At 33.7% G+C, this 63,321-nt stretch overlaps 1 protein-coding gene across 1 annotated transcript; it reads left to right on the plus strand.

Moving 5' to 3' along the window:
* The first annotated feature begins 13,011 nt into the window (after window positions 1-13,011).
* On the plus strand, window positions 13,012-55,571 carry LOC123535698 (prion-like-(Q/N-rich) domain-bearing protein 25). Its single transcript, XM_053534212.1, has 8 exons — window positions 13,012-13,273; window positions 42,399-42,548; window positions 43,995-44,117; window positions 46,868-46,990; window positions 48,565-48,684; window positions 50,428-50,568; window positions 53,580-53,660; window positions 53,938-55,571. Exons 1-7 carry the CDS (start codon window positions 13,012-13,014, stop codon window positions 53,654-53,656), a joined length of 996 nt encoding a protein of 331 aa, XP_053390187.1. The 3' UTR covers window positions 53,657-53,660; window positions 53,938-55,571.
* The last annotated feature ends 7,750 nt before the right edge of the window (window positions 55,572-63,321 follow it).

The following is a 63,321-nucleotide window of genomic DNA, read 5'->3' on the forward strand; positions in this document are numbered from 1 at the left end:
CGCCCTCCTCAAGGGTCTCCAATATCTTCTAATTGATTTTTTTTTAAATATTATATATTGCTTTTGTGACTGCATAGTGAATATTAATTTACTGAATGATAAACAGTGCAGATCATAAGTTAATGTGGTCAGGATGGCTACTGCTTTGATGATGTACCGAGACCAGAACGTAAAGGTGGAGGACTTGCCCTATTATACAGAAACAATCTCAAATTGTCAACATGCCCAGCAAAAAACTTTCAGTCCTTTGAATGTGCTGAATGGAAAGTATGTAGTCAATCATTCATCCTCTACATCTTACCGCCGTATTCGGAGAGACACCCAGTGACTCAGGCCATGTTTATGACAGAATTCATTGAGTTTCTTGAACAAATAACGACCAGATCCAAGTCTCTGGTGCTGTTAGGTGACTTAAACATCCACATGGATAATAAGACAGACTGCTACACCAAACAGTTCCAGCAGTGTTTGAGATCTTTTGGACTGATTCAACATGTCAATGCTCAAACTCATTCTGGTGGTCATATTCTTGACCTGATGATCACAAAGCTTGAAGACAAACGTGTAAATGTCTCAGAACCTTTGACAGACTATTACATCTCTGATCACTGCTTTGTTAGTTGTAACATTGAACAGTGTCGTCCTCCCTTGATCAGGAAAGAAATCAAATCTCGCAATTGGAAATCTGTATCCAATGACAAATTACAACCAGAATTCGGACAATTAAACAACATTGTAGTGAACTCGTCCAATGTCAGTGATATTGTGTCTGAGTTCACTAGAATCACGTCAGACATTGTTCAGAGACATGCCCCTCTAAAGGAAAGAACTATTCTCTGTAGACCGACAGTTCCTTGGTACTCAGGATATCTAAAACAGCTGAAACAGTACAAACGTTCAATAGAGAAAATCTTTATGAATGACAAATATGACCTGTCAAAGAAAGTATATAGTGGTGTAAGAAACATATATAGTGCTGAACTTTCTAGGGCCAAGGATGAGTAATACCAGAATAAGAAAGGAGAAGCAGAAGGATGCATCAAAAAGCTATATGCTGTTATATCAGATTTACTGGGAAGGTCGAAGGACAATCCGCTCCCATTACACACAAGTGCAGTATCTTTGGCAAATGACTTCCTACGATACTTTGCCGATAAAATAATCAAGTTGAGAAATGATCTTGACAATATACCAATTGAAACACCCAGCAATGGTAATTCTTCCTTTTCGAATCCACCTGTGATTATGAATACATTTACTGCGTTCAAACCACTTTCCGAAAACGATATTTTGAAACTTGAATATGCATCAAAATCTACAACTTGTGAACTTGATGTGATTCCAACTAAGAAATTAAAGGAGCATTTTTCACAACTTGCTCCCGTTGTGACAGAAATTGTAAATTGATCACTGCTATCTGGTGTGTTCCCTGAGGAATGGAAAAGTGCTGTGATAAAACCTTTGCTGAAGAAGAAAGGTCTCCCACTTGAACTGCAAAACTATCGCCCGGTGTCAAATTTAATATTCCTCTCCAAAATTCTTAATAAAGCTGCACTAAACCAAATCAATAACCATATTGAAGCTAACAATCTTCTCCCAGCTTACCAAAGTGCATATAGAAAATATCATGGGGTTCAAACAGCAATGGTCAAAATGTATAATGATCTTTTGGAAACCATAGATAAAAATCAAGTAACAATCGTGGTCATGATCGACTTGAGTGCAGCGTTCGATACCATCGATATCCCGATACTGATTCAAATCCTTCAAGATGAATTTGGTATACATATTGAAATGGATAGAATCTTATCTCACGAACAGAACAATGGAGGTTTTAGTAGAACAGTCAGCATCTGACACGGAGCCACTGAGGTTTAGTGTCCCGCAGGGTTCTTGTGCCGGACCAGTGATCTTTACCCTGTACATATCGGCTCTCAACCGAGTGGTGCAGAAATATCCAGCCGATCTGTATAGATACGCGGATGATCACAAGATTGCGTTAAAAATTCAAGCGGGAAATTCTCAAAATGAGACAACTGTTCTTCAACAACTCGACAGTTGTCTCAATGAAATCATAAAATGGATGACAACCTTTAATCGGAAAAAATGAATCAGTCTAAAACTGAAATAATTATGTATTGAACCAGACAACAGTTAGCGAAAATGAACATCACAAGTGTAAACGTTGGTGGGTGTAACGTAAAATGCGTCGATCGTGTCAGAGACCTGGGTGTAACTATGACCAATACACTAAACTTTGACCATCACATCCAGAAAAAGTGTCAGATAGCTCATGTGCAGTTACGAAACCTTAGGGCTATACGGAAACATCTCACACAAAAGTCAACTGAATCATTAGTGCATGGATTGGTTCATTCTCACATTGACTTCTGCAACAGTTTATTTACCGAAATTCCAGCCTACCAAATCAACAAACTACAGCGAGTCCAAAATCATGCCGCTAGAGTAGTAATGAATGCTTCCTACGAACAGCCAAGTGCTGAACTTCTGAAAAAGTTACACTGGCTTCCAGTTAAGGCTAGAGTCATGTTCAAAGTCCTAGTAATAGTCTTCCGTGTCATCAATGGTACAGCTCCAGTATATCTGAGGGAAATGTTTGTACCTACTCGACAACGGTACAAACTACGCTCACAGAGTGACACTAACTTTAACATCCCTAGACGGAGAACAAAATTAGCAGACAGATCTATGGCCGTCGTTGGTCCCAAATGGTGGAACGATCTACCTAGCTATCTGAAAGACATTCAGTCTGAAGCCAGTTTTAGATCAAAACTGAAAACACATCTGTTTAGTCAGTTTCAATGAGAACAATGAGTGTGCTCTTGTTGAAAAACAAAATATCAGTATTGGTATAAAATAGTATTTATACATGTCTTAATCTCTAAATCTAAGTTCTAGAATCCTGTTCATATTTTGAATGTATATATTTTAAATGTGTGTTATATAATTGTAAAGCGCAATAGAATATTTTATAATTTTTGCTCTATATAAATGCCATGTATTTGTATTTGTATTTGTCACAAAGGCAGAATCAAATGCCAGTGTCAAGAGTTTATACATACATGCATATATGTTAATAAATAAATAAATATACATTTCATACAGGTTTTATTTAATTTGACTCAATAAAGAGGAGTCACTGTAAAAAAGAGTATTTTAACAGTAGCATACATACTGAAATGTATAGAAATAATAAACATTTCATACAGCTGTTAATCGATTTGGTGACTGAATAGAGAGGAAGTACTTTAAAAGTGTATTTTAACAGTAGCAGACCTTGATGGTTTTGATATAATTCAACAAACTGCACAGCTGCTTTATACCAAAATAGTAACAGACATATTCAAGAATAAAGTTTTGCCTGAATGTGTAATCAAACCTAGGTCCTGACGCATGGGAAGCAAACAGTCTGTCATGTCACCATAAAAACTAGTTTAATGACAAGGCACTGGGGATCTATGTAGGGCTGCCTAGAACAGTTTCAAGATTGTGTCAAACATACAGATTCCTTGTTCTTTCTTTTTCTAGTATTTGATCCCAGAAGAAATCTTGTTGTTTCGGTTAGAGAACAATATCAATTGAAGGCAGCGTTTGCATTGACGATTCATAAAAGTCAAGGAATGACTCTTGACAGTTTTGAAAATTTAGTAGATATTTTCTTTGTAAGCTTTTTTATCTTTCATTTAATATTATTCTTGTTCCTGATATTATGGCACTTATTGCCTTAGTGCATTATGAAAGCAAACATCAAGTACAGGACTTGCAAACTACAAGACATACATTAACTTGACACATAAGAATGATTCTTAAATTATAAGTGAATCTTACAAAGCTAGTATGCCAGTGGTATATTAAGGCTTACACTAATGTTTGGCCTAGCTACTCCTCCTACAGCCGTCATTGAAAATTGCAGATTTGCAGTATATGGTACCACGCCAAAATTTAACTAAATACTTGCATTTGTTTCCTGAGTTCACGTTGACTGTCGTGAAATATTTAAACCTGGACAGCTTGGTGTGGCAATTGGTAGGGCGAGTACCTTATCTGTCATATACTTAAATGCTAAATGTCAAAATAGGTAATGCCTTTTTTTTCAAAGGTAATAATCTTCAGAAATGTAACTTTTAAATTTTTCAACAAAATAATACAATGTTGTATCAGTTTTAATTTGACATTACTTTTTGCACTTATAATTTGACAATATCAAATTGACGGTGAATACCTGACATTAAGCATTTGGAAAAAATCATTTTGCATTATTTGGCACAACATTTCAGCAGTTAGCAATTAGCATGGCCTTTCAAACATACCAACTTCCAACGCTAAAAACTTTTTTAAAAAATCATGAGTTCCTTACTTTTACAACAAAATTAATAAGTAAATAAATATTAATAAAAAAAGGACAAAATTTTAAAAAAATTCTTTAAAGACATACTTTATTTTTCAATCTCTTTTAAAAATATTAATAGTTATGGAAGGAAAATCATTTTTTATACTTTTTCGTTAATGTTAAGAATATAATATTTCATAGTAAAATCTATTGTGGTCTTAAAGAAATAACCAAGATAAAGTGGATTCCATGTCACCACTACACATCTGTGCAACTTACTCCAACAAAGGTTATCTATAGTGTAATTTGTAAACACAATTAAAAGAATCAGTAATTGTTTTCCTTCCCTAGTACCTTTTGTCTTTTTGATGGATAGTTTTTATAGAAAAGCCAAAAGCAGTGGCAGCATCTCTTCCTTTTCCTGCATTTGCTTTTGTAGACACACTGTTTTGACCAATGACGATGCTATTTAAAGAATGCTTGTATTGCAATGCATTAGAGTTTGCATTGGCCTCGTTATATGTTGAACGTTGCTGATTAAAAATATTTTCTACTACACCAGAGTTTACCGGCCCGGGGGTTATAAATATCTGCTTACTTGACTTTATTACCATGATGCAAAGCTCAATGAATCCAATGGTGCATGGCTGTATATCCTCATGGCACTGGTAGGACGTAGTAACATTTGGCTTGTCATTACTATTACATTTCCATTGGTCCAACCAGTTACTAATTTGTTTTAGTTCATTTAATCTCTCATCTTCTATAGTCATAATGGGTCTCATGTCCCTAAAGATATCTATGAGTTTAGAGGTGTGCTTTAATAATTCTATCATACCATTCAATACACTTCCCTTTGAACCAAGATATAACTGATACTGAGACATACAATGCAACATTTCAGAATTTAGCATTTCTTCGGCAAGATGATTGCGCATCTTTGAATGACATGTAAGGTTTATATGTTCATTCGTTAATTTACGATGGAGTTAAAATGAGTTCCTTTTGTCCCACTTAAAACAATCACAGAACATTTGCCACTGAATAGTGTCATTAGAGGGAAGGGTAAGGAGTCTGGTATAATATTTAGATGTTCCACTTGATAAAATATTGTTTCTTATCTTTTTTACAACATGTGACACATTCATTATAAAAACAACTTCACTGAAATTGTAAGGATTCTTGGTTTTGAAAGGTTTACTAAAGTTTACTAAAGTCACCACCAAGATTGTACTTTATAAAGTTTCGGTTACTTTGAGCTCCATCTAAACTTGCATACAAAACTTTAAATCCAAACATCTGTAGTTGATCAACTGCTTTCCAAAATAAAGTATACAGCTCTGTAGCCTGTACTCCATTGGTTATGAAATGAGCAAAAGGGAAACGGAACCCCGTGAGTCCCAAAAATACAAACTGCATTGCATATTTTCCTAAGCTTCATTTTTACCAGTTCGCAGAATGGTACAGTCGTTACCCACTCCCAGAACATCTATAAAACCAAACAGTTCTACTACATCACCGTTCTTTGCTATCTGAAGATCAGCTTGAATAGCCATCTCATCTATCACAATACCTCCCATCCAATCTTCTTCATGTAACTCTTTCCTTACTGCCTCAGCATGCATCCATTGCAAAATTTTATCATCAAAGCCTAGGTCTTGCTTTAACCTATTTTTAAAAAGTACCAAAGTCGAGGGACATGGCAATATAAGCAATTTTGAAGCTCTAAATGCTCCATATGCTTGCGGACTTCTACAATACCACTGAAGGCAAGCAGAAATGATTTTCTGGGACCAACGCCTGCCTATGGGATCCCTTGACTTAAAGAAAGCTCTGCAGTTTCATCTGTAATGTCAGGTATTAAAGATTTTAAATTATCTTTTGAAATAGGTTTCTTGCTAGTTGGTAAATCAGTAAAGTTCTTATTCTCTGTGAGTTTCATAGGTTCAGGCTCACAACACTGTAGATTTTCTTGTCTGTGTGATTAAGAGTCATATTTTGGCATTTCTTGTATGTGTCATTGACTATATTCATAGCTACAATTCTGTCACATAGAATAGATCTAACTACTCTTTTTTGAGTACCATTAACATCTTTAATTCTTTGGTATTGGTGGAATCGTGTGACAATTACCGACTTGCTTATTTTTACACCATTACACATTTTCACAAACTGTTCTTATACTTTCTATACTATACTGAAATTTTTCTGATACATACACATTAGATAGGTTGATTTCTGCCCCACATATTTTCAATGCACATGTTCCATTTCTATAAAACTCAAGTACTTTATGAACTGGTTGATCATTTATAGAGAAACCAGTAAAATATTTAAAGCTAACTGAACTTTCAATTTCATTTTCTATCACAAAGTCAGTGGGTACGTGTTTCTTCACATCAGATAATTTTGCAAATGTTGTAACCTGATCCAAGTGAGGGAGGATTGATTTTGATACCCTTATAAATAGCTATAGTTTCATGGGCTGTTGTCTTTCTGTGCTTCACTACATTTGGATACACCTTTGTCAGAAATTCATAAAACACCCGACCTTTACTTCCATGCCATTCCGGCTGCTTTTGTTTCAAGTTCAAAGATTTCTAAGAGCCTCTTTCCTTCAACTTCAGACTTAATATCTTCCTAGGGTCTTGTTAACATCCTAAAGTTAAAAACAATATTGATGCAAAACAATTAAAATGAAGTTTATCTTACTTCTTTAAATTGAGTACAAGTGTTAAGAAATATGCAGTTAAGGTAGTTATGCACCTTTGGATTATTTTTTCTATAGTGTAGATTTTCATGTAGTTATAGTTTTTCAAAACTTCAGAATATACCTGTTGTTCTAAATTCAGGAAAGTTGCCCTAAATGTTAAAATATCTACATTTGGCCAAACTGCAAATCAGAGTTATGGGACTTGAAGCTATCACCTTGCTTTATAACCCACAAGACACATGAAGTTTCAGTTCAATATCTGCATAAGTTTTGGAGTAATTTACATGTAAAACTTTTACCAGACTTTTCTTAGTCCAAAAAGGGACATAATTGGTCAAATAACATGTCAAAGTTATGGGACTTGACCAAGTGAGGTTGGTTATTTACTAAGTATAAAAGAAAAAATAACTTTCAAAGCTGTGTGCCTTTAAGTAATAGCTATATATACTGGCACGCAAAACTTTATCCAGGATCTTCAAAGTCCAAAAGGGGGCATAATTTTGCAAAAATGCATGTCAGAGTTATGGGACTTGATGCTATCACCTAGTTTTATTATGCTCAAGACACATGTGAAGTTCCAGTTGATTATCTGCATTAATTTTGGAGATTATCTGATATTAACTTGCATGTAAAACTTTAACCTAGATTTTTCTAAGTCCTTAAAGATGGCATAATTTGGTCAAAATTCGCGTCAGAGTTATGCGACTTTACCCAGTGAGGTTAGTAATTGACCTTAAAAAAGAAAAAAAATAAGTTTCAAAGCTATATTCTTTAAATGATAGTTATTTGTCACTGCATGCAAAACTTTAACCAAGGTGTGACGCCGACGTCAACGCCAGGGTGTGTAGAATGGCTAGACCATTCTTTAAATACTCAAGCTAAAAATGATAAGGTTGAGTGCTTGAATTTTTGCTTTACTTATACTTGAAAAATTTGGACCTCACACGGTATCTTAACAATTTTGATGACATTTTCTCAGTTAATTTTTTCTCTACATTGTATATTTTAATGAAACATCTCTTAGTCATAAACAAACATATGCACTATATTTTTTAATTAAAATGTACAGGTCCTTGTGTTTGCTTCTTGAAATATTTTCTCATGAAAAAGTACATCCACACATTTCAAGCCAATAGTAAGACCTATATTTATATTTGAATTATTTATCATGTCAAAATATTTTATTTTAAATTGTATTTTATAAAGACAGTAACATTTTGGTTTTATTATTACTTTATATTTGGGTTGCGATTTTATCATAAAATGATTTTTATTTCCATATACCAAGTCAGCACTTTTGATCAATGTTGTTATGCCATTATTTACCATTTATCAATCATGCAGAACCACCTAAAAGAATTTAAATTCCATTTAAAGATTTTATTTATTGGAAACAAAGTATTGAAAAATAAAAGAACGAAACTGAGTTTAAAAAAAAGCATCTTACCTATGTTTAGAAAGATGTTTGAAAAACATGAGAACAAAATTGATATTGCAAGAAATGCTAAGGAATATTGTTTAATGTTTTTCATTCTTCCATATTTTTAAAAAAGGTATTGAAAAAGATGCAGAATAAAGTAAATTATTTTAAGTAATTTTAATGAGAAATCTATATAAAAGCTTATGTTTTGAATATGCAATACTGTGAAACTTGTTTTTGAACAGCCTGGAAAGGGAGGTGAACAAACATGCTTTTTTTATCTTTTTTTTATTTTACTGGAGATGAGGCAGGTACTTAATGTAGATGTACTGTTTATAGTACTAACAGTACCATATACAAGGCTGAAAACTTAAAATAACCTCGGGCTGTGCGAAATTGTCAAAACTTTGTGACATGCAGGGAATCAGATCAATATAAACATATTAACAATTTGATCTGAATCCTGCCACTTAAAAGAACAGTAGTGTTCCACAAAAGCAACACATCTTTGAAAAGTACAACTGTTGTTTTTCTCACATTGACTCATGTTTGGAATATTAACCCTTATTTTGATGGACACAACTTATCCTGCCTTTGTGACCAGTGTAGATTATGATCAGCCTGTACATGCATGCAGTTTGATTATGATCTGCACTGCTTGTTATTCAGTTGGTATCTTTTTGATAAGCACCTCTTTTAACAGTTAATGATAGTTACCAAATAGAAAAATGGACAAGTCCATTATAGAAATTTAGGAGGGTAAGGATTAAGATGCCTGTTCATTACTTGAAAATTGTTAAGCCATTTTAGTCACCTGTTACAACATACCTGGACCTGTGTTTTTTTAAGTGCACCCTAGTAAAATTTCAGACTGATTAACTGCTCAGTTTAAAAGAAAATAATTTTTATGTTGATCTTGGGAAAAAAATAGAGACTGGTTTTAAAATTGATATAATTTATGAGTTTTTTTATTATTTCAACACCAAACACAGACCTTCTGGATGTATGTATACTCCTGCAAGTTAGAGTTCAAAATGGCATTATCATGAGTTAGGCATCTATTATTGCTGATAATTTGATAAGGAACACTCCCCCCCCCCACCCCCCCACCCCCTATTCCCGCACCCCTCTCCCAAACAAAATCCCCTATACTCAGTTAAGTGAATATGACCAAGGGTGACAAAATGCCCCTGATATTGATTTAAAGGAGAAGGTTCACTTTTGCACCAAAATGGCCTAAAAATCGAAAGTGTCTAAATCTAGTAAAGAACATGTTTTCTTTCATCAAGTAATACTGTATTATCAAAATGCACAACATATTTTACAATATATTCATTATACAAGAAAATATCAGACATAACTGAAAATAATTTTAACATTATGGGTATGGGAAACCTTCAGTTTTTAATCGAATTTTTAAACATATCTGAAATTTTTGTTATGAGCACAACTGTCGACTACAATCAAAACATGACCATAAATTCTGTGAAATAAGCTGGACCAAAGGGCAAAATATTTTTGTGGTCCTTGAGTGTGCTCACTGTTAAAAACATTCCTTTATTACTTAAATATGGAAAAAATGCCCGTTTACGCAAAATTCTGCGATTTCAGCAATATTCAATGACATGTTGTGAACAAAATAATGAATTTATTTATAAAAACTTAATTCCTTGCAGTAGATAAACATTCTGGTAGTAAACAATATATAGCTTTTTCAAATTATAGCCAATTTGAAAATTTTAAAAATTGCATAGGCCATATAAGGCTTAGGTGAACTTTGTCCTTTACCTTTTTTATTCAGTCTGGGAGTTTCTAATTCAACTAAGGCAAAGTGGGAGTGGGGTAGAGGAAGGGTTGTCTTTGTGTTCAGTTGATTTACAAAAGCATATATTGGAAAAGTTTAAAAATTATTTTTGTCATATATCTAACACCATAATGCCCTTTGCCATGTAGCACTGCGTAATGGACCTGTAACAGTTCTGTTTAAATCATGCCCAGGGGTTCAAATTTACCCCATCCTGGGATTCACTTATGCTACTAAGACTTATAGGGAAAACTTTGAAAAAAGCATTTCCTGAAGTCTAGAGCTTAGATATTTGGCATATGGCAATGAGCAGGCATCCTCTGCTAAGTTTGATGAAATATTATTTCACCCATTTGAGTCAGGAGAGCGATATAGCACCATTATGGCTCTCTTGTTAACAACTGTATAGTACAGTATAATTTACATTTTCGGCAGTTTGGAAGAAGTAAAAAATATTTCATAAAATAAGATAAAGTTTCATTCTTTTTTCTCCTCCCTTAAAGATTTTAAACTTGTTTCAACTTGTTGATGTTTTTAAAATGATATTTCCGCAATCAATGAGACCATAAAAATCATGATAAGGGAGCAGTTTTGGATCAGGTTTGGTTATTGGTTAACTGAGTTTACCAAATTGTTCATTTTACATAGAAAACCAAAATTAATTTCAGAAAAGTGTTACAAATTATGTTACCTGACTTCTTATAAAAATAAAAAGATTTAGGTATGCATATGCGAAAAAGCAGGCTATGTGTACGGTAGAAAATATATTTTGAAAATCTTGAAATTCACTTAAAGACCCCATTACCTTGTAGACAAGCTAGACTGAGACAAGCAGATGTCTTAAAAGAATATAATTTACATATACATGTACGTAGATGTCTTAAAAGAATGTAATTAACATATACATGTATATTTTTCTTTGTAAGTTATTTTTTATTAATGGAGAAATTGTTGTGGGCAGCACAAGCAAAATGTTTTTAAAGTTTCTAAGGTACCTAACTGGCATTGGGACCACCCATTGAAATGGACTGGCTCCCATCCCTATGGCAGTTCAGTCATATTTCTTATATACAAAATGTATATTAAGTTCTCCTTCATTAACACTGGAAATAACTAAAGCATGGTGTTTCTATATTGCCATTTTTATTTCCTATGAGTCTAAACAGTGGGACTGTATGGTTTTAGCCGTAAAAAATATGCTAAAACTTTACTTATAACATCCTAAAATCAAATATTATGCCTGCTAGGCCTAAAAAAAATCTTTGTTTCCGGTAACATGCTAAAATAAATTAGGGTAGGTTAATTTTTTTTTATTAAGTGAGACTTTTGGGAAATTATTTTTGTGTCAAAAAAATGAATACATATAAGGGAGTTATGCCTGTAGAGCATCAGTAAGTTGATTTCTAACATCACTGACCATGTTTAAAGCATAAAAAGTGCAGTTTTGCAACATTTTGTTAAAAAGTTGAAAACAAAATGTTCTCCAGGGCCATAAAAACATTTAGGGTCGGGCCAAAAATTTAGGATAGGTCGGGGTATTGGAAAAAAAAAACAATTTTTTTACGCCTTATACAAAGGTAAATTATCAGGATCAGTTGACCCTTTGTGAATATTGGCGTAGGGTATGAGATATTTGCCAGAATATATACAGGGCATCACAGTGCTGGCAGGTATGTTCCCTCTGCTATTAAAGGGAGTCCTTCAACAACAAATGGCAGAAAGGGGAGTAATTCTGCAGAAGTCACTTTCTATAATTAAGATCTTTAAGTTGTCTAAGTATTTATACCAGGATGACCTAACTTTGAATATTTTCTTCTAGGCACAAGCCTGTCCAAGCAATGTTCACAGTAGAGAATCTACAGGAAATAGACACTGTACAAGATGATGACTGCCAGCCAGGTACTGAAGATTTAGAAGATGATTTTAATGATGTTATTGCTACATTAGATGTTGAAGAGGAATGCAAAGACATTCAATTACCAGAAAATTTAAATCTTAAAGGTATAATTGAAGAAATAACAGCAAAAACAGTTGTTTCTCCTGATCAGTATGAAAACAATGAAATCTTGTCTAGAATGAGTTGGACAAAGTTACAAGTCTTTGCTAAACAACAATACAGTAAACTTCCATCATTGTTAAATGAATGTACTTCTTCAAAAACTGGACAAATAGTGTCAAAAAACCTAGGTGACTTTTATACAAAGCAACCCACATATTCAGCTGGTACAGAATTCAAAATGCAATGTCTAAGATTATTTGATAATGAGGATGTATATACAACCATACACCAGAGGATCTGTTGTAACATTCTTGTTGGAATTAGGGAGTACATTATAAGTGCTAGGGCAAAAGAAGTTGATACACCAAGTCAAAAGATAAATAAAAGAACAGTAACGCAGGCTTCCAGAGCAAGAGTAAGATATGTAGGGGGATACTGTGTTGCAAAAGTAAGACATATTAAGTATGTTCTGAAAAAGGAGGTATCGCATAGATTTTCGGACAAAGATGCAGATAAAGAAAAGTATGAAAATGCCAGATGTGCAATTGATATCTTAAATTGTCTAAAAGAGGATGAACAAAGTGTGTCTGCAAGTACAGAAGAGCCTGATTCCCTTTGAGATATGACTGAAAAGATATTCCATCAAATAATTAAGTACCATCTAATGGTTATGTTCAACCAATTCAGGAAGGACACTTTAGATAGTTTTCAGATTGGGAAAAAGATGGCACACAGAAAGCAAGTAAGAGTATCTATTCATTCAGAGAGTAAAAACGGTCTTTCTAGCACTTCTAGCAAATCCAGCCAACAAAGAAAACAGCAAAGCAAGTCTACAAAACAAGCTAAAGAAACAGATACTATTGCAAGTCTTCCACAGACAAGCACATCATTAGAGTCAGAGAGTGAACCGCAACAGGGCACATCAACTGAGCAGGTCGATGAAAGTGTAGTACTACAATCAGTCAGTGATTCCGATGAGATTAAATGTAAGATTTGTGATACTGTAGAGAAGGAAACATCTTGGATTCAATGTGATAGTTGTGAATGGTTACATAGAAATTGTGCAGGGTTAAAACATCACATGAAGTGGAAAAAATATCAGAAAAAAATCATCTAAATTTCTTTGTAAGGACTGTGAGTAGAAACTATTCTAATAATGACAAAATTTGAAACTTTTTCCTTCATATATATATAAAAATAGAAAAAGTGGAAACTCTACAGGTCGCTCAACACGACAAAAATGAAAATGTTGCAGGCTCGGTATGATTAAGCCTGTTCATGGACGGTAGTGGAAACCAAATTTACAGAACACCCTTTTCATGATTATTACAAAATAATATCTGTAGAAAGATCCTTTGGAAGCAAAGAATGCAACCAAACAGAATAGCAGACTCGGTTTGATTGAGTCTGTTCAGGAGAGGTAATGCAGCCACTCAGGGTGCCACAGTCATCTTCTACAAGCACAGATACACAGAGATCTGACCAGCTTAACTTTGCCTAGCTCTTTGCAAATACTGACAGACAGTCTAGTTCTTAACAAGCCTCTATTTAAGTTTTGTCTTCATGAAAAATATCATTTGGAAGCAAAGAATGCAACCAAACAGAATAATAGCAGACTTAGTTTGATTGAGTCTGTTCATTAGAGGTAATGCAGCCACTCAGGGTACCAAAGCCATCTTCTACAAGTACAGACACACAAAGATCTGACCAGCTTAACTTTGCCTAGCTCTTTGCAAATACTGGTAGACAGTCTAGTTCTTAACAAGCCTCTGTTTAAGTTTTATCTTCACTAAAAATATCCTTTAAAAGCAAAGAATGCAACCAAACAGAATAATAGCAGACTTTGTTTGATTGAGTCTGTTCAGGAGAGGTAATGCAGCCACTCAGGGTGCCACAGTCATCTTCTACAAGTACATACACACACAGATCTGACCAGCTTAACTTTGCCTAGCTCTTTGCAAATACTGGATACAGTCTAGTTCTTAACAAGCCTCTGTTTAAGTTTTGTCTTCACTAAAAATATCATTTGGAAGCAAAGAATGCAACCAAACAGAATAATAGCAGACTTGGTTTGACTGAGTCTGTTCATGAGAGGTAATGTAGCCACTCAGGGTGTCACAGTCATCTTCTATAAGTACAGACACACAGGGATCTGACCAGCTTAACTTTGCCTAGCTCTTTCCAAATACTGGTAGACAGTCTAGTTCTTAACAAGCCTCTGTTTAAGTTTTATCTTCCTAAATCTATCCTTTGAAAGCAAAGAATGCAACCAAACAGAAAAATAGCAGACTTGGTTTGATTGAGTCTGTTCATGAGAGGTAATGCAACCACTCAGGGTGCCACAGTCATCTTCTACAAGTACAGACACACACAAATCTGATCAGCTTAACTTTGCCTAGCTCTTTGCAAATACTGGATACAGTCTAGTTCTTAACAAGCCTCTGTTTGCATTTTGTCTCCACTGTACGACAATGCCTTAGAGTGGGATTTATGTACATCATCAGAAGAATTGAGTATTTAGCACTCATTTTTCCTGGGAAGAACCAGTACTGACCTCTTTCTTAGGTGGGAGACACACAAGACCACCCCAGGTATTTCCAGTGCATACGCTGAGAATTGAACCGCAGACCTCTGGATTGACAGTTAAGTGCATTAGGACTAGACCACCCGGTCACCTACATATTGTATGGAGACACTATAACATACACACCATATTCTTGTCCAGGTTCCTATAGAAGCAGTGAAGTGTGAAAAAACAGATTTACAAAAAAAGAACAGTTTCAAACTTCTCTGTTTTAATAAAGAAATGAATTAAACCATGTTGGAATTTAAAACAAAGCATCACATGTGGTAAAGAAATCAAACAGTGCACTATATATTGAAAGACAACTTGAAAAGATAGATTTCTTCTTCACTGATTCAGTAATAGACATGTAAAAGCTATAAAATAGTATAACTGGCACGACCACAAGTATTATTTAAAATAGTAGTTACGATTGCCATGGTACGATTCAATAACCATGAAAAATCCAAGCACCTTTTGTAAAAAAACACCAGTATTGACATGTATATTGTTTACAAAAGATGGTTGCTACAATCCTTATGAAAATATAAGGCCACGCAGGGAACCAAAGGCGAAGGCCGTCACACCTCCGTATATTGACCAATCGCTGGCGCTTACCGTGTCTGAATTCGACGAAATCGTACGGACGTTATACAAGTATTTCCGGGTCAACGCAGTCAATATGGTCTAAGACCACAGTTATTTTTACTATATGTTCTATATAGGCACTGGACACTATAGCAATTTTACATGCATTCCAACCCCCATAAAAATTCCTGAACTCAACAGAACTATTCAAGAGAAAAAATTCCAGCCACAGTAAACATTGGGTTGACCGGCTCTTTTTCCACCATTTTGAAATAAATCACATGCATATGAAGAATACTCTCTAGATGGCCGCAAACAGGCAAAACAGGCCCTATCAAAAAGTCATGTTATGCATATTCTGACATTCTCATTCTGTCAAATTGTACATGTACCTACTATTTCATATCTCCTCTATTAAATCATGCCATTTATTGCAGGTCTTTCACTCAAAAATTCACCAATATTCACCATCAAACAGAGGAACTATTTTCCGTGTAACCACTTCCGTATTATGGTCAACCAAGGGCAAACAACTGTGGTCTTGTGCATATTTAGACCTATTTTTGTCTTCAAACTAAAACATATTTTACCAGTACAATCTCCGATGTATCTTAACCTTTGACCTTTGTTGAACTATGCACTAAAATTTGACAGCTTCCAATGTTACACATGGTATCGGTCAAATCTGAGCAAAAAAAAATTCGCGTACTTTTCAGATGAAAAAAAACGCAAAATTCTATAACTTTTTTGTTTGATGAGATTTTCACCCAAAATAAAAAACAGCATGTTTCCTTATTATATATCTATCCAAATTAAGAGCCACTTCAAGTCTGATTACAATATCACTGTTCCAATTTTAGGAAAACTATTCCTATTACAAAAAGCACGTCGAAACGCGTAGTCTACTCACACGAAAAAGTAAAATGTGAACTAAGAAAAATCCTGTAGCTGTCAAATTTGCCCTTTTTAAGCAGCCCAGTATGTGGCAAATATGAGAATGAATAGTTTTTGTACATATATGTGTCATTAACTTTTCAGTGATCATTCATTTATGGCTACCCTAGGTAAAATGAGCCAAACAGCTCTGAAAAGTCCAATATGTGAGCTTACTAAAAAGCTTATGAGTCTTTCTGGAATGAATATTTCACTCAAACCTTACAGTTTACAGGCATTCGGTGCACTCTGTAAATGAAACATACACACCATGACCATTTACACTGCACAAAATCTTACATTGTGTATCACAGCTGAGTTTTCTGGCAAAAACAGCCCCTATCGCTATAAAGAATGATTTTAATGTACATCACTGCCTGCTGAATGTTCCAAACTGGCTAAATTTCAGCAAAAACCTTAATAAATATCAACCTGAGAAACTACAACTGGTGCTCCTAATTCTTCCGATGACTAATATCAATGGAAGTGACCCTTCGTGTGATCGAACCAGGATCTTCTGTGTGATTGGAAGGCCTGCGGCCGAACAACATCTGAAATATGAGTCAAGCTAGTCATAATTTCTTAGATTGAATACTTAATCAGTTTACATGATTGTATGTATGTGCAAACTATATTTCAAAACAATCTGACTGCAAAGAAAGTGTGAAATGCTAAAAAGTGCCCCTCAAAGCAACTTTTCTATGAATATTTATATCACAATCTCCTTTCCCCATACTGAAACTGTCATAATGTAATATAAAACCTCAAATTCAAGTCTTATGTATGTAAAATGTGTCATAACAAACAGTCTGAATAACAAAACTATCAATCACAAAGCAGTCTGTCCAGATTCCTTGCTTTACTGACTGCTAGATCTGAAGCAATGTTTACTATCTTCAGGTAAAATTAGCTACAATCTGAACTGAGTATTCACACTGGGAATACAGTTTACTGCATCAACTATTATGAACAAATTCCTGTCCAATTTCATGGTAACTGATTATAAATGTAATCTCACTACCACACATGATTTAGAAAGTAGTCATTATTGCAAAACTGGCTGAAATAATGTTATTCCACTACAATTCTATTTTCTAGCTTTTTTTCGCTTGCCGGTGCAATTTAACTAAGTCTATTAAACTTTACAAAATCACAGTACCTGATCTTGATTAAAAGCATCTAAAAAGGAATTATTTACCCATTCACAACACCGAACAACTGTCTTCGGTCAAACCTGAGAAGCTGTAGACATATATGTACAAAGGCGATCAATCCCAGTCTATGCGACAAACTTCACATTGTCCGAGCGCTCTCATTTCAGGTTTTTAGGTACTAAAAGTGTAAGAAATCCAACAGAATAAGTAAATATACAATTCAGGACCTCAGATATGATGATTTATGCTCAATTAAACATTAAGGAAACCAATATGCAAGTCTAGTGTGTGAAAATCTGCCTGTTATCCTTCAAAATCAATTAAAATATGCCAATTTCAGGCCTAATCTGTTCAATTTTCAAGCCCTTGAACTTATTTTTCTTGCACAGATTATGATTACACATATTTCTCTATTCAGACTGTGTGTATTGTGTAAATTCAAGTAACCAAAAGAGCAATTTTATGTAAACAAGAAGAGAAAAAAATACATATCTGACTTTAGGTCAGATTTTCTCAGTCGCAGCTCAAATGTCTAAAAGATAAAATAATATCACATCGCGGCATTTGTAATACCCAATTTTGTTTTCCGCATACCGGTTTCAAACAAAGAACTTATAAAAATGCATTTCATGCATGAAAACCTGCAAAATTAGAAAAAAATCCAGAAATATGTACATGTAAACTGAAAGTAGGATTTTTCACAAGTTTCAAGTGCATGTATACTTTTTACCCAAACTGAAGCAATTTCAGCAAATGTAATGATTAATCTAAATATTTACCAGATTTCTATGCCTACCAGACATTCACTGTCAAAATTTCAGCCATGTAGATTGAAAAATAACAAAAATATTGACAATTTACTTTCTGACATTTTCCACTATATCAGGCCTAAGACCACAGTTATTTTTACTATATGTTCTATATAGGCACTGGACACTATAGCAATTTTGCATGCATTCCAACCCCCATAAAAATACCTGAACTCAACAGAACTATTCAAGAGAAAAAATTCCAGCCACAGTAAACATTGGGTTGACCGGCTCTTTTTTCCACCATTTTGAACCAAATCACATGCGTATGAAGAATACTCTCTAGATGGCCGCAAACAGGCAAAACAGGCCCTATCAAAAAGTCATGTTATGCATATTCTGACATTCTCATTCTGTCAAATTGTACATGTATCTACTATTTCATATCTCCTCTATTAAATCATGCCATTTATTGCAGGTCTTTCACTCAAAAATTCACCAATATTCACCATCAAACAGAGGAACTATTTTCCGTGTAACCACTTCCGTATTGTCAACCAAGGGCAAATAACTGTGGTCTTGTGCCATATGGCAGCGCAGAGTTCAAAGCGACCGAGGATTTAGAAAACAGAGTCGCGGTGTGTTATAAACCTGGCATGTGTTTAATTCGTCGGTGGTAAGAGATTATAAAATTGACTGTTTTTCGATTCATGTTGGTTTGGGCCGGACATCACGAAGGGATAATACACTGTGTACTGAATTTAATGTAAACAAAATTAGGTCACGTCGATGTCGAGACAAATTTTGGCGAATTTAACGGCTCGCTAATCATAGTGAGAACAGTACATACACCCGATCTTTTTCAGTATTTATAAAGAATTTACTTCTGCGTTAAACGGAACCAAGTTTTTGGAAATTGTGTAGAAGTTATGAACAGGGGCTTACTTTATATGAGGTCAGTGAATATTTTCGTGATGTCGAGGCTCAAGTGTTCAATACATCTTTTTAGTACTCGGATATATAGGATATGATTTTTTTTCTCACAGAATTTTATTATATTATGTAACTATGTGTTACAAGCTTGTGCAGTTTTTTTCAGATGGGGGCTTAGGGGGTGGGGCGGGGTAGGGTCCAGGCCACACGCCGAGTGCCTGTGCATTAAGCAGTATTTTTTATGAAAGTTCTTCAATATTCACAAAAATACATAATACAGTTTATAAAAGCCTATTTGTGTGATTAATTTTTTACAAAACGAATAAAACAAAGCTCACATGCATTCACAAAAACATTGCTATATATCTTTAAAGACATGAGATCTTTTTTTTGAACATACATGCTTCTGTTTCATAGCATTTTTGTTCTTTCTTTCTTCCTTTCCTGATTCATTCATTCATTCATCCATTCGTTTATTCATTCATTCATTCATTCATCTTCTTTTAAATTGTTTTTTCTATCTTAACAATCCCTGTTCTATATAATTTTTTTCATCCTTCCTTTTTCATTCATTTATTCAATCATTCATTTATTCATTTACTGGTATTTGTTCACTTCAATTTTTATTCCATCCCATCTAAACAATATTTGTTTCTACACACTTACTTTCATTCCTTCCATTTTTCTCTCATTATTTTGTTGTTGTTTGTGGGAAATGGGATGCAAAATTGACATATTATAGCTTGTACTTTGGTACATTTCAAAAATTATATTAGAACACAAGTCACGGTGTCTTAATCATTCATAAACAATTGATAAAAATGTTGCAGAAATCTACAGCAACAAGCTTTACTTGTCCTTGTGTATGTTTGTCTTATAATTTGAAATGATATTTAGACATCTCCAATTGTGCAAAAGTATACATGTGTTACTAGTTGCCAAAATCAGCAATATAACGGAAGTAGATATACCAGTTTAATTGATTATATATGACTTTCCAGAAAATTCCATAAAGATATATCATGTTTCTGTAAATACTTATAAATATATATTTTCTTAAAAAAAAACAACTAGAGGCAATTAAAAGGCAAATATGCCTTTTTGAAATGTCATTTGCAGCTATATATGTGGTGTCTATACTGTCCATGAAAAGAGGATGGGTCACTTTACAAAAGATTTTAGGTCAAGTTTTATTATTCCCCTTACGGAAATGTTATAGTTTGCCGCGAACACTTGCTGCGATCATGCCGCGAATATCCGGCGAACATGCCGCGAACGCTTTTAATACAGTTGTTATAATTGTTCGCGGGATGTTCGTTTGGTGTTCACTTTTCACATGCAAATTAGTTTTGCCGCGAACTTCCCGCGAACAAGTAGCTGTGAACTTCCCGCGAACAAGTTGCTGCGATCATCCCGCGAACTAGTTGCTGCGATCATCCCGCGAACTAGTTGCTGCGAACATGCCGCGAACTAACAATCACTACAGAAATTGTGTACAAAAATGCATGTACAGAAAAAGTGCAAGTTAAAACAAATAAATTAATAGGAATCAGGGATATAAATTTATAAATTGAATAAACTTGAACACTGAGGTTGTAACTAATTCAAATTGTCAATGTCTGAACTTTTTCATATCATATTTGGAGCATTTTGAATTTTAATGATAAAATATGTTTGAATTTCAACTGTTAATTGTCATTTCAATACCAATGTCTGAGTGCATGTATTCATTTCAGCCCAATGTTTTTTCTTCACACTGCTTATAAGTTATATGTGTCACTACAAATTTGTCATGTAGTTTTACATGTTAATTATCAGACTTATGAAGCTATGAATAAAAATTGTCAAAATAAGCTAGTTTATATTTCTTTTTAGATATTCTGATTCAGCTCTACAAAAGTTTAAGAATATCTATTTCATTTTCAAAATTCCTTATGTTTATTGAGATATATGAGTATAGATATTAAACATAAATTTTCCGACTTACCACAAAAAGAATATATTCCTATCAACCTCTAAGAATCACTTATGCAAACTGTCTGTAATCTGGAACAACTGATACGTATTAGACCTTCCTGCTGTAATGCACACAGATTTCCTTCTAAACGTGTCCAGAATATCTGGTTGTAATTAACTTATCAGACTCATACTGTGACCTTACAGATAATGCTACAAATTAATTGATCTACAATTACTTGCTCTTATAAAAGCTCTTCATTAACAGTTTACCAAAAGATTATAATCTTCTATGTTCTTCTCGCAAACATGCCGCGATCATTGGTCTCCCTGCGAATATCCCGCGAACTAGTATCAAATCAATCGCTAAATGATAAACGAATCGATCGCGGTAGCAGCGAATATCCCGCGAATACTTCCTGCGAATAGGCATGTTCGTGGCATGTTCGCACCATGTCCGCGGCATGTTCGCAGCTTTTTTACCATTTCGTAAGGGTCATTTCATATGGATCTATTTGTAAATAGAGCATGTAGATATATGTTGAAAATGTGGTTAAATATACCTAAACGTTGTAGCAATTAACACCAATGAATAATGTGAAGAACAAGTTAGAGGCATTTAACCTTACATAGCATTTATCCTTGCATAATATAATGTCAAATAACGGTCTTTAGACGTATATCCTTGCATATCAAATGTGTTCATGCATATCACAGTAGACATAATTTCGGTATAGTATTGTTAATACACATAAAGTTGTTAATTTTATGTTTACATAAACACTATATTGTACAGTCCATAAAATAAACAAACGTGTTTGTAAACATGGACGGATCCAAACGGAAGGGGAAGAAGCATTTTATAGAAACATTTCGATGGCAAAATACAATACATATCCGTAGCCCTCACCAACCTATAAACCGTGTCAGTCTATTTTATAAGTGCAACAACACGGTTGACCCATTTAAACGAGCTGTAAGTGTTCATGTTTACAGATACAAAATTTTGGTTTGATATACCTTTAACCTAGCGACCTAGTCATTGACCCATAACGACCAAGTTTTAAACTTAACACAAGCTTAATAATTTAAAAAAGACAAACTTTCTTACCAACTGTATGTAGACAAAGCAGAAAAGAAACATTAAGAATGCTAAGAATGTGTTTTATGATATAGCCTAGTGACCTAGTTTTATATCCAAGATAATCGTATTTACAATCTATTCTAAAATTCATAATAGAAATGTTCTGACTAAATTTTATATGAAAATATGGCATCTAGAGAGTTAAGAATGTTTTTTCTATGAATTAACTTACTTACCTACCTTTTTACGCCAGATGATCAAGTTTAAAACTTTAACTAGACTTGATTGAGACACATTATGAGTGCGGAGTATTTGTGATGCCACATTGGTTTCTGTGAGTTTCACGCCTCTTTGTCCAAAATTCATGAAACCCAATCAGAATGTCTGTTTTCCTAGGGTCTACAACATATACACCAGTATCGTTATATACCATTACTAAATACAGTACTTTGTTTCGCGCGAAGTTTCCTTTTGCTGTATCTTGCAGCAACATTTGTACTTGTTAGAAATTTATTTTAATTACCTCACTCAATGACTAGGTTTTTGATTGGTCAGATTATTCACTTGCGCTCCGTTTAAGAATTATAATGAGTACCGGATAAATTTATATTATGTTACTAGGTCAAACATATGAGTCATTGTGTCGTAATCATTGACCTTGTGAGTTTGAGAAAAACATGCTTTATTTATTTTTAAGGTCCCTCACACGTGGCAAAAAATGGAATAAAAACGAATCAAAATTGTACGAACAATACTTAGTCAAAGACCGCGACAAAATTCGCTACTAAGTTCCTTTGTTATATTATAAGAAGTCCAGAATCTATGCATGAGACGGATTGGTTGATGTACAGACGATCCGGCGGACGTGTGTACTGAAAGATATACAAATTCCCTCATCCAATGATGGGGATAAAGTAATTTAGATACAATGTTTGAATGCGTTTGGCGGAGATAAATTTAATCAACACATTTGCATCATTCTTATACACATGATATATAAACTAAAGTTATTGAACCTTATCAACTCGTGTAAAGTTTGTGAGCGTAAAGTACCAGCTAATAATACTAAATGTAAAACTTTTGTAACACGAACGCCAACGACGACAAAAAGGCTGAGGACAACAGCTTCATTATTTAAAATATTTCCAAAGGTCGAGCTAAAATATGCATGTCACGAACATTTCCTGTGAAACACACTAAATTTGTATATCTAAAAAAGAAGACGTGTACTGTTCACACTTCAACTCGGTCCACGACTTTATGTTTTATTGTATGTTTGGTGCTATCTATTTAAAACCTCTTAGGTTGTGTACAAAACGCTTTCAAGGAGCCGGTTAGTCGTCAACTTGGACCAAAGAGGACTAATAAATTCTAGCTTGACATAATCATAAAGATGGTCAAGTGGGCATAATTGCAATTTATTTGAGTCCAAAGTTTGTCGCTTTTTTAAATAACACAAAGATAAAGGAGACTGCAAACAAGTCGTGAAAACATATTGCATGTCAGTATGTAGGCATTCGGTACTTTCCATACAACACAGGACGGTAGATGTTTTAAATGAATAGAAACATTTAGTACAGAGATAATTTGTTAAAATGTATCTATTCGAGTTGCGCAACAAAGATAGAGAGTTAGGTAGTGCAAAGTTATATCACAAGTTCATATGATTGAAAAGTTCTGATACCTGTCAAATGGGAAAGTGCTAGACATGCTCTTTTCCCGGGTTTTAAGAAATCACAAAAACCTACCATCATAATTCATATATGATTTAATTCAATACATTTCTGATGTGTAATTTTGTTTATTAAGTAAATATTAAGAATTTGAGAAGCAAATGCAACTGGTAATTTAGAAGTCGCTCGGTTCCTGTTGTTTTCAACACGTTCTTAAGATGAAATATTTGTACTATATAGCGAGTAACTGACACATTACTTTTTACCAGATTTAAACATTCATTGAAACATGTGAACAACGTAACAGTTGTCTAAATATATATCACTAAGCAAATGTCAAATATTGATGACATCTTAGCTTTGTCTATACGATACAAGAGCTGTCAGAGTGTGCCGCCAAAGTACAAAAATACAGAAAAATGATATCCATGTTTGTCTAATACAAATATTGCAATCAATGCCTTTTTCTGTAACGAACGTGCATTTAACATCGATTATTTATAACTTTGATAATATGACTGATAAGCGAGTCATTCACAAGAAATTTATGATAAAGGGAGTTCGCTTTCACAAACATATAGGAACCAGTGGAGCTTGGACAGCCGAATAATGGTAAATTACTTTTTTTCTTTTATTATGTGTAAAAGTTACAACTGTACCACTTCTGTCAGAATATTGGGTAAAAATATAATTGCCTTTAAATAGTGATACGCTGAATTAAGATATTTGCTCAGAAGTTCGAAATGATATTTTTTCGATCTGCATGTAAATATTAATAGATACGCAGATTTACATTTATAAAAATGCCCTGTAATAGATCCAAGGCTTGTCGTGTTATCCAATAGCCAAGGATTGGTAACAGGGTCATTATCGAAACCCATATATATTGACAATTTTATTATATCACCTTTTTTCAAATGTTTTATGTAACATATATGTCAATAAGATAATCTCGCTTGCCTGACAACATGTCTTCAGCTCCTGCATTTTATTAACATGTGTGTCGGCGCCGTAGAAATTACACGACCGAAGAAATACAATATGAGTTGAACACGCTAAATAGCTGGTCTTCTTTATTCTGTTTAAAGTGAAAAAGGGGCAAGCTTAAAATCTCCTGCAAATTTTGGATTTTTTTTTAATTGAAGATTACTGGAAAAATCATATAGTAATTTCTGCCAGCGTGTTCTTCATTGAATAGTGTTTTTAAAAAGGTTTATTATTTGTTCATGTCAATCAATAATATTAAGAAAATAAGCATGTTTTTGTCATATTTAAGACATACTTGAATGTAAGAGTTAATCACAGTCAAAGATGACACAAGTATTTTGACCATATGCCCATCTTCTTCCTCTAAATTTATTGTCAGTTTTTTTGTTCTGGTCGACGGCTGTGCTTGTATTAAATATTTCAAATTTGTTTAAAAAGTAGATTAAAGATCGAAAATTTGTCCACACCCATAGTGTTAAAAGTGTTCTTAGATACGTCAGATAGTTTTTTACCATAAAACTAACAACTAACTTGCAAAATATTGCATACAATTTGATAAAACAATATTTAGTTCTTGAACAAAGGTAAATTACAATTTATTCCGTTTAGACAACTTCAGTTTATTTTAAGGCCATGTAGAACTGAAAGTAAACATTTTCTTTTCTGGAACCCATTTTACTGGCGGAAATTAATTTTCTTTAAGAACATAGCAAGTGCTAAATTAAATCAAAAGAAAAGTCAGGATATGTTTGGTGCAAAAATAAATAGCTTCAGTAAACGAACAGGATGTAAAATTAGCTAAAAGTTTAGTGGTGATATTACCTATGTTTCCATGGCAAATTCTAGTTTTAGTATATCACGATTAACGTGATACCAAACTCTACATCATCGACATTGTTTTTAGCAGATTATTACAACAAATTTCGATATAATGCTCTACAGACCAACAAAGCCCCCTAACTTATACCGATTACTACGAATATCATCCGGAAGATTTCCATAATGCTCGATAGTAACAATCCTTTCAAATAATGTACATGCTGGTTTATTCATGCATGTGCTGGTTTGACCTGAAAATGACTTGTCTTTTGTAATTATGTAACATTGCTTTACACTATGATTTAATAAGTCGTACACTATTTGATAAAGTCCAACGAAAATTAGTACTAACAGTAATTATCAAAACATACTTATTGTTCTGTGATTCTATTTAAAACTATATACCCCTACCCCTCCACTACCAGAGGAGTATAACATTTACACAAGTGTAAGATATAGAGACTCTTATTAAATGTGCGTCTTTTGTATATAACTATCTTCGCAACTAAAATTACTATGTGTTTTATAGAGAAATCGCCAATATGGCGGCAATAAAATAAGCTTAAGGTCATGGGGAACTAAATCAGTTTCCATACGCCCACATTTTAATGTTTCCGGTCATGAACCTTTCCTTATATTTAAACTTTTGATGCAATTCATAAGGATGAAAGAACTATAAAAAAATTTGCAAGAAATATACATGATGAATGTCACTTTTGGGCACCTTTCTCCCTTTGAACAAAATGCTCCGGGGTTCACTTGTTTTACATAGCCTTATATAATGTTTTTCAAAATCTCCTTGTCTTAAACCTCAAGGCCTTAAGGTTAGATATATGACATGCATCATTGTGAAGGGGTTCTCTGTCAAGTTTGATCAAATTATGTCCCATGGTTTAGAATTGGCCGAATCCCGGGGTTCCCTTGTTTATCTTAAACGTATGAAGGAAAAACTTTAAAAGGTCTTCTTGTCTAAACCCGTAATGTCCTTGGCATGTAGCATGGTGTAGTAGTCCTCTGCAAAGTCTGTTCAAATCATATCGCTGGGTTCAAATTGGATTCGCTATGGGTTTCACTTGTTTTACCCAGACTTAACAAGAAAAGAAGAATTTCTTGTCTAAAACATCGAGCCTTGAACTTACAGAGGCTTTTATAGGAATAATTTTTATCTAAATCCTCAAGACCTAGAGCATAAGTATTTGGCATATCATTGTATAGAGGTCCTCTACCAAGAACTCATGTACCATTTTGAGTTATGTGAATGACATCTCTTGTTTGCTTTCAGCTTTTAGACGGGAATATTAAAAAAAGTTCAACAAAATACATTTTGATCTCAATTACCTATTGTTGATGACAGAAAAAAAAACTTTTCAATTCTCAAGCCTTTGAAATAAATCTAGTTATACCATATATCTTGTAAAAAGCAATTGATGCAAAATAAATTTCACTTAATAGCCATGCTACCGGGCAATACAAAATGTAATTACACGTTGTTTTCCTGAAGAAATACTGATTTATAGAATAATTATTTGAACTCTTGTTAATCTTGTTGGTAATATATTACATTGTTTGTGGAGACAATAAACAGTAAGCCTTAAATGCACTTCAAACCGTTTTTAAAATGTCATAGATTAAAGGATAAGAGTCCACTAATCACTGACGATGATTGCTTACAACGTAAATCATACAGTTGGTCGATCCCTTGTCACGACAGAAGACCAACAAGATATCCCCCATTTTTTAAGAGTACTTAAATTCAAATAGATCTAAATTATACAGTCTTTATATAACATGCCTGATGTATGAAATACGATTAGCCATAATTTGTTTTGTTTTGGTAATAGATCGTTTTCAATTGTATTCCAGTCAGTTCATAGCGGTTATCTATGTAGCCGTCAATATACTATTTATTCAATATTTTATGATATCTACAATATCATTAATTTTGTTTAATCCTCAATTCATTTTGATATATTAATAAGAACAGTGATTTATGTTATGTTTTCCAGTGAATTATAGAGTTTTCTCAGTGAAATAAAAGTGATAATCCACAGTTTTGAAACAGTAGATTATCATTTTTATTTTCACTGTTTTTGCCGAACTTGTTCCGGTCCTCCGTCGCAATTGAAGTCAAATTGTATACCGGGCGTTATGAATACCGGGGACCATAATGACGATGACGTCGATAAAATGACGTCATTTGTGTTATGCTTTCTGTTGATCTTTCCCGCGATTTTCGACATTTTTATAAATAACGCAACAAAAATAGAGTTTTACACATGAAATAAAAAGAAAATTTGTTTGTTTCAGGGAAATATCAATTTTATTTCACTCGTGAGCACCAAAAAAAAGTCATTTTCACTCGTGGCGATGCTCACTTGTGAAATAAAATTGATATTTCACTGAAACAAACAAATATCCTGTATATCTTAGAACGCAGTTAAGTATATCCGTTGAAATAATTTTATGTTTCATTCAATGAATTTTCTTTTTTCATCAATTGATTTAAAGATATATCATTTAATGAATTAAACATTTCACACATTTCACACAATAGAGTATCTCTAAATACATATTTTGATATAATCATATTCAATCAATAGATAGATTATATCTGAAATACGTTAATTTTTGTAATATCAAAATATTAATATGTGCGTGATTTTATAATATACAGATTGGTGTATTCTAAAACGCTTATCAATTACTTTGTGTGTTTGCATTCCTACTGGTTAAATAAAGATAAAAACGTATTTACTTTCGTCAAATAATATCCTTGAAAAAGCCGTACCCGGGACTTCCTATAAATAAGCAAAATAGATGTATTAACAGTAACACTTATACCACGGTACGGGACAAACAATATTCAACAATTGAAAAAAAAACAGTATAGAGAAATGCAAATCATTTTTTTCTTTTTTTTTTGTTAATAAATAAATAAATCATCTACATTAGCTCATTGTTTGTGGATTATTTCTAACGAATTTATTTCAGAAAATTACATTCTCCAACTCGTAAGGGTACCTCATTTAAATAAATTTAATCTTACTGCGATTTTTTGTTTGGTCTGTATCTCGAGGTATGCTTTTCAAGTATTAAATCGACATTACGTTGTCTTGTACCATTTTGTACAATTACCCACACCGAGTTTGGAATGGTATATTATACTGTTGCAGTGCGAGGTACTTTATTAGGTCTGAGCAAATTCACCATTTGCCAAACAGTATCCACAAACTAGATAGATTCAAATTTTATTTTTCCGATGTAAAATAGTCCTACGTTAAAACTTCATGTTACTCAATTCCTTGTATTAAATGGTGATAACATTGATATTCAATGCAGATTTGTACAAAATAATCTCTGTTAGTAGAGGACGTTTTCTGTGCAATAACACCAAATATTATACTTTGATATTATTTAATTCGAATCCCCTTTCCGTATATATTTAATTATATCTACATAACTGTCTTTCGCAGCCTTATTTTAACGTTTAGATATGTCTATTTTGGAGAATATCCTTTTCTCGGAGACTGGTCTCTGTGACAAAGGGTATAAGTTTAATGAAAGTATATTGTAAGTTTCACGTGTCGCGTTTACAGTAAATAGTTTATATGCCAGTAATAGCTATAGATTTTGATAACCTTATAGGCGGGTTTCCGTAGATGTAATTTAGACTTCACAATTCATACATCAAACTTCACACTTCACACTTCAAACTTCAGACTTAACACTTCACACTTCAGCCTTTCCTATTATTTGTATGTGTATTAAGCATTTTATATGAAGTGTGAAGTCTGAGTTTGAAGTGTGAAGTATGAAGTTCGAAGTCACCACCTGTCTTTCGTATGATATTTACTTATGCCAAGTTTAACGAAGATATTTAGAAGATGCAGGATGTGGTATTTGTAAACGCAAAAAAAAGTTAAACAGATCAAATTACTTTGCAAATAATCAGACAACTTAAAGGATGGATTAAATGGAGAATGTCAGACAGGCATATTATTATACAGACAACTCGAACCGATACAATATGTCTCCGGCACTGAAGGGGGTACATGATATAACTTATACAATGATTAAATTCGTTTGACGTTTATGTGAATCAAGTATAAACTAGATATCTTTTGAGAACCTTGTCTAAGGAGACATCTAAACATGCCGAAGATTTGTGTGGGATTTCAAAAGCATTAGATCCCGTCCAGTAGTTGCTCAAATAACAGTTTACATGCAGACCTTTAGGGAACCAAAATAGCTCTATTACGTTCGAGCTAAATTCGCCATGACACACATATTCTGTGAACAATACAAAATTTGTATATTAAATAAAGATATTTTGTAGAAACTGTAGGAGGAGTTAAGTTCACAAGGCTCATATATATATATATAGTACACATGAAGTTCCCAATAAAAAATGCGCATGTTCATTTCATATTGATAATGTATACCAAGTTTAAAAATGTCTAGCGGATTGATGGACAGTTCAAAAGCTAAATGTTTCCAAGGTCTTAATGGGCAAACTTAAATTACATGAAATAGATTCGAAGATTTTGTTTGTACTTATCTTAAAGTATTTTTGCACGTTTTATAAAATTATTTTCTTCATTGTAGAATTTGATTAAACCCTGAATTTTCAAAACCTCAGAATTGTACTTAGAAAATTCGGCAAATTAAAAAATTAGGATTGTGTGCTCGAGTTTTTGCAAGACTGATTTAAACTGTTTGGACCTCATACAAGTTTACATAATGGGCGTCTATGGGAAAATCAGAATTATGCTAACATTTGTGCTAACAGATTTTTTCTACAATGTAGATTTTACTTTTATGACACTTCTCGCTGTTATAAATAAAAATATGTTCTACAATATGGTGAAATAAAATGTATAGTTCCGTGTGCTTGTTTCTGAGATATTTGCCCATGATTAAAGAGACCCGCACATTTCACGCAGATTGTAAGTCATTATTTGGTATTATCTAACGTGTTAAATGTTTTAATGAAATACTTTGCCTTTAGAAAGATAGTAACGTTGCTGCTTCAATAAACTTACTTACGGATTGCCATTAATCCATATGACATTTTTTATTTCCGTATACCGTATCCGTACTTTTTTTGCGTTATCCGGATAAATGACGTTGCGACATTACATCCGGTTTATCAAACGTGCAGAACTACCTTAATACAGTTATATTGTAGCAATTATGGTTTAATAAGTATTTAAAACCGTTGAAACGTTGCTACAAAACTCCACGTATAAGATGGAACAGTTACATGCGGATAACAGGTTTTAATAAGGGTACGGAAAAAAACAACAGGAAAAACATGAAAGTTCACTGCCCGCCTTACATCACTTAAATACTGTTGGGAAGTTTTACTATAATCAGAAGAAAAATGTCTATTTTATTCAAAACATTTACTTTTAAAATGTTCAAAAGACTCCCTTACGTGGTAGGTACCTCAAGGGTTCTCAATGGAAAGAACTAAAACCTTAAATTGGAATGCCACGTATTTCATCAGATGCAGAAAAGGAGAATTGACTTTGGACCATAAAAAGGACCGGTATGTCTCCACATGATAGGGTTTGTCATCAGTTTGAGTGTCACATTTATTTTTCCTACAAGATTAGGAAAATTTAATTTCCATTCAATAAGGCCTGGCAGGAAGGAATTTTGAATTGCTTGAACTTGTTCAACCTGTTCCTAGGGTGTTGAAATTGATGGCAGTCGATCAAATTTGAAGTGCACTCTAGCAGAAAGTCTTAACCATAACTTTTTTCTCTCTGGGCTTCCTTGGCCGAGTGGCTACTGACTGGAATCACTTGACCTGGTCCAAAATACTAGATGTGTTTATGCTCATTTAACCTTAAACATTTATTACATTTTAATTTGTGTTGATTAAATTGTAAACATAAATGTCAAAATGTGAATAAAGTTATGTCAGATCATATTTATAGGTCGACACTTGAGCTCAATGCTGACGGTACGATGTGATTATGAGGAAGCCACCCAGCTGGCTTACGGCAGGCCAATGGTTCTATCAAGGTGTCCATCCTTGCCTGAAATAAAATTAGCGAGTTGTGCTTCAAATTTGCTCTTTGGTTATAGTTTTTAACTGTTTTCTTTATTAAATGCGTGCAGGAATTTAGACTTTGAAATGCTCTTTTAAGGTGTCAGTCTTGTTTGTACTTAATTTGCAAAGCGAATGTTGGCTTAAACTACAACACCTCCGTCTCCCGCACACACAAAAGAAGAAAAACAGAGTAGAGGCGCAAATAGTTTCTTTATCGTTATAAAATACGTTCACACTTTGCAAAATTAAAACAATAATTTATAAATGTCACTGGATGCACATATGAATTCAACACCAAAAGAAATGCATTATTTTACTCTTGTTTCTTTGCGTTATAAATCATACGTACTTGTGTTTGAGCCTTTCAAGTAAAGAAACAAGAGATATACATCAAAAGCATTGGATGAATTATAAAATGCATCAAATGAATACTTCAAATTATCAAACGGAAATATTTCAAGATTTTTTACAAAAACCTACCAACTAACAGTTACATACCGGTAATGTAAATAGCATACGTATCGCTACTTAAACAATATAAGTAGATGCAGTTACAAATATAGGAATCGACAAATGCTGACTTAGCACAATAAATATAGAAACTAACTTGACTTGGTAACCATCAAGTAATAAAGATAAAATACTATTTTTCTATTTCTCTTTCGACTTTTCTTTATATATATTTTGAAGGATGTCTCATTTGATCTCTAACCTGTAGGTTCGAAAGCTCACTGAAGGATTATAATTATCTAATATATCCAGCTGGATTGCGGACAGCCAGAAGCTTTACCCAAGCGCCCGCACGTAACAGAAATAATGCCCGGAAGTTGAGAATCAGAATCCACATGGAACGTTGACCTAAAATTACTTTGTGTGTTTGCATGATCCTACGGGTTATAGTGTATAGTTGAAGCTTCATTATGATATAGATTTCCTTCGTAGTGTATCGCACCTAGTGTTTCGGCTTAATTCAGTGTTAAAAACATAAAACTATATATTTTGTAAGTTAATAACAACGCTTGTATGTTCATCTAACTAATAAGGTTAACATTATGTTAACGATTTTTCGTTTCCGAGACACTGTACCTAAAAAGGGTTAAGCATCATTCTATCAACTTTTAAGGTATTAGATCCATAATAGTGTACCTCTTTTTGAAGAGTATTCAATTCCTATCATAAACCTACTTTGACTTAAATTTTTCAGGTGGGCGTTTGTTCAAGCCCTACTGGTATCAAATTGTTTTTCTTGATATTCCTTTTTTTCTAGTAACTTTTTATAGCTTTGGCTGCCGGAATCCTAAGGCGGTGCCCGATTGTTGTTTTTCGTGCTTAAATGTGTGCGTTTGTGTGTTTGTACGTCTGTTTGTCTTGGGCGGTGCCCTAAAGTGTTGTTATATCTTACTTGTCTGTTTATCTATGTTAGTTAGTTTTGTGTGGATGTGTGTGTTTGTCTTTGGTACATGGATGTCTGCGCCTCTATGGTTTACGTTGTAGTATAACTGTGATTAAGGAACGTAGCATTCCCTCTGTTTATTTATTCTTGTTCTACTTTCCCCTTCAATCCCCTTCCCCGACTCCTTTTTCTACCCCTTACCCATTCCTCTCCCTCTATCTATATTTTGCATAAAATTAAAATGTACTTGTTGGATTTTTTAAGCAACCTGTCTGTTTTATTTTTCCGTCACAGCTTCTTTTTGTTCTAGACCTACTTTGCAAAGTAGGAGGCTGTGTTTGTGATGTTCTGTGCTTCCGAGAAATCTAACCTTACCTATTATCTTTTACTTTTTGCAAGACTTATTATTGATTTATTGTAAAAAAAAAAAGTGGAAACTGTTCATTTGATAAGCGATTGCTTGCTGTTCATAGTGAATTTACCTCTGAAACAGAAGGGGATAGAGTTAGACATTTTTTTTAAATACCGAGTTACATGCGATAAAAATTCTCTATTTACTCTCTAGGTTACATATTGTGAAAGAAAAGTAGGTAGGCTTTGCTTCTGTCCCAAGGTTATTTTTGAATGAAGTGAGCAAAATTTAAAACAGTCCCACAGGGGACATTAATTTCAATGTTGGAGTTAGAACTCTGTCTTATTAAATCCTTTTACTTCAGGTACAAAATGATATTGACAGTTTTATTTTGTGTTTTATAATTGTTAACTAATAGTTCGACGTTTCTTTTTCAAAATTAATGGGATAACAAATTTTCTGCTAACGTTCTGTACAGTGGCCATCACTTTGAAATTTGACTCTACTTGAGCTTGAGGAAATACAAATTATACAAAATTTATAAAAAAAAAACGGCACGGTAAAAGTTGTTCAAAATTGCAACACAGTGTGAAACAAGGTCAGCTTTAAGAATGTACCAAGCGAATGCCATTTTTTAAACATTGCTATTAGGGGTCTGAAGATATAATGCCGATGTGTCCAGAAGGCCAGTTATCCAGTTAACAAAACGTTAAGCAACGCTGTCCTTATTTGGCCATTGCAATCTGTGTTTGGAAATTCTAAACTTTATGAAGCTTTTTTAGAAAAGTGTAAATCAAAGTGTTTACCTTGTAAAATTTCTCATTGTACACCGGCGCGCTTACGCGTTTGAAATCGCAACTGCTCACATATGTGCATATTCACCTCATAATCAGACCCTTGAAAATAGTGAAGAGAGGGTTACGGAACAGACGGCTTGACAGACTATTATGTAATCTTTATTCTCATCGTAATACATACAACAAATAAACAGCTATATATATTTACAATTACATAATGTACTACGCCGTTCCATGTTGGAACTATAAGAGATTATTGCACAGTCATATCTACATCAATGGTTTTACAAAAACTATAAAACAATATAATCGAACTAGTTTTGCTAATCCATGGTATCTTATTAAAATAATTAGATATAAAAAAAGTACAGAGCACAATAAAAATATTGAAAATATTTTTTTTACTATTTCACACACTTTAATAGTCAAAACAAAATGGTTGTAAGTGAAAGGAAACCTGTCGCTAAGATCAGCCTTGCATTGATTAGCAAAACAATTTCAGTGGACAAAACTATTGGGCAGTCGAAAATGTTTGGAGATCAAAGAAATGTCTTTGAACAACAGTTATTGTCACCATGCATCTCAACAATAAATAAAAAATGAAATAATCAAGTTAAAGCTTCATGTGCGGATTGCCTAGGTCTCTTTGTCTATTGTAATGCATACGGATTAGTTTGTGTTTGATTAGAGCTGAATGTAATTGGACAATTTAAGATAATTATAACTCAGAATTTTACAATTGAACGAACATATACCCGTTTCAAAATATTATTACAAATGTCAATGAGAGATATGGACGAATTGCCTACGAATAAAAAAAAATTCACATATCGTGAATTTGAGCAGTCACATACGTACAAATAGAAATTTGGATGTGATCAGACACCTATTGTATTAAATCAAAGTAGCGCAATTTATGTCAAACGTCGTAAAACTGTTTTCTACTATTTACAATTCTGCAACGAGCGCGTACATGTCACCGGTCATTAATCACATTGATCATGTGACTGATAAGCCAGTCCATGATACAAGGCGTTCACCTAAATAAATGGTCATATTGGAATCAGGCGTACAGTTTGTCAGCCAAATCATGGTAAGATGTTTCTGTCATTTATTATGTACTGGTATTACATTTATCATTTCAAACGTTCCGTTGGGTCTCTAGGTTAACAGAATAAAACAAACACAAATTCTGTAGCAATTAAAATATTTGTTCACGAAATCGATATGATGCGCAAGAAAGATAATTAATAAAGATGCGTAATGAAGATGATTTGTATGCGTAAATTTATGTCAATCCGATAAATTTTAGGTTTTAAACAGAAGTATGTATTTCATAAGGATGATTTAACAGTTATTGTTAATTCTAACTGTTTTTTAAACATTTGTATAAGCGTTGTTAAATAAAACAATTTCTTGCGGTGCAGTATGAACATAAATCAGTGTGCCTATATATGTATGAAGTATAAGTAGAAGTAATTCTTTAAAGATTAAGATACATGCACAATTCTGAATATTTTTAGTATTGATTAAAGCAATGCTTCACTGTCTAATTAATTCATAACTAAGGAGCAATCAATCGTTTATGATAAAAGTACTTGCTAAACATCTTATCGAAAACGTGTAAACATTGACTAAATTGAGACGTGATCTCTGTTTTAGCGTATCAAAACCATAAGGGAAAACACCGACAGTTTACACACGCTATGTAAACATACAAAATGGCATTATATGACAGTGTTCTGAAACTACTAGTACTAATTAGTAAATGTATTGGTATAAGATTGATTAAAATCTTCATATTTTTCAATCAGATTAGTAGTTTTTTTATCTTTGTAATCAAGTGTGATGTACAAACCGAAACTAATTTGCATATGAATAAGACGCATACGTCCAATCAGTGCTACCCGAGTATTTTTTCTGTTTTTTATGCAATTATTCAACCGATTTCGCACACATTTCAGACTTATGGAAGTAGATAAGATATACCTTGAATTTACGGTATTTCATAATTTTTCATACGAAATGTCAGCGCAACTATAAATTGCCACTTTAATGTATTCATAAGTGTGTTCGTGTTTCCGAAAAAGCTCCACTGACATTTTTTACTGTGGTAATTTATCTGAACATTGTACAAATCTGTCTAATCTACCTACCTAGCTACACCCCTTATAATATTCACAGAACATAAATTGCAAATTTTGTTTGATTGATGTTTATTCAGGTTAATATATACAAAATGTATACATAAATATACAAGTTAAATATTTAAACATATTAATATCGACATACATTACTATTAAAATATAGAAAAATCAATTAACAAATGGTTATTTGATTATATTCATCACACACATTGTAAAGCAATCAATTCATTGTTAAAGCCTTAAATATCATATAATGCTGTTTTAAAGCGTCTAACCTACACATTGTATTTGTGATTTTTAAAATAATTTATCATCGAAAGGCAAAATGCCGCCACTGTTTCATAAATTTACATGAAACATAATTGCTGACCAGTTTATAGTTTCCAGAATTACGGGAACATTCAAGTTTTTGCAGTTTTTCTCATAAACTTTTATAAACCGTTGCAATTTTTTTTCGTAAACATTGATAAATATAGAACGAGACGCGACAGTCTTTTTAGACGCTATCATCACGTGGGCAGCAAACCAAACCTGTGCATGTAGTTTGAGGGTTCAATGTATAGACTCGTCTACCGATAAGGGAAATCAGCATGATTTACTTTGCCTTATTTAGGTGAGAACCACTATCGCACTGAATAACATTACCTTAACAACGGACCGTTCCATTATTAAAAGTACTAAAACATCGTTGACCTCAAAACCGGAACTATAGGTAGCGCACAGTATTATGGCGTTTAGAAGTGATAACAAAACAATAACATTAAGTCTACGAATTAGTCAGTGAGTTCTCGTTGGCCGAGCTGTTACGGTATTCGTATTAATTAAACCTTTCCGTCAGGAGTTCGATCCATATTTTTTTCAGTTTGCATTACATACTTCGTGTAAGTTTGTTTTTCTTTGGTTTCTAATTTATTGTTTTGTTTATTTTCGCATAAAATTGGTAGTATCATTAAATCAATCGATCCTGAAATTATGGCCGGGCAATGCTTTTATTAAAGAGAAGTGTAAGATTGTATTCTTGCTCGTTTTGTCTTCACTGAATCGTATTGAAGAAAAAGAAATTAAATACAGTTTTAAAGACAAAATTTAACGGGTCTTGAAATCGAACTCACGGCGAAAAGGTATAACACGAATACCGTAACCGCCCGGCCAACGAGAAATCACTGACTGCATCGTTAAGCTGACTTCGTTTTATGTTTTTGTTTTATTTGTTTATATTAATTTTCAAAACGTCATAATATTGCGCTCTATATTGATAAGATGTTTGGTGTTAGTTTCTCTCACTGTCACGTGATGTTTGCAAGGTGCTCGTTGACGGGAATTCCGGTTTATTTTATAAACCGAGAAACCCTTATCACAAATTGTAGACGAATGTTTTATCTTAAATTTATTAGGAAAACAACGAGTTTCAACAGAATATGATGAAAATTATTGTTAGAACATCGAATATGCAGCATATAGGTGAATATAGCAAAAGTTAGATCTTTTAAAACCTGACACCACGATGTGTGAGTTAGTCGCTTTAAGATATTGTTTCGACAGCAAGTAAGTAATGCACTTACTGTAAGAACTGTAAAAACTGTGGTAACTTGAAAAAAATGATTAGAGAAACTCCAAGAGGTATCAAACTAGAAACATTACGTATATACATGGTAAATAATAGATTGCAATAACATTGGATTGCTCATGGAAGCCCAAAGGTTTGTTTCAAATAGTGCCCTTGGTAACATTCTTACTACGAATATACTATACGATCATAACAAGTGTATAGATAAATAAATAAATAAAGAAATAAATACTAAAGACGTCGGTATTTTGAAGTTACCACATGAGAAATTTCTACAATTTATTTGCAATTAACAAACATATTCATTTTTATGAATTATACTTTAAAAATGATATTTAAAACTTTTCGCAATTATCAGGTCAGCTAGTGCAATTAACAAACTATGTCTTCATTGCTCTAATAAGTGAGCCCTTACTGTTTCAAATTTCTGAAGGGGATTTCCAGGTGTTGTTTCTGCGCAACCTAAGCACAGATTCCGGTTTGTTGTACCCCAGTCACTCAGTGGAGGGGACATAAAGATTTGGTCTTATCCGTGCGTCCGTCCGTCCGTGCGTCCGAAAAAATGTATCTCATATAAATTGATGAAACCTTGTATTAATCTTTATCATGAACTTGCGCACCTCCTATTTTTTGTCTGGCTCCGACCCCTATTTCCAGAGTTATGGTCCCTGAAATAGTCAAAAATGCAAATTTTCACCTTGTGACGCACCTAGCTCAAAAAGTATTTCATATTGATTGATAAAATCTTGCATGAGTCTTTATTATGATATGAACTTACGCATCTCCTATTTTTCGTCTGGCTCCATTCCCTATTTCTATAGTTATGACCCCTGAAATAGTCAGAAATGCACATTATTACCTTGTGACGCACCTAGCTCAAAAAGTATTTCAAATAAGTTGATGAAACCTTACGTGAGTCTTTATCATGATATGAACTTGCGCATCTTCTATTTGTCATCTAACTCCGCCCCTATTTCTAGAGTTATGGGCACTGAATAGTCAAAATATTGCACATTTTCACCTTGTGGCGTACCTAGCTCAAAAAGTAATTGATATCAATTGATGAAAACTTGCACGAGTCTTTATCGTGACATAAACTTGCACACCTCCTATTTTTCGTCTGGTTTCACCCACTATAGTTATGGCCCCTGAAACAGTCAAAAATGCATATTTTCACCTAATTACGTGTCTAGCTCAAAAAGTATTTGATGTAAATTCATGAAACCCTGCATGAGTCTTTATCATGATGTGACCTTGCTCACGTGGAATTCGTCTTGAGATTTTATTGCTAATTACAGAGTTACGGCCCTTGAAATAGCCAAAGTACCATACCCATAATTTTACAAATTTTAAGTTTTTCATATGAATTTTGGAATTATTTTAATTATTTGAATCAATTATGTAATATTCTTTTTACCGGAAGGTCTTTTCACCCCAAGACACCCCAAAACACCCCAAGACACCTGGAATATTAATTTATTTGTATCATTTATTGAAAAAAATATATTTTAAAGACAATCTAATACAGTTAAGCTAACCTTAAGAATAGATTTGTTCAAGGAAATGCATCTAAAAACATCAGCTGGAACAAACTTGTTATTATAATGTGAAAGGGAGGTAAAGCCAACGTTACTATATACATTGCATATTTATTTATTTCCCTTGGATATAGTCATTTTGCAGATCCCGGACGCCCTTACAGTTAAAAACATTTTATTTTTTACTCAAATTTACTAACATATTTTACAAACACAATAACTTCTGCATGAAAGGGAAATAACTGGATCTACTTTAGGCTTTATCATAGTTAAGCTTTTTGGATTGTTCCCTTTGAATTATTATGTTCTAAAGTTTCTTTTTTTATGATTCAGAAAAAAAGAAATTTATCACCTAAAACATTGAAATATGTTATTATTTTGACATTTTAATACTAAACAATAGGATAATTATTGTTTTTAGGTGTCCTAGGGTTTTGGGGTATCTTAGGGTGAAAAGACCCTCCCTCCTTTTTACTCAAGTGGAATTAGAATAAAATTAAATCAATGAAATTTGAGTCTTTTTTTGTCTAAACATAAAAATTTTAGACGAGAATTTAACCGGCTAAATTCAATATGTTGTGTTTAGGCTCAATAATATATCCATTGAAACAGTTTTAAAACGCTAAACTTGTTTCGCGCTCTTATCCAAAAAGATGAAGCGACAACTTATTGTGGACTAACGAAGATGAACAAGGCTCTAACACTTTTCCGAGTTTGGATGATATAACATTGAGCTCTTTAGAGGAGAGGAATTGCGCTGTTATCAGCATATTAAAACAATTACAATCTATGCTAATGGTCATGTCATTTACACATAACAAACACAAAAGAAGACTAAACTACCCCTAACACTTTTATTCACTAAGTGTTTGTTTTCTTTTTTACCTATCAAATGACATGTACCAATCAGTATTTTAACACATTTACCTTTTGTTTACCACAAAAAAAATATCATGACCATCAGTATCAAAATATTTTTGTAAATCTAACGTTAATTTAACAGAATCAAACCTTTAGAACTTTTGTTTCTGATATAATGCATGAGGAGCCCTAGGCATGTATTAGTAGAATAAGATTTTCTAAGATGTAAAGAAGAGTTATTTTTATATAAATGAGTCTAAATCCGAGTCATTTATCTAAATATCTCATAAAATATAACATATAGTATAGCATATAACAAAACATTTTGTTCCCGAATATTAATCAAATCTGTTCGAAGATCCTATTAGAATCATAGAACGCAAACAAGCAAAAACAATAGCAGGTTTGTAGTGTGCGTGCTGTGGGTTTCGTTGTTTTTTGTTGTTTCTTTTGAGGGCGGCGTTTTTGGAACATAACATTCCCTGTTTGATATTTTTCATTGTTTTTGTTTTATTGAGTTTATTCATGAGAGGTAATGAAAAGTGCAACACCCCTCACGCCCACTAACAGCTACTTTAGCGGAAAAGATGTAATTAGTTATTTTCTAATAAAGTTCTGCATAAGCAAACGCTAGGTGGGCGTGATAGTTTGGAGTCTGTGAATAATGTTTTTATAAGTCGTATCACATTATACACTTAAAAAGTAACCACACCGTGGTAAGGAATGCTACTGAGATAGACAAAATGGAATGTTGCTTTTGTGATACCTCTTTTGGTAGAAATAGGTTTATTTCATTTTATTTCACGTTTAGCAGATGATTTAAACCCTGATTTTATACTAATTGTAGTTACAATATTATAAAAGAATACAATAATTACATTAATCTTATACATTCGGAATGTAGTAAAATAACCTGGTAATAAAATACTGATTCTTGTAAATGACTTAAATGAAGTGCGGCGGCCCTAAAATGTATTGATTCAGTGTTGTTATAAGCCGGCGCAAATGGGCGTGAGGGGTGTTGCTCTTTTCGTTACCTCTCATGAACAACTCGATCAAACCTGCTATTATTTTTGCTTGGTTGCGTTTTATGATTTTAATAGGATCTTCGTACAGATTTGATTTATATTCGGGAACAAAATGTTTTGTTACATGCTCTTTAAATAACAGCCGTTTATGAAATTAAAACTAACAATTATTGTTATTTTGAAATTGTAACGTTTAACTGATCTTGTTCAGTCTAGTTCAATTTAATATGTTATATACTTACATACATACTTACATACTTATATACTTGGATACCTTACTGAGACTACTACTTGTATGTTCCAAGTTAGATCAATTGTTTTTTATTCATTAATAAAAGGTAATTTAAATTAAGTTAATAAAAGTTGTTTTGCAGTAGCATTTGGTCTTAGAAAAATAATTCATTCTGTAAAATTGTGTGAAATTTTCACTCCGAATCATTATATTGTATAATTTATGTGTGTTGGTAGGAAATAATAGTTGGATTTAAATTGAAAATACTCGTTTTGAAAATGATTCTACATGTATATAAATTGTGAAAATAAAACAAAGACATTTGAATTTAGATTACTTGGAAGCGTTGTGGATTTCTAACAGGAGTTTTGTTTACAGTATTCAGGCCATCCTGCTGTGGTGAGTCATATATAGTATAATGTAAAATAGATGAGTTAAAAAACTGACATGTTTATGAGATATGAGACTAGCATGAAAATGCAACCTTGCCATTAAGGCATTCCAATATTGTTTGACTATGGCAAATATCTTAATGATATATTCATGGGCTCGATTTGCCAAAGACTTTTACATTTAAGTTTATACCCAAATAAAATTGCACTTCAGTGTTTAGGTGCTTCATGCATTAACAAAATTCATTAGTTATATGAAATTCCCTTTTTTGGCAGTAAACTTTTTCAAAGTTAATAATTGCAGTCGCGGTATCAGAGGTTGCTTGTACCGATGGAGGGACAGAGTGTAATGATATTACAAACTCAGCTTGTGACAAAACTGTAGGAGTATTAAAGTGTAAATGTAACACTGGTTTTGACGAAGACCTAACTGACGGAAGCACATGTGTAAAGGGTATAGTTGTTTAATAATACACTTGTTATATATTAAGCGACAGTATTTTGAAAATCCATCAGTTTTTAAGTTCCATTCATTACTAAATTCGATCAACAAAGATGAGCTTATTAATGTGTGTAAATATATCAAAGAGGCAATCAAAAACAGAAATTTGGTTATCATTAATACATTATAAGGTATACATGTCATTGTATTCTCACTTCCTTTGTTAATTACATTATATTTGATTATATATTAATATATGTCTAGGTAATGTTTTCTCTTTTCTAGTTGTTAATAACATGTTTGTTACTTTCTTTAAAATTGTATGAACGTGACTATGTATATTGTAAATATTGCTGTTTAGACGATGTACGATGTACAAGTCTCAATAAAATTCTGTTCTGTTCTGTTCTTTTCTGTTAAAATCATCAAATTTTCGATCAATGATGTTCTCGTTCGATTTCACAAAATGTGAAATAAATATATCTTACATCTTCCTCGTAGTAGGTAGGATATATGATTAAATACAATTTATATTATATTAATGCCGAGCTTGAACATTTACCTCGTAATGCTATTTAATCTAATCCTATTTTATCCAAGGCATACATACCCTTAAAGTGGATGAGTTATATTTATTACACGAGTACCTATAAATAGTAACAAATTTGTGCTGAAAATTCTCCCATTATCGCATTGCGTCGTGTATTATCACATTATCATAATAAGCCCCGGGGCCATTATCGATAATGGCCCTGGCGTTAGCGCGGGAAATTAACGTCCGTAAACAAAAATGACGTCATGGCGTTTCATGGAGGTAAAACAGAGAATATTTCCGTTTTATTTTATCATCTTGAGCGTAACATCGTGTATTCTTCGTGAAATAGCGTATTTTTCTCCCTAAATTATGCAATAAGCAAGAAAGTAAAACTATCCAGGTATTTGATTTTATACAGTAAATAGACTCTTATACAAATAATATAGAAACTGAAAAGCTGAAATTTATTGTGCCAGAAGACGCAAGTAGGCCTGCCCATATAAATGACACAAAAACCCCATTTCTTACTATATTATAGGTAAACATGTAATAAACAGGTAAATACATGGGAGCGCGGTGCCTTTGAGTGATAATGGCCCTGAAAAAGATAATAGCCCTCGGGCTATTATCACCTTGCCAGGGCCATTATCACTCAAAGGCACCGCTCTCCCATTTATTAACCTATACTTAACGGCGACAAATAAAAGAAACTTAGGGACATATTACTACAGAAACAACAGGATTAGATAGAAAATGTGTTAGAATAAACGTCACTTCTAAGTGTTATTAAACTGAATGAATAAATCGATAATCATACATGGATTTCACGTGTGGCTATACATTTCACAATATTATTCAATACTTTTATACTTTTGATATATAATGAAAAGTACATGTAAAGCATTCTTTTAAATATTTTTCAGTTGTTACTGCAACAGACTGTACGGGAAGTGCAGCCTGTCCTGGTATAGATAACTCCGTATGTAGTACCAAAAAGTGCGCGTGTAATACAGGATACGTAGAAAAAGTGGATAAATGTGTAAAAGGTGAACAAACCTATACATACTCGAAGATTGGCAATATTTTGATAGAAAATGTTTTTCTTTTATCTTGACAAATATTTGTGCTAATGTCAAGAAGCATCATTGTATACTATTAACTCAATTGTTACCTGTTGCAAGGTTGTTTTTCAATCTAACTATTATTTCTCATAGAGCAATTAAATTTATTCAAACAGTTCAGTAATTATATCTTTGAGGAACCTTACTAACAACATTTAATATATCGGCTAAATATTAAGTCATTATTTTACGTCAAAGATCAAAATCTCTTGATCAGACATAAAAATACAATAGGACCATGATGGTCCTGAATCGCTCACCTCTTCCCACATGATCCAGTTTTGAGTATGACGTCGTTTTTTCTATTATTTGACATAGTGACATAGTTTTTGAGCTCATGTGACCCAGTTTTGAACTTGACCTAGATATTATCAAGATAAAAATTCTGACCAATTTTCATGAAGATCCATTGAAAAATACGGTCTCTAGAGAGGTCACAAGGTTTTTCTATTATTTGACCTATTGACCTAGTTTTTTAAGGCACGTGACCCAGTTTCAAACTTGACCTAGATATCATCAAGGTGAACATTCTGACCAACATTAATGAAGATCCATTCAAGGGTATGGCCTCTAGAGAGGTCACAAGGTTTTTCTATTTCAAGACCTACTGACCTAGTTTTTGATCGCAGTTGACCCAGTTTCAAACTTGACCTAGATATCATCAAGATAAACATTCAGACCAACTTTCATACAGATCCCATGAAAAATATGGCCTCTAGAGAGGTCACAACGTTTTTTCATTATTTGACCTACTGACCTACTTTTTGATGGCACGTGACCCATTTTCAAACTAGACCTAGATATCATCAAGATGAACATTCTGACCAATTTTTATGGAGATCCGTTCACAAGTATGGCCTCTAGATAGGTCACAAGGTTTTTCTATTTTTAGACCTACTGACCTAGTTTTTGACCGCCCATGGCCCAGTTTCGAACTTGACCTAGATATCATCAAGATGAACATTCAGACCAACGTTCATGAAGATCCATTGAAAAGTATGGCCTTTAGAGAGGTCACAAGGTTTTTCTATTATTTGACCTACTGACCTAGTTTTTGATGGCACGTGACCCACTTTCGAACTTGACCTAGATATCATCAAGATGAATATTCAGACCAACTTTCATACAGATCCCATGGAAAGTATGGCCTCTAGAGAGGTCACAAGGTTTTTCTATTATTTGACCTACTGACCTAGTTTTTGATGGCACGTGACCCACTTTCAAACTTGACCTAGATATCATCAAGGTGAACATTCTGACCAATTTTCATGAAGATTTCTTGAAATATATGGCCTCTAGAGAGGTCACAAGGTTTTACTATTTTTAGACCTACTGACCTAGTTTTTGACCGCACATGACCCAGTTTCGAACTTGACCTAGATATCATCAAGATAAACATTCAAACCAACTTTCATACAGATCCAATGAAAAATATGGCCTTTAGAGAGGTCACAAGGTTTTTCTATTATTTGACCTACTGACCTAGTTTTTAATGGCACGTGACCCAGTTTCGAACCTGACCTAGATATCATCAAGATGAACGTTCTGACCAATTTTCATGAAGATCTTTTGAAATATATGGCCTCTAGAAAGATCACAAGGTTTTTCTATTTTTAGACCTACTGACCTAGTTTTTGATCGCACATGACCCAGTTTCGAACTTGACCTAGATATCATCAAGATGAACATTCAGACCAACTTTCATACAGATCCCATAAAAAATATGGCCTTTAGAGAGGTCACAAGGCTTTTTCTATTATTTGACCTACTGACCTAGTTTTTGACGGCACATGACCCAGTTTCGAACTTGACCTAGATATCATCAAGATGAACGTTCTGACCAATTTTCATGAAGATCTTTGAAATATATGGCTTCTAGAGAGGTCACAAGGTTTTTCTATTTTTAGACCTACTGACCAAGTTTTTGAAGGCACGTGACCCAGTTTCGAACTTGACCTAGATATCATCAAGATGAACATTCTGACCAATTTTCATGAAGATGCTTTGAAAATTATGGCCTCTAGAGAGGTCACAAGGTTTTTCTAGTTTTAGACCTACTGACCTAGTTTTTGATGGCACTTGACCCAGTTTCGAACTTGACCTAGAATTTACCAAGATGAACATTCTGGCCCATTTTCATAAAGATCCCATGAAAAATGTGACCTCTAGAGATGTCACAAGGAAAAGTTTACGCACGGACGCACGTACGCACGGACGACGGACGACGGACGCTGCGCGATCACAAAAGCTCACCTTGTCACTTCGTGACAGGTGAGCTAATAAAACGCCATAACACGTGTGACTCCGAATTTAACAATATTATTCAATACTATCATACATTTGATATGATTTAATGACTTATTCGTTTATTTCAGTCTCGTCCATTTACATGCTTACAGTATAAAAACATGATATATACATAATAAAACACAAGTAAATGGCCACTCAAATTTGAATTACATATATATAATTTCTACATATCACATATTTCACATTATACAATATATGTTTTAAATGATAATCAAATGAGCATCACCGTGTGACAGCCAATGCAAGTGGTCCAACAAGCGATACAACCTAGATCAGCCAGCAGATCCAAGCCACCAGGAACAGATCTATGATACATCATACATTTGATACATAATGAAAAGAACATTCTTTCAAATATATTTCAGTTGTTACGACAACAGACTGTACGGGAAATTCAGCCTGTCCTAATATAGATAACTCTGTATGCAGTAACACGAAGTGCGCGTGTAATACAGGATTCACAGAAAAGGTGGATAAATGTGTAAAAGGTGAACAAACCTATACATAGACGTAAATTGACAATAGCTTGATAGAAAATGTTTTTTCATTTAATCTTGACACATATTTGTGCTAATGTTAAGAAGCATCATGGTATACTATTAACTCATTCGTTATCAATTGCAAGGTTGTTTTTCAATCTTACTATTATTTCTCATAGAACAATTAAATTTATTCAAACATTTCAGTAATTATATATTTGTAGATAGATAGATAGATAGATTTCAACACAAAGTGTCCAATTACATGGCAAGTATGATATCAATACATACAACAAACAATAAACAATGTCTGAATTAATATAACCATGTCAATCAACATAATATGTCAAGAATAACACATATAAAAAAAAGAGTTAAAATAAACTTTTATTTCCATTGTGGTCCTTGAGATTTAGTGCTGTATGACATAGGAAGATATCAATGAGTGAGAATTATTCTGAGTTGCCGTGAAATATTAAAATGACTAGACTATGACTAGTCTATCTATCTGAACATATTGAAACATACTAAAATATGTTTAAAGCGTATGTTGTAAAAATTAAACATTTAAATGACTAGACTATCTATCTGAAAAAGTTGAAACTTACTAGAAAAAAATTAAAGCACAAAGTTGTAAAAGTTAAATAGAATTTAGAAAATGTTCATTGACCCTGGATTTAAAAGAAGAGATAGTTCTAGAATCACTGATATATTGAGGCAAACTGTTCAAATATTTACTTCAAAACGTACACTGTTTATAACGTTTAGTATTTGCACTATAGTTCATAGAGCACTTTCCTACTTTCGGGCCGTCTGACTTTTTTTTTGCAAATTTAATGACACTGATAAAAATTAGGATTTTTTATTTAAAAAACGAATAGAATCTATACATGTTTATTATTCTGAAATCTTTCTGTATCAAATGAAATGTAAAGTACTTGACTGTCATGCAGGAAATCGCGACCTGCCCCAAAAAGCGAAAAGATTTCTTTTCGGTCGAGCTGCAGTATTTGAGCCATTTGAATAGTTGTGTTATAGTTATGCAAAACATAACTTATGATTTAAAGCGGTGTTACATATTTCTTTTTCTTTCTTTTTTTATAGCTGAATTTCTTTAACAGCCAGTTATTCGAATGCCACTTGTAAAGAAACAAATACAAACATGATAAGATTTGCACTTGAGTGTTGTCATGTAGTGCAGATTAAACAGATAAAGAATTTAATTATCAGAGGTTACTTACATTAATTCGAGACTTTGAAAGTGAAATATGACACGATATCTTGAAAACCTTTCACTAATTTGTAAAACTATTGATCTCTAGATAACATGCCAATTATGAGCAACATTGTTACATTCTACATTTCCCTATCATAATGTTGCATAACGCCGAGGTTTGTAGTGTGTTTCTACTAAGATATGTGAAATATGCAATTTCGAACTAACTTTTCGCAAGCGGGCGAGAAATTATTTTTTGGTGGGAATGGGTATGTGGTAAAGATTATATTTAATATTATACTTAATGATATGATAAGGTGTCAAATTATCATAATTTAAGTACATGCTGCATCAATATCAATTTTAGTAATTGGCAATGGATGCACCGGAGGTGGAGCATGTACAGGTGATGCCAATACAGTGTGTGAAAGTTCCAAATGTGTCTGTAAAGCTGAATATGAAGAAAAGAAAAATATCTGTACACTAAGTAAATATTTTCTTTTCATTCAACATGCCGGATTGACTGATTTGGTAAAGACTAAATACAGTCATACATATTCAACACATCTGTAGTTATTATATGTAAATTGTGAAATATAGTGGCAATTCATTTGGGTATTTTTAATATTGCAACAAATTGGATTCCTGATAAATTATAACATACGCAAATGAAAGTACATTCCAACTGTTTATCTACATTTTACAGTGTGTCAAAAATGGTTAACTTTCTGTATTACATGAGCTAGGTCAAAATAATAATTCAGCATTTTAATGTGTGGGTGCATTCCAGAAATAATATCAATACATAGATAACATGTGTAATTGCTAAAGATCAAATTTGAGTGTTGACTTTTAAGAATGAATGTGTATATTTCCTGACTAGATGTACTATCTACTTTCTGTTGTTATGATATGAGTAATATCATCTCATTCTGTTTCTGATAAAACGTACTTAAGGGTAAATGCCACAGTTGCTTATATGTATATACGGCAAAATTTTCCCTATGGACAGAATTTCTTTAAACTTTGTGTACTGACTGAGAATCAAGTTTAAAACGGAAATATGTATTAAAAATCATAGGTACCTGGGCTTGATATTGAATTATCTGCCCTTGAAAATAGTTTTTTCAGTATTATCCGACTTTCAAGGGCAGATAATTCATGACTAAGGCTGGGAACGTATGATTTGTTTTATTTCATATTTTTATTTTTGATTTGATTCCCTGTCAGTAAACACAATTTAAAGAAGAAATTCTGTCTGTAAGAAACTTTTGCCCAATGTCAATATAGACACTGTAGCATATGTCCTTAACTAGGAAAATGACGAAATAATACAGCAAAGTCCTAGTCTTCCAATGGGCCGAATTACTTTAAACCTTGTATACTGACTGCAATGAAGTCTGAAACAGAAATATAAATTAAAACGCAGTTTTCTTGCCTTGATCTTGAATTATCTGCCCTTGAAAATTAGATTTTTTTGTATTTTCTGATTTTCAAGGGTAGATAATTCGAGATCAAGCTTATGATTTTTAATATATATTTTTATTTTAAACATACATGACTCTCAGTCAGTACATGAAGTTTAAGAAATTCTGTTTGTAGGAAAATCTTTGCCTATATACATATAAGCAACTGTGGCATTTACCCTTAATCTGATTATTGGCATTTCTGACTACTTCATTAGCAAGAAAATATTTGCTATTGTTTTTTTTTAATTGTCAGTTTTAAGTTCATTCTAAAAACGAACTGATTGCTATAGCCTTAATAAGGTCCCAGTATAAATAAGTCTTTTTTGGTTTATTTTATTTATTTTGTTGGGATTAACGTCGCACCGATATAATTATAGGTTATATGGCGACTTTCCAGCTTTGATGGTGGAGGAAGACCCCAGGTGCCCCTCCGTGCATTATTTTATCACGAGTGGGCACTTAGGTAGATCCACCGCCCTTCCGTAAGCCAGCTGGATGGCTTCCTCACATGAAGAATTCAACGCCCCGAGTGAGGCTCGAACCCACATCGATGAGGGGCAAGTGATTTGAAGTCAGCGACCTTAACCACACAGTCACGGTGGCCCCAAGTCTTTTTTGAGTGATGTTTGAATGTTTAACAAGTGGTACTTTATGTAAATGTGACTACCTAAAGGCTTAACAGTAAATTAACCATTTAGACAAACTAAACAGTAAAAAAGTGTTATAACCATTTACAATTCATGCAAGTTTAAATTTTTCAGCTGTAAGCGGAACAAAATGTACAGCAAACGGAGATGAGTGTAAAGGTATTAAAAATGCACTGTGTGATTCAAACGCTGGTAAATGTACATGTAGCCCCAGTTTCACGATGAATGTTGACACCTGCGTGTCTGAAAATGCTGGTAAATAGTTTTCTTTCTCTAGTACCATCTTTCGTCTGCTTCATGATTTTTTATTAATCCTTTTTATGCCCTCGTCCTTAAAATAGAGTGGGTGAATACAGAGTTACCCATGTCTTTGTTTCCATGCGTATATACATGCAAATGTATGTTTGTAGCAGTGTTTCGAAAATCGTCTCCGGCCAATAACTTTATGGGACTTGGAGGTGGAACATTTAAGATCATTTTTGTGCATACGTAGGTATTCAGGCAAAAGATTTATGTCATTTTTCTGTCTGGTTGTAAGAACAGATGTCTATCTAAATTAACTTGAGTAAGCAATCACCGTACTAGTTCTTGTATAAGCGCAGCACTATTTTACCGCTAGCCTGAAAATCGGCGGTTTTGTGTTATAATCTTTGTTTTGATTTAGCGCGGCACCGATTAACACATATCGAATTTGAAGAATATTCAGAAAAGGAAATTTAGATAAAATGTTGATACCAATTTAAAACGTCCACAGATAAATCAATATCTAACATTAAAATGCGCGTAGTCAGGGGGTCGAATGTAACGTGTTGTGTTTATGGAGGAGTTGTTGTTGTGGGAGTCAAAATGGCGGAAAATGACGGGTTTTTTGTCGAGAATTTTCTGAAAACTTTGTAAGTGTAACTTTCTTTGCAGTTTTCTTTTAATTTCAATATGGCCAGTCCAGAGAGCTATGTTTTGGCTTTAATCGGCATCAATCCTTGGCTAAATAGATTTAAGAACAAAAAAATTATTGAAGGCACCAGTTGGCTGATTTGGAGTAATATTTTAAAAGACATTCACTTTTTTCTCAATTTTCACGCTCATAATTACATTTATCGCTGATATTTTTCACTTTATGCATGTTATGTTGTTGTGGGGATGACTCTATGACAATTTCTTGTTGTGGATAAACATTGATGGAAGGTCATGGGTTCAGGTCTGGCGAGAATGAGTCTGGGTATCATTGAAAAGTGTAAGCTAATTCAAAATTAAGCAGTGTTATGCACATATTGGTCAAAGTGAATATCTCTATGATATTTTTCTGCTAGATGGGTTGATATTTTTCTGCTAGATGGGTAGAATTTTAAAAAAGCCCGGAAGGATAAGATATGTTACAAGTATAATTAAGAGGTCAATTCTCGGTGGAACTTATACATGTATTGGAAAACGTTTTGTTAAAAGGTTACACAAAAATACAGTTAAGTGATTATATAGTCCCTTTACATAATTTACTAAACACAATTAACTTTAGTTACAGATAAAGGTACATTTGTACAATTTTAAGAAGTTTACAATATAAGTTCTGACAACTGACCTTAAAATAATTATTTTGACACATTTTTCCCATTCTGGATTGATTTGCAATTAAACCATCTTACACTAGCAGAAAAGATATAAACACATTCGCTTTAAAGGAACAAGTCTTTATTTTGAGCAGTATGGCAAAATAACAAAATCTCATAAAAATGATTGTTAATGTATATATTTATTAGAGTCACGCTTTGTTGTTGACCAAATACCACAACTTCAAAATGTTGATAAATATGAAAAATACTATACTGCAATTACTGTCCACATTTCAATTTGTCTGCAGCCAATTTGAATTTAGGACAAAACGTTTTTAAGTCTATTTAGCCAACGATTGTTGCCGATTAAAGCCAAAACATAGCTCTCTGGACTGGCCATATTGAAATTAAAAGAAAACTGCAAAGAAAGTTACACTTACGAAGTTTTCAGAACATTCTCGACAGAAACAAATGTCATTTTCCGCCATTTTGACTCCCACAACAACAACTCCTCACATAAGGACTCCTACAACAATATTTTACGTTTGATCCCCTGGTAGTACATATATTATACAATCCCAGGTCTTTTATAACTTCCTTTTATTCAATAGAGCATATATTCATTACAGAAGCTCATTGTTTAAACTTATATTTCAAGGGATAAAATCATCAAATCTCACAAATATCAAAAACATTACTTTCCATATATCTATTTATTGTCATTAAATATGATTCTGTAGTCTCGTTATATATAATTCCGTAGTCCGTATTGTTTGGGAACAATGTATTGTTCTGTTTTCGCGAGTGTGCAAGCTTCCGAAAACGGCCAAATGCTACAAAGGGAGTTGGCCATAATCCAAATTCAGTAAGATATATGTGTACAAAATACCTTTACTTCAGGTTAATTTTATAAATTAAATTTAAGTAATTAAATTAAATTTAAGTTATTATATTTTCTATCAAAGACAGCGCAAATATCTTTCAGTGTCAACTGGCATTAATTGCACTTTAAATAGAACGTATCAGTGTTCATTTGAAAAAAAGCAATATCATGGCTGGGGTTTGAATAAGCGCGATAGCAACTAGTGCTAACTGCGCTATAATAACGCTTACAGTAACTGTACTTAATTCAAACGAAAAGGTCATAATTAGAGGTCAAAGATTTTGCTTCATTCCTATAACTCTTATACGCATTGTATTATATTTGAATATTTTGGTGCAAACATTCTGCATAACAAGACAAGTTTCACGTACAAGAACCCTGACCCATAGTTTAAAAGTCAATGCCAAATTTAAAGGTGAAATGTTTAAGGTATTTTTTCTTAACCGGTTATGATTAACCCTAGCAAGACGACGTATCCCTTGCATGACACGGACTTCTAGCTCAGAGGCTACAGTCCTTACTTCTGTTCAATCAAACTAATACAGAAAGCATTTGCATAACAATGGACAGTGTCGCTTTCCTACGGAATAATTTCATCATGATTATGTCAGTTCTGGTAGTTATTGAAAGCTATGATTTGGAAAGCGTCCTATATAGCCTAATAGACCAATATGACCTAATGTAGAAATTCAGTATCAGCTGGATTTAAAACAAGTTGTTGTTTTTTCAAACACATCATAAGACTATCGTACACATGGAAAACTTCTGCCCATTAAATGAAGAAAATCAAACTAGTTAAAATAAATTATTCTATATTTCAAAACCTTTTGTTTCAGCTGCATCTGTACAAGTTGAGGCTATTACAATGGTACTGTCTGCTCTTGCTACAATTGTGTTGTTACGTCATGCTTGAGAGTGTGAGTATCGAACAATTTATGAATACATTTAATTTTATTTCAATAGAATCTGGATATTTAAAAACAAATAAGATAAGTTATTATATATCTTACAATTTTCACTCAAAATTATTCTATGTCGTATTTCCATCATTGATACACGACATTATATACGAATGCATTTTTACACACGCAAACTGTAAATCGACAAAAATGTTCTACTCAATGTCAACAGTACCTATATCTATACCACACAATGATGTAATAAAAATAATAATCATGATTAATTTAATTTCAGCATGTCAAAGAGGAAGACAGATACGGCAAATTATACTGTTTCTTTCTTGTGTGTGACATTCTGAAATGATTCTACTTGATCTTTTTCTATTTGATTAGCTTCTGCAATGGTTAATAATGAGGCCTTAAAAAATTAACTCCACAGTCATTCTGAACTTTGAGTATATTTTTGTGGTTGTAATGTAAAAGTTAAAAGTGTTTGGCATTATCATTGTTGTCAAAAATATATAAAAGACCAATCACAAATAAGAGAGCTACATTCTTCCCTGGCCACTTAAACTTCATGAAAGTCATTCTGATAATACAGTGACACAAAATGACTGATTGGACTTTTCAAGCAATTTCTTGAGACACTGTATTTTCAAACGTTTATCTGCTTATTCTGTTTAGCCTTATTTGGTCAGTGTATGCCGGTATTTTTGCAGTATGTTTTGCAGTTTCAATGATATCTTGCATTATCTTACATTGAAAAATAATATACCAAGTAATTAATAGACTGTTGCATACTAATGAACATCCAAGTCCTGGCCTCCAAAATCACAATGTCAGTTTGTAACTCTGAACACAAAATTGATTCTTGTATTTCTAAATTTTTTGCTGCATCAAAACGCACTTTTTCCATGAAAGAAACAGATAACTTAATAAACATATCATGGAAATAAGACGTAAATGGAAAGTACGCGATTCGCTCATTTCACATTTTTTACCAACGTTTCATGATACAAAATGAACAATAAAATATACATTTAAAGTCTTAATGAGGCAAGAAAACTAAACCTACTACCTGACGTATCTTATCTTTTAACAATAATTTCTTACCGCACGTATCATACTACAAAGAGTTATATAACATTCAAAACAAATAATGCACTGTATATTTATTTTTGTCTGTAACTAACATAACATGATTTCCTGTGTTCTGCTTATTGTATGTATCATTTTCTAGCTTTTGTATGATATTTGTGTGTAGTGTAATAATAATCAACTGTTTAGTTCTTAACTGAGAAAGAATACTTTACCATATGAAAATATTTTGGTGTACTGACCACCCTAGTATGCTTACTGTGTAAAATGCATGTTGATTGGTGGTTAAAGCTGAAAATGGCAACAAGTCGGTCAAGAGTATTATCCAGGTATTTAAGTAGTTTGACGAACAATATTCATTACAGTTAACTTCCGTCCACGAAATAGTAAAATATATTCTTTAGCAAATATGCCTGGCTTTAAATTGTATTAAAAATATAATGTTTTCGCTTAAAACATATTCAGAGGTAATTTTCATTTTCATACAAATACATTTTAAATTTCTTTCAATATAACAACAGATTAGAGCATATTGGCTAAACACAATAGGAACATACTGACCAAGCGTAACCTATTTATTTTGGATATTATTCCCGATGAATGCCATGTGATTATGGATAAATGCTTTTGCTCATTTAAGGACTGGTCCGGCTATCGTCAAGAAAACAATATAGACCATTAATAGCTATATATGAAATAATTTGGTTGTCAGTTAAATTCGTCTATCATTACTTAGAAAACAATAAAGAATAAATAACATTTGACAGTTTAAATAATGTGCTTTCTTTATTAAATGCAGTTCTTAATTTATAAATGTACATGGAACTAGAATTTGCCAAATAAACAGTTGGTTTCAAATTGCATGTTTTATTGTTTTCATTTTAAAAAAGGTGGTCTTAAAGTCCATCGCATCTTCTAATGCAACGTATAGTGAATCCGGAGTTAGGCAGTATACCATACACTATACTGCGGATATTAATTTATTACAATGTAAGATCGTTATAGATATTTTCACCTAGTGAAAATCAAACTGGAAATATAAAATCCTTTATTTTTCAAAGGTTTTAAATGTTTTGAAAACAAGCTTCACCCATTTTACACGCAAAACATCTATTTGTTTATGTGTGCAAAAGAAAGGGTTTCGTGTGAGACAGTCCGTATATCTTTTTATCTCCTTTAAATTCTGATTTCTCTATAAATAAAAGACGATACCAATGGTATTGTACATAATTCGGGAAACGTTTGTTGTCTTCTTCAGTCTCAAAACACACACAAACAGCGAAATGTAATGAATTGTACAAGAGACATTGTTCTGGTTTCATAATGATTCAGTAATGACAATCAAATAAAGCTTTTGAATGAGAAAATATTTGACAACAAATTTTTCAAGTTATTTGGAAATGTATTGTTATAATACTAGCAGGCTATATTAGTTAGTAGAAAAGCATCATGTTCAGGCAAACCTACTGTATATTATTCTTACAGTGGGTAAATATATTTTTGGCTATAACACTGACATTACTGAAGACATTTTAAACGTTGAAAAAGATCCTACAACAGCCCTCGGAGGAGTTCTTTAGAATGATATATTAAATCATTGGTATTGTCCACAGATTTGATTAACTACCGCAACAGCAGTCTTTAATTGCCGTTTGGGAACTGTAAACAGTCTCCCCGTACTGGGACTTAGTGTTATATTCTTCTCTTTGAGGTCATGGAGTACATTCATTTATACTATAACAGAATTCCGCTTAAGCCGATGATAGGGGCATGGGTGGTGTTAAATATTTCATTATCTCTCATGTAGTGGATAAAAAACCAAACACGCAGTCAATTTACAATCTACTAATATTCCAACGTTTCGGCTACATGCCTTCTCCAGGGAATAATAATAATAAACAACGGATATACAGACAGCAGTATAATAAACGCAACGTCATAGCTGATATATACATTTAGTACATTTTAATAAGAAAGAATTTAAATGTCAAAACATAAATCAGCAACAATGTGACAAGCATCGGATCAAAATGATACAAAAGTTCCTATGACAATTAGGAAAAATACGAATAGGCACAAACAATACTAATAAAAATGAATTATTAGAGAATTACATGTTTATTTAATAATTTTGCATCGAGTCCCTTTGGATACATGTTTTTAATGTCTCCCCCCACTGGGAGACATATTGTTTTTGCCCTGTCCGTCCGTCCGTCCGTCCTTCCATCCGTCCGTCCGTCACACTTGATTTCCGGTCAATAACTGGAGAACCATTTGAACTAGAACCTTCAAACTTCATAGGGTGGTAGGGCTGCTGGTGTAGACGACCCCTTTTGTTTTGAGGGTCACCCCATCAAAGGTCAAGGACACAGGGGCCTGAACATGGAAAACCATTTCCGATCAATAACTTGAGAACCACTTGATCCAGAAAGTTGAAACTTCATAGGATGATTTGCCATGCAGAGTAAATGATCCCTATTGATTTTGGGGTTACTTTGTTAAAGGTCAAGGTCACAGGGGCCTGAACATTGAAAACCATTTCCGATCAATAACTTGAGAACCACTTGATCCGGATTGTTAAAACTTAATAGCATGATTGAACAAGCAAAATAAATGAGGCCTATTGATTTTGGGGTCACTCTATTAAAGGTCAAAGTCACAGGGGCCTGAACATGGAAAACCGTTTTCGTACAGTAACTTGAGAACCAAATGACCCAGAATGTTGAAACTTCTAAGGATGATTAGACATGCAGAGTACATGACTTCAATTGAGTTTGGAGTCACTCTACTAAAGGTCAAGGTCACATGGACCTGAACATGGAAAACCGTTTCCGGTCAGTAACTTAAGACCCACTTGACCCAGAATGTTGAAACTTCATAGGATGATTGGTCATGCAGAGTAGATGATCCCCATCGACTTTGGGGTCACTGTTAAAGGTCAAGGTCACAGGGGCCTTAACATGGAAAACCATTTCCGATCAATAATTTGAGAACCACTTGACCCAGAATACTGAAAATTCATAGGGTAATTGGACATGCAGAGTAGATGACCCCTATTGATTTTTGGGTCACTCTGTTAAAGGCCAAGGTCACAGGGGCTTGATCATGTAAAATCATTCCTGGTTAGTAACTTGAGAACCGCCTTGACTCAGAATCTTGAAACTTCATAGGATGATTGGATATGCAAAGTAGATGAAATCTATTGATTTTAGGGTCATTCTATTAAAGGTCAAGGTCACAGCAGACAGAAATCCATTTCTGGTCAATAACTTGAGAACCATTTGGCCTAGAACCTTAAAACTTCATAGGGTGATAGGACTTACAGAGTAAATGACCCTAATTGTTTTTGGGTCACTCCATCAAAGGTCAAGGTCACAGGAGACTGAACATAGAAAACTCTTTCCAGTCAATAGCTTGAGAACCACTTGACCCGGAATATTGAAACTTAATAGGATGATTGGGCATGCAGAGTAGATGACCCCTATTGATTTTGGGGTCACTTGATCAAAGGTCAAGGTCAAGGTCACAGGAGCCTGAACATGGAAAACCGTTTCCAATTTATAACTTGAGAACCACTAGGCGCAGAATGTTAAAACTTAGCGGAATGACTGGACATGCCAAGTAGATGATCCCTATTGCAGACAACCATCAGTGTCTCTTTGACTTTCGCTCCTGTCCCCTATTGACTTCTTGTCTATACGACTATACATTGGGGGAGACATGCGCTTTTCTACAAAAGAACTTCTAGTTTATTTATGTATCCAAATACTTTCTTTACACAAACGACCGAATTCGTCAAATGTTACAATGTCAAATGTTACAAACGAAAAATCGTCGGTCATAGAAATGCGCTGCAACGCAAGAAGAGTGATTTGGATCTGAGAAATTTCTAATATCAAAGCGACGGCTATTCATACGTTTTGATACATTTTGATTTGTCTGACCAACACTTTTTGCATGTAATGCGATAAATAATATTTTTAGATGTACAGTCAGTATCACAACGCAAGTCGTATCTCTCTCCGGCAACATAACTGGTAATAAATGAATCCTCTACAATTTTACAACAATGGGAGCATCTACGCCTGTTACATTTAATAGAACTGAAATTAATGTTGTGTTCCGAAAATTTAGATTTCACTAATACGTCTTTTATGTTCTGCGGACGTTTGAACGCAACAATTGGTTTGTATGAATGCAATTGTTTTAGACTTCTGGTGGTCGATAACTTTAACAAAGCGCAGTACTTATGCAACACTCATTGTTTTCACTTTGGTTTAGCGCACCTGTCTGTGACAATGTGGAAACTTAGTTGAATGCATTGTCAACAATAATATGATAGTTCCTCTCAATAAAGTATTGTCGTAATTCCGGTAAAATGTTATAAAACTTTGTATTATCAGAAAAGATACGTCTATATCTTTAAGCCTGGCTAAATGGTATACCGCACATACATGAGTTCGGATATGATCAAGAATATTCTATGTACTGATGTACATTTGTGTCCTTCACATAAACGTTTGTGACGATTTCAAATGATTTACCTTTTGAAACAATGACATCCAGAAAAGTAACGGAAGTCTGCAAAATGGTTCGGTGAAACTTAATGGAGGGATGAAAACTGTTGATAAAATCTATAAATTTACTAGTGAGTCATTTCACACTATGAAAATATCGTCTACAAACCGTAGCCATATCTCTGGAATTATGGTTAAAGATTTCATAAAGTCTCCTTCAAACTTTCCCAAGAATAAAGAAGAGTACGACGGTGTCATTGGACTGCCCACAGCCACGCCCATTTTCTGTAGATAATTTATGTCATTAAATTAAAAATGGTTGTTTTCCAGCACTAACTGAATAAGTTAATTATTTTGAAATTTATTACCAAATAATTTGTCTCATCCGAATTCATGCAATTCATGCGCTTTGCACATTGTCCCATCTCTCATGAACAGATTCAATCAAACCGCTATTTTGTAGTTTGGTGGCGTTATATGCTTCCAAATGATCAGTTCACAGATCTTATTATTTATTATTACATTTAAAGAAAACCCAGGGAAAAGTCTGCCGTGTATAGTTTTTAACTGGATCTTGCAAAATAAAGCTTATATAAATCCTTGTTTGTACTATGGGAATTACTTGTTGTTTTTCTCACTGGTTATATTATTCCGAATTAAGCATGCACATAATACGAAATACCCTTTCAATACCTCTCTCAAATGAGCTGAAATTACTCATCCTAACAATACCCTATGTCAAAACCTTAATGTTTCAGATGTTGCAAACTTATTTTTGCCTTCGTTTACAGTACTTTTATTTAGATTCGAAATGTATACTACAAAGCACCTTTGAACGCAAAATTAGTGTCATATGGATGTGGAAATAATAATAATAATAATGACGGTAATAATATCAAATTCAGATAAAGTTATAATGATAATGATGATTATTAAAAAATGATAATGGTATAATAGCTCCGGAGCTGCAACGGATTTTAACAATTTTGAAATAAACATACACTTTACGGTTCTTTAGGTAACAAAGGTAGTTTGGACGTGAAATGATTCGCGTATTACAATCACGTGTAGCAGACTTTTTTGCAATTTTCTTTAATTTGAATTCGCCAACATTTTCATTCGCGCCATTTCTCTATTTAGTGTCTGTAAGCCTATACACAACAACAACGTCAGCAGTCGCAGCAACAACAGCACATGTAAGCTAACTTAAAGCAATTAAATCTCATGAAAAGTTCTCGTTATTGAAGAAGGGCATTAATGGCTGTTGCTGCTTACTGACTTCTTATCAATAATGTTTTACATGCACTTTTACTGTTGCGGTATAAAGATAACTTCTACACATTCATTTTCAGAAGGGAAATAACCCGCCCGCTTAGCTCAATAGGGAGAGCGCCGATCTACGGGTCGCGGGGTCGTGAGTTCGATCCTCGGGCGGGCCGTATGTTCTCCGTGACGATTTGATAAAAGATATTTAGTCTGAAATTATTCGTTCTCCACCTCTGATTTATGTGGGGAAGTTACCAGTTTCTTGCGGAGAACAGGTTTGTACTGGTACAGAATCCAGGAACACTGGTTACGTTAACTACCCGCCGTTACATAACTGAAATACTGTTGAAAAACGGCGTTAAACCCAAACAAACGAACAAATCAAACGGACAATAACTATCGGAAAAATAATTTCATGTTTTATTATCTTGTATTTACTCTGTAGTGCATTTTCCTTCAATTAAATATTTAGCCAGTGCTTACTGAAATCACATATCAGGTCTATGCTATGTATTTAGAAGCATTTTCTTCGTGAAATAATTGCAATCTAAAGTTTGTTCGGGAAGCTTATGTTATACCGCACAACTACAATTTTGGGTCTTGTTTAGAGCAGATTTTCCGGTGTATTTTTTACTGAAAGTACTTTGCTTGCATCGAACATGACCCGTACTTTTTATTTTCATTCAGAACGATGTTCATTAATAGCAGGATCGGTTTGATTGAGTCTATTTATTAGAGCATTTGAAAGGGTCCTGGTGGGACATAAGCTTCCCTAACAAAATTTAGAGTTCTGATTTGTTCGTTTGTTTGGGTTTAACGCTGTTTTTCAACAGTATTTCAGTCATGTAACGGCAGGCAGTTAACCTAACCAGTGTTCCTGGATTCTGTACCGGTAATTGCAAATACTGGGGGCTCGAACGCGTTTATGGCATGCCAACATTGCTCTTACCCTATTTTCAACAAGTTAGACAAGGCAGTGTAGATAAAATAACTCCACACTGAGAAAGGTTATTACATTAGTGACAGAATACCAGATCATATAAAGTAAAACATAAAAACATGTATAATTACACCAATGTACTCAACAACTTGTATGCGGTCACAGCAACAATAGCCTAACTTTTAAAGGCACGACTAAACAAGCTGCAAGACAAAATTCCACTCACTCCGATTTAGGAGAAAAGCATCAGAGTCTTACACTGTATTAGTCATCGCACCCTCAGATAGGCAAGCGTAGCGACTATTTTATTAAAATAAGCATTATGTTTAATATTCCGAATTTCACAAACTGCATCCCTTTTATATGCAGGGGTTTCAAAATGTTTTAAGGTTTGTGTTATATTTCTTCAAAAGTTCCGAAGATCTGTAGTACTAGTGTAATAGAAAAAGTAGAAACTCCACAGGTCGCCCAACACGACAAAAAATGAACATGTTGCAGGCTCGGTTTGATTGAGCCTGTTCATGGACGGTAGTGGAAATGCATGCCAAAGACGTAAAAAATGGTAGCTTCCCCGCTTGGCGCTCAGTATTAGGAGGTTATTGCTAGGACTAGTCCGATGTCAGTATAATGTGACTGGGTGGGGTATCATGTCACATGTCTACGGAGTGATATTCCAGTGAGGCAGCACTATAAAGTTGGGCATTGTGCTCACTGCTACAAGTAGACACAGTCGTTTATATGACTGAAAAATTGTTGAAAAAGACGTTAAACCCGAATACACACACACAATTTAATGACATCCGCAGATATGCACATACGTCGGTGCACAGATACATTTTTGTGTAATTCCATTAAAAGCGGTGTTTGGTACCCAGTTAAAAAGATGGGCTTGCCCATGGGCAGAAGTAAATAAATTGGAATTTGAGGTTACAGATCTTGCATTTCAGGGAACCTTCCACAGGTTATGATATCGGTAACCCTGTTGTGATAACGTTTTTGGTAATATGAAGCTTTCTAGTATAGAAATCCCCTTACTTTGAGCAAGCTCTTGCAAAACATATAGACACCGTATCATCTCGCTGAAGGGACATCCCCATCAAGGTTTGAGAAGTTGACAATTTCAAAATTGAGATCACCCGCCCGCTTAGCTCAGTAGGTAGAGCGTCGGTCTACGGATCGCGGGGTCGTGAGTTCGATCCTCGGGCTGGGCGTATGTTCTCCGTGACTATTTGATAAACGACATTGTGTCTGAAATCATTAGTCCTCCACCTCTGATTCATGTGGGGAAGTTGGCAGTTACTTGCGGAGAACAGGTTTGTACTGGTACAGAATCCAGGAACACTGGTTAGGTTAACTGCCCGCCGTTACATGACTGAAATACTGTTGAAAAACGGCGTTAAACCCAAAACAAACAAACAAACAAAATTGAGATCATCTCTTTGACCTGCAATTTAATTTACATCTACATACGAGCTTTCCGGTTGGAGTTTTCAATTCAAAGAATTTGAAATTAGGAAATTTCAATGTTTAATGAAACTTTTCTTTGGATTTTTAAGAATTGAACGGTGGAAATTCAGATGTAATTTTCAGTTGACAATGATGTCTATATTTAAAAAAAGGTTTATTGTATTTCCCGCGAAGTTAGTTACAAAAATAAGTATCACGTTTCCCGTTGTTAAACACAAAACAAACAAACAAACTTTCCGAACGAGAAGTTTCCCACACTGAAGAATAGAATCCTTTTAAAACAAAGATAAATATCCAACAAGGAAAGCCACGTTCTAAAAACGCGGTCTCCCCAAACGCAAACCCAGCACGCGGACGCGCACATGACCAACACACACACACACGGCACAAC

Source organism: Mercenaria mercenaria, unplaced genomic scaffold (genome assembly GCF_021730395.1).
Source record: "Mercenaria mercenaria strain notata unplaced genomic scaffold, MADL_Memer_1 contig_3470, whole genome shotgun sequence".
Lineage (NCBI taxonomy): Eukaryota > Metazoa > Mollusca > Bivalvia > Venerida > Veneridae > Mercenaria > Mercenaria mercenaria.

Excerpts from the sequence above, each read along its gene's own strand:
- LOC123535698 (XM_053534212.1), top strand. The coding sequence starts at position 13,012 with ATGGCACACAGAAAGCAAGTAAGAGTATCTATTCATTCAGAGAGTAAA. Across the intron at positions 42,549-43,994 it reads CGGAAGCACATGTGTAAAGG|TTGTTACTGCAACAGACTGT; the intron begins GTATAGTTGTTT and ends AATATTTTTCAG. Across the intron at positions 44,118-46,867 it reads AGTGGATAAATGTGTAAAAG|TTGTTACGACAACAGACTGT; the intron begins GTGAACAAACCT and ends AATATATTTCAG.